The sequence below is a fragment of the Arvicola amphibius genome, chromosome 4 (assembly GCF_903992535.2).
Source record: "Arvicola amphibius chromosome 4, mArvAmp1.2, whole genome shotgun sequence".
Taxonomy (NCBI): domain Eukaryota; kingdom Metazoa; phylum Chordata; class Mammalia; order Rodentia; family Cricetidae; genus Arvicola; species Arvicola amphibius.
In genome coordinates this window covers 6,896,509-6,960,937 of record NC_052050.1, presented here as the reverse complement: position 1 = coordinate 6,960,937, position 64,429 = coordinate 6,896,509, and the positions used below count along the sequence as shown (strand labels likewise).

Below are 64,429 nucleotides of genomic sequence, written 5' to 3'. Positions count from 1 at the left end.
CTTGGGAGTCAGAGGCAGGCAAATCTCTTTGAGTTCGAGGCCAGCCTAGTCTACAAGAGCTAGTTCCCAGGACAGACCCCAAAGCTACACCTGTCTCCAAACAAACAACCCTTGGTTGAGAAGGAGGAAATAGCAGTGGTTGCCATGGTGCTGAAGCCCTGGGACCAGTCACTTCCTGTGAGGCTTTGGACTTTCCTTCCCCAGGCCTTGCCCACTGTGCACCTCAGAGGGCAGCTGAGGAGTATTTCTGGCTTCTTTCTTCCAGCCTCTGTCTTCCATGTCCTGTGTGGTCCGTTTCCCAGGGTTAATATGACAGATATGAACTCTTGCAAGTAAATCGGCTGTCCCTCTTAGTTTGAGTAGAAGATAAACATAGGCACGTAGTGGGCCTCAAACTTGTGGTCCTCCTGTGTCAGCCTCATAAATGATAGGATCACAGGCATGTGCTGCCGTCACAGCCCTCTGGTTTCCTTTTTAGCTTTCCAAAGACCCATGAAATGGGCAGAGTGAGGAGTAGATCTTCTATTTTGCTTATGAGAACTCTGAGTGAGGACGTGCCCCCCCTGCAGCTCCCAGCTCTACCCTTCCCTTCCCAGATGCCCCATTATTGTCACAGTTAAGGGATCTCCGTAAGGTGAGTGGCCCCCTCCTACCTCTTAACCCCTACCCATTCTGTGGAGGGAGTCCTGACCTCTTTCCACGCCTCAGAAGACACATGAACTCAATGCTGGGAATAGCCCTTCTCTCAGATACCGCCATCTTTGTGCATCTTAGGTGAGATGCATGTGTACACGAGCATGTGTAGGGGGCTGATCAGTGGCTGGATGCTGCCACTGCATCCCCTTCCGGGTGCACAGACTACCTAACTGCCTGGACCTGTGAAAACAGTGGTGTAGGTGAAGTGGTCCTGTCTCAAGGGCTCCGCGGATACCTTCCTGCAGTGATGCCGTTTATCCCCAAACTACAAACCACGAGCCCAAGGAACCCTTCAGGTCACTTTTGTCATAAACAAAGAACAAAAGCAGTAGTTATACAGCCTTACCCGTCTGCCGGCCCATAGGCTCCTTCTCCTCCCTGTCACAATACCCAGGACTCGGAGTGGGGTAGCTTGAAAGAAAATGGCTCTCAAAGGGAGTAGCACTATTAGGAGGTGTGGCCTTGTTGGAATAGGTGTGGTCTTGCTGGAGGAAGTGTGTCACTGTGAGGCAGGCATGAGGTCTCTTTTCTCAAACTTCCCTCTGTGTGACAGTCAGTTGACTTCCTGCTGCCTTCTGGTCAAGATGAAAGCAATGTCTGCCTGCATGCTGTCATGCTCCCCGTCACAATGGTAACGGACTGAACCTCTGAAGCTGGAGCCACAACCTCAGCTAAATGCTTTCTTCATAAGACTTGCTGTGGTCATGGTGTATCTTCACGGCAATAAAAAACCCTAACTAAGACAAGAAGAGACCCATCGTGGCCATCATGACCACGTGGTGTACTATGGCGGGGGCCAAGGGACACACTGAACATGGGTTCAAGTTGCCTGGGTCCCTTAAGGATCTGCCAGCCAAGGTTAATTCCCCAGAGATGGGCAAGATGGTGGGACAAAGAAAGGCCCAGGGGTCTAAAAGAGGCAGGCCAGGCCAGATAGCTGAAGGTAACCCAAAACTTCCCAGTCCTCAGGCTGTCCCTGAAGAACCTCCTTCTTTTTTTTTATATTTTTTTCTTTGTTTATTTACTATGTATACAATATTCTGTCTGCATGTATGCCTGAAGAGGGCCAGAAGAGGGCACCAGACCCCATTACAGATGGTTGTGAGCCACCATGTGGTTGCTGGGAATTGAACTCAGGACCTTTGGAAGAGCAGGCAGTGCTTTTAACGTCTGAGCCATCTCTCCAGTCCCAAGAACCCCCTTCTTTACAGCTTGTCACGTGTAGCCTGTATCTTTGCCTCTGTGTTGCCTATCCCAAGTCCCAAGTTGTATACATTAGGATCACAGCAGGAATGCTTGACTATTAGGGTATACAAGGAAGTCTGTTCTTTCCGCTTTTCTTGGGCATTTCTGTGACCACAGGGCTTTTCTTCCTACAATGGGAAACACAGCCACACAGACCTGCTTCCTGTTTTCCGTGCTTGCTGAGGGCCCAGCCTCTGACTTACACTGGAACACGCAGAGGCTCAAAGCCATCTCTGGAATCCTTGGAGATATGGAAAGAAAGGATTGTTTATCCCAGACAGAGGTAAGCTGGAGAGCGCCTCATCCCAGATAGAGACAATGCCAACGGACACCAAAAAAGAACTCTGTCAAGTCTAGCATGGTGAACCATTGACTCTATTGTGGTTACTTACAGAGGCATGGGTGATTCAAAGAGATGAGACCATGGGGAAGTGTGTCACACCCACCCCGGTCCACCCCACCCCACCCCACCCATGACTTACAGGCAACTACGACACTGAGGAGTCCCACCCATGGCACAGATAATACAAGAAAAGCTGCACCCCTGAAGAGGCCCTGGACAACTGACAAAACTTAAAAAAATAGGCTGGGCAGTGGTGGCGCACGCCTTTAATCCCAGCACTCAGGAGGCAGAGGCAGGCGGATCTCTGTGAGTTCGAGACCAGCCTGGTCTACAAGAACTAGCTCCAGGACAGGCTCTAAAAAAGCTGCAGAGAAACCCTGTCTCGAAAAACCAAAAAAAAAAAAAAAAAAAAAAAAAAAAAAAAAAAAAAAAAAAAAAAAAAAAAAAAACTCCACCAGGAAGAGACCCAGAGAAGTATTTCCCTCTTATATGACCAAGGAGGAAGGGTAGGGTGAAGGCTCCTGAGTCTGCCCTTCTCTCTGTGGAGGATGCCAGTTGAGCTGGTCTCCTGAGGGCCTTGGACAGCTTGATCAAAGCCGGACTAATTTGAAATAGCAGCCATACTCAACATGGGGCAATGGTAACATGAAACACCTCCACACATCTTTTCTGGGCGTCATCCGATGTGTAGGAGTCAATGGCCCCCATCTGTCCCTTCCTCAATGGCATCTACCTTTCATCCACCCTGAGAAGAGGCCCTGAGCCAGATGAGAGGCCTCCCCGAGGAAGGGCTGAGCCTTGTGGTCCTCAGGTTCTTCTCCCACATCTGGTCCAGTGATGGGCATCGGGAACTTGTGAAGGAGCGTAGATTCCTCGGGACCTCAGTGTCCCTGTGGTGACTTCCATTGTGTCAGGGTTATTTGGCAGGATAGACGTGGCAGGGATGGGCTCAAACCAGCTCCTTTTTACAATTGTTCAGGTTTCTCTCCATTCCAAGGAAAATAGCTTCCTGAAGACGATTCAAAGTGCATCCTCCTCCCCGTGGGATCTGTTGTTCCTGTTGCCTTTCACTAAAAGTAAAGACGTTTCCTCTTGGGAGGAGACGAGTCTAGGACATCAAGGGACGCTCATATTCAAGTGTCCTCACAGTCACTCCTTCCCACAGATGGGCTGTCATTGCTGACCTTTTACATAAGCCACAGGCTCTCTGTGTGTGCATGAGTGTGTGCAGGTGTGCGTACCCGTGTTCGTGTGTGTGAAAGCCAGAGGAGGATGTCCAATGTCTTCCTCCATGCTATTGTTCTCGCTGAACCCGGAATTCACCGTTTTTTTGACTAGACTGTTTGTAGTGATATTTCATTTGTATTTTAATAAATAAAGATCGCTTGAAGTTCAGAGAGTAAAACAGCCGCACTGGTCAGCCTTACAGACCAGACGGTGGTGACACACGCCTTCAATCCCAGCAGCCACACTAGTTTGCCATAGAAACTGGATGTTAGTTGTGCACGCCCTTAATCTCAGAACTAGAGAGGACTAGAAGACCCAAGGAGACAGCTCTCAGTCTCAGTCTCCTTCTGAGATTCCCGGAGGCAGGATCGCCATTTCGGACTGAGGTCGAGGTAAGATCCAGTGGCTGGCTGTTTTGCTTTTCTGACCTTTAGGCTGAACCCCAATTTCTGTCTCTGGGTTTTTATTAATTGTGCTACAGCTGTTGGCCAGCGATCCTGTCCCCGTATCACCCTCACCCTCAGCACCACCCTCGGATGTGTGTTGTGGAAACAAGACCCCATTCTAATAAATTAGAGACTAGTGAAGGTGGAGCAGATTTGAACACTCTGGAGGAAGGGACACCAGCATGAGAAAAGGCAAAGATGGCTGCTGTACCGATTTGGCACAAGACAGGTTTCTAATGTCCCCAGTTCCAGCCCATTTTTCCATAGACTGGTACTTTGGATAGCTACAATCTCACCTTCTTCTAGCATAGCCCCCTCCCCGAACCCCCCACTCTATTGGTTTAGGATACAAAGCCTATTGAAAGAATGTCCTGGGGCAGGAGACTACCTCCTTTTCTAATCCTGAGCTCATTCACCTAGCAACTTCCTAATTCTCAGAGTTCCGACACAAGTAGGCATTTTCATCAGCTGCGGGGAGAGGAGCCTACCTTCACCTGCATACTTGTGGCTTTCTTACGAACTCTGAAAATATCTCATACTGAGAATGACCATCAGGATTTATTTCTTACAGTGTCACCATGTCCTGATTTCTACATGGGTGCTGGGGATTCGAACTCAGGTCCTCATGCTTAGACAACAAGCATTCTTACCCACTGAGCCATATTCCCAGCACCCTCACCTCCTTCTTGAGTCTGGATCTTCTGTAGCCTGGGCTAGCCTCAGACTCTATATTGCCACGGATGACCTCGAACATCAGATCCTCCTGCCTCAACCTCCCAAAAGCTGGGGTTACAGATCTATCATCACAGCCAGTTTACAAAGCCAAGGGTTTTGGTCAAGGTCACTCAGATGCAAGTGAACCAGCCACATGAGTGCCTAGCCTCCATTTTCTCTGTCTAGCCTGGGTGTTCAAGACCACAGCAGTGCCTTTTGGATCATAGAACATCTGGGGGAGGGGGTCCACATTTCTATGAATCTTACAGTGATCAGGCTATGTAAATCACCAAATATGACTCCTCTGCTGTGTGTTCATGTTTAGCACAACACTATCAATGGTGTCCTTGTTAGCTTCAGCTGCCAACTTGACACATACCAGAGAGGTTGTCTGAGGGAGTCACAGTCCGGAGGCTGTCCGGATACGACTGATGGGTGGCCATGTCTGTGGGGGAAATTATCTTGGTTTTGGTTGATGTGGGAGGGCCCATCTCTTTGTGAGTGGTGCCATCCCTGGGCAGGTGGTCTTGGACCGTATGAGCTAGGGATCTGAACGTGAGCCTGGGAACTAGCTTGTAAGCAGCATGTCTCGTTGGCTCCCGTTTCAGTTCCTACTCTGACTTCCCTCAGTGATGGATTGTGACCTACCTGGAAGTGTAAGCTAAACAAAACAAACCAGAACAGAACAATGAAATAAAATCTGTAAATCCAGTTATGGGGGAATCTGGTGCCCTCTTCTGGCCTCCGAAAGCACTGCACACATGGTGCACATACAGACAAGCAGGCACACACAAATACATAAATACAATTTAAAAAAAAATAGTTTTTAAAGATAGGGTCTCATTATGTAGTTTTGGTTATCCTGGAACTCACTAAGTAGACCAGGTTGGCCTCAGACTCACAGAGATCTGCCTGCCTATGCCTCCTGAGTGCTGGGATTAAAGGTGTGCACCACCATAGCACAGTGAACTAATATGTTTTATTTTTAGTTTAAAAAATATTGTGGTGGCTTGAGTAAGAATGGCCCCCATAGGCTCATAGATTTGAATATTTGGTTACCAGGGAATGGCACTATTTGAAAGGATTAGGAGGTGTGGCCTTGTTGGAGGGTGGGCTTTGGGATTTCAAATGCTCAAGTCAGTTCCAGTGTGTCTCTCTTCCTGATGCCTATGGATCCAGATGTAGAACTCTCAGCTCCTTCTCCAGCCCCATGTCTGCCTGCATGCTGCCGCGCTTCCTGCCAGGATGATGGTCTAAACCTCTGAAGCTATAAGAAGCTCTGATTTTTCTCTTTCTTTTACAAGAGTTGCTGTGGTCATGGTGTCTCCTCACAGCAACAGAACACTGACCAAGACAAGAATCTAGAACGCAAAGTTTCTTACTTATCTTTAGTTGACCTGTGACATTATTGCCACTGTCCCTCAAGCGACCCTCCTGCCTCAGCGTCCAGAGTAGTTGCATAATAGGACTGTGCCTTTGCACCTGGCCATCAGAGAAATGAAAGGGGACCTGCAGGCTGTCTGGATCCCTTCTCAGGTTCAATGGCACCGCTACCCAGGAAAGAAGGTCACAGTCTGTAGAGCTCCAGGTCAAATGGAAGACATCTTTCTCCTTCCTTCCTTCCTTCCTTCCTTCCTTCCTTCCTTCCTTCCTTCCTTCCTTCCTTTCTTTCTTTCTTTCCTAACCAACCCTTCTTTCCTTCTTTCTCTGTGTAGCTCTGGCTGTCCTGTAACTCACTTTTTTCTTCTTTTTTCTGGTTTATTCGAGACAGGGTTTCTCTGACTTTGGATCCTGTCCTGGAACTAGCTCCTGTAGACCAGGTTGGCCTCCAACTCACAGAAATCTGCCTGCCTCTGCCTTCCAAGTGCTGGGATTAAAGGTGTGTACCACCATCACCTGACTTAGAAGATTCATTTCCAAGACCAGGTGCCCTTCAGGGACGCTGGAGCTATTAATGTTTGGGGGTCTAGGCCTAGAGCTGGGGTCCATGGGAGTAGAGATCCCAGGAAGGTCTCACAGTGAGTACCACCCAGGCAGAAGCAGCAGGAACTTCCTCCCACAAGGCTGCCATCCTGCCCACAAGAGTAGTGACTAGACGCCAATCAGAAAGAAGCCTGGCCCTGCACCCTGGGCAAGCAGGGTCGAGTAGACCCGAGAGCTACAGATCTCACCCTGGCAGTCATGGGATCTGCGCCGCACCCGGGCTTCCTCCACTGGCCTCGGAGCCCCCAGATTTTTTCATTTTCTCAGTAGCTCAAGGAACAGAACTAAGAGAAGTCAGAAACAAAACAGCTAGACACAACAAAAAGCAGAAGTGGGCGCTCAGAGACTGACCGTCCCCGACGGGTCTGAAACCGTGGCGGGTCCAGCCTGGCTTGTGTGTGGGAGAAATGCCCCTACTGGCCTCAGCTGTGTGGCTGCCCAAACTGCTGTTGCTGCCGCTTTTCTGGCTTCCAGGTGAGGAGGATGTCTGCCCAGGAGGGTGGGAGGCCTCAGGGAAATGCCATATAAGGCGCCGGAGCCTGGATTCCTCTGTGCACCAGACAGAACGTGGCCCCTGTGTCCTCTGTGGAAGGTGGAGGGCCAAATGTTCACACTGCTGAGGAAGGGGCCAGCATCTCGCTCCGCACTCAGCTGTCAGAACAAGGGACAAGTCATACACAGTGAGGGCTGGTGGCTGCCCTGGAGGGGTGCCGAGAGGAATTTTGGATGGGTTAGAACAGGAAAGAGGAGGGCGTGGCAGGTGGTACCATCGTGAGGGGACAGGGGCTGTGCTGGGAGACCCTGAGAGGTGCCTGTTGGTGGTGAGGTCTGTGAAGAGATTTAGTCAGTCTGTTTTTTTTTTTTGTTGTTGTTGTTGTTTTTTGGTTTTTCGAGACAGGGTTTCTCTGTGGCTTTGGAGCCTGTCCTGGAACTAGCTCTTGTAGTCTGTTTTGTCTTGTCTGGTCTTCCTTTCTTTTTTGGTTTTTCAAGACAGGGTTTCTCTGTGTGTCCCTGGCTGTTCTGGAACTTTGTAGAACAGGCTGGACTTGAACTCAGAGATCTGCCTGTCCCAAGACTAAAGGGACCACTACTCCCTGCTAGTTTTTTTTTTTTGTTTTTGTTTTTTTTTGTTTTTTTTTTGTTTTTTTTTTTTTTTTAAGATTTTTTTCCCCTTTTACTTTTGGGACAGGGGCTCACTGTGTAGCCCTGGAATTTACTATGTAGATTAGGCTAATCCTAAACTCACCAAGATTGCCTTCCTCTGCCTCTAGAGTGTAGAGATAAAAAAAGAAAAGTGAAGTGGGTAGCTTTCAGCAGGCCCTGCCAAGGTATGCCACTAAGCAAACACACCACGCAGTCGCAGCAGAGTTAGTGCAGGAGGTTTATTGGGGGAGGGGAAGGGGGGGGAAGGCCATGTTGGAATGGGGACATGAGAGGGGCAGGCAGGCAGACAAAGACAGGCAGAGACCCGGGAAGAGGAGCAAGAGACCAACCGGAAAGACAAGAGAGCGGGCTGTGCCTGGTGGGTACTTTGAAGGGACGCACATGTCGCATAGCTGGCTGTAGAAAGGCACCTGGCGACAGATGATGCCTTAACTGCTTTGGTGGCAGCTGCAGGCTGCTGTGGCAGAAACTAAGAGTGGGTGTGTGCCACTACATTCCACAAATTACTTTTCTTTATTCTTTGAAAAGTTCCTGGATGTGAACAATGTAGTTTGATCATATCCAGCCCTCACCCTCCCTGCAACTTCTCCCAAGTCCATCCCAACTTCATATTATTATTGTCTTTTCAATAACCATTGAATCTGTAGCTTTAGAGCCTGTCCTGGAACTAGCTCTTGTAGACCAGGCTGGTCTTGAACTCACAGAGATCCGCCTACCTCTGCCTCCCGAGTGCTGGGATTAAAGGCGTGCGCCACCACCGCCCGGCAGAGAAACCCTGTCTCGAAAAACAAAAAAAAAAAAACAAACAAACAAAAAAAAAACAAACAAAAAAAAATAACCATTGAATCTGACTAGCACTGCCTCTATGCATATGGGTGTGGGGTTATCCACTGGGGCAGGGGCAATGTATAAATGACCACTCCCCAAAGAAAAGGAGTCTCTCTCTAATCCCAGCACTCTGGAGTCAGGCAGGCAGACCTCAGAGTTTGAGCCTCGTCTGCACAGTGAGTTTCAGGCCAGCAGAGGTTGAAAAACATTGTCTCAACAACAACAACCAAAAAAAAAAAAAAAAAAGAAAAGAAAAGAAAAGAAAGAAAGAAAGAAAAGAAAGAAAGAAAGAAAGAGAAAGAAAGACAGACAAAACAAAACGTTCTGTTCTTGGCATATATTGGTCATTTGTAGTTTCAAACCAAACAAGCAAATATTGGTTTTATCTGAGTTTACACATTTATAGAAGTTTGAACATCATTTAGGCTATTTTTCCTTTTATTTGTTTGGGCTTTCTTCTTCTTCTTCTTCTTCTTCTTCTTCTTCTTCTTCTTCTTCTTCTTCTTCTTCTTCTTCTTCTTCTCCTCCTCCTCCTCCTCCTCCTCCTCCTCCTCCTCCTCCTGCTCCTCCTCCTCCTCCTCCTCCTACTCCTCCTCCGCCTCCTCCTCCTCCTCCTCCTCCTCCTCCTCCTCCTCTCCTCCTCCTCCTCCTCCTCCTCCTCCTCCTCCTCCTCCTGCTTCTTCTTCTTCTTCTTCTTCTTCTTCTTCTTCTTCTTCTTCTTCTTCTTCTTCTTCTTCTTCTTCTTCTTCTTCTTCTGTTCCCTTCAGGATTTAAGGAGATTTGAAGGTGCCATTCTGAGGGCAGTGGTAGAAGGTGCAAAGCCAGCCATCTATGGTGGAGGGGGGGCAGGGGGACAGGGAGAAGCATCCATGAGGGTCAGGAAAGACACAGGAGGGCTGGGAACTGGCGTTTACTCATTAAGCACTTCAGAACTGGGGGGGGGGAGATGACTTAGTGGAGAAAGTGAGAGCCTGCGTTTGGATCCCCAGCACCCACTTAAAAACTGGGCTTGGTCTGTGTCTCTGTACCCAGAGCTGAGGGTGCAGAGACAAGTGGAACTTCTCCTCTGCTGCAGGCATTGTACTCTTGTACATGAGCCTATACACAAACACGTATGCACATATGAAAATAAAAGCAAAATCGGCGAGAGCTGGCTCAGTGGTTAAGTTCACTTACTGCTCTTTCTGAGGACCAGGGTTTGGCTTCCAGAACCTACATAGTGGCTCACAACTACCTCTAACTCTGGTTTCTGGGCACCTCACACCCTCTTCTAGCTTCCAGGAGCTTCTGCATGCATGTGTAGGGTGCACATAAACTCTCACAGATACACACAAACATAATAAATAAGCCTTAAAGTAAAATCTTAAAAAAAAAAAACCAGAACCTCAAAATCAGCAAAGTGAACCTAGGTGGAGAGAGCCAGCCCTCTCATTATCTGCCCACCCCCAACTCCCCTTCCTGGTCACAGGGTCATGAGGACTTTGGGGGAGCAGGGTATACAGCTGGCCACTGTCTTCTGCTCGGGCTCATATTCCTGTGGTGGGACCATGTGGGGGTGTGGCTATTCTCCCAGGTCCTGAGATGTCCAGGGCTGGCATGTTTGAAAACATGAGGCCTTAGTGGGTGGGAGAGACTGGGGGGATTAAGGTTGAAGGAAGGAGCAGGGCAGAAAGGGAGGGAACCCTGGGATGATTGATGGGAGATGAGGGAATGGAGGATGAAACTTTTGGGGATCTACACCCCATCCAGCTGTGAGGGTGCAGAATTGTGGCTTCTGTTTTCCAGGCTGTGTCCCTCTTCATGACCCCAGCACTGTGACAGGCACTGTGGGGGAATCCCTGAGTGTGCGGTGTCAGTATAAGGAGACATACAAGAGCAATGCCAAATACTGGTGCAGAGACTCACTGATATTGTGTAACGATATTGTCAAGACCAGACCCCCAAATGAAGCTAGGAATGGCCGAGTGTCCATCAGGGACCATCCAGCCAACCTCACCTTCACAGTGACCTTGGAGAACCTCGCCCTGGAGGATGCAGGCACCTACAAGTGTGGAGTGGATGTACCGTTTATGACTGATGACTACTTCAAGGTTGTGGTGTCTGTGGTTCCAAGTCAGCTCCCAGGTAAGTCCCCTATAGCATCATGACAGCTGCAAAGTGGCAGGAATTTCTGGGGTGGAAATCAGCTTAGAGCCCGAGAATACATGATGTGTGGTGGGGGAATGGAGGGGAGGGACAGACAGGGACAGGGCAACAGTCAGGGTGGCATCCTGGAGTAGCTGCATCCTGGAGTAGCTGCATCCTGGAGGAGTAGCTGCATCCTGTGGGAAGGAAGGTGCTGGCTTGTCAGGGGATGGGAGGCAGAGAGAGAAGAGTGTGGCCAGGACAGAATTCTGTGTCCTGTGGAGTGACCCATGGAAGCTAGAATCCAGGGGTGTGTTGGGGGCTGAGCAGAGGGTCAGCAGGGGACAGATGGTGACAGTGCTGTGTGCAGAGGGAGCTTTCACGAGTGGCGCCAGCTTTGCAGCTACTTCTCTTTGGCAGCATGTGGCTGAGAGAGCAGACCTAGCGTGTGGTTTTGACTCAGGTGGGTAGGGGGTGGTGGCTGTGTCGTACATGCAAAAGATCAGCTGATTAAGGAGGCCATCCCATCCTGCTCCTTTGTTTGGTGTGAAATCACCTCAAAAACAACCCGCTGGCAGCTGGCCAGGGCGGTGAAGGCCTGTGATCTTAGCATTCAGAAGGCAGAGGTAGGAAGATCACAAGTTCAGGGACAGCTAGGGCTGTAGACTCCATACTGAGATCCTGTCTCAAAACATAAAGAAAAAAAGAAAAGGAGGAAGGAAGGAAGGGAGGGAGGGAGGGAGGGAGGGAGAGAGAGAGGGAGCCATTGGCTAGGGGCAGAGTCTGAGGAGATTCACTTGGTTGGATCTGTGGTTTTATCTCCAGCATCAACACAAGGGACACTTCCGGTGCCTACCAGCCTGGCCACTAGCCTAATCACCAGTCTGACCACTGAGGGTCCCACCCGAGGATCCGTGAAGGAACACCATGAGCATCCTGGGCCCTCGGGCTTGAGGTGAGGTGAGGTGCCCTGGTCCCTGACCTGGAGGTAGCCACCCCAGTCATGTGGTCCGCTGTAGAAATGAAGCGGCAGGGCTGCGTCCCGCCACCCGGCCGCCGGCTAGCTTTACACCCGAAATAATTACACGGAAACTGTATTCTTTTAAATCACTGCCTGGCCCATAGTTTCAGCCTCTTATTGGCTAATTCTCACATCTTTTTTTTAACCCATATTTAGTAATCTGTGTAGCACCACGAGGTGTGGCTTACCAGGAGAGATCTTAACCTGCGTCCATCTCGGAGAGGAGAAGCATGGAGACTGCCTGAAGTGTCTCCCCCTCTTTTTCAGAATTTTGTTCTGTCTACTCTGCCTACCTAATTTTCTGTTCTCTTAAAGGGCCAAGGCAGTTTTCTTTATTAGTTAACCAATGAAAGTAAAATAGACAGATAACTCCTCCATCAGTCCGCTCAGAAGAATGACTTCCAGAACTATAAGGGCTTGGCGTGAGAACCCCTGGTTCCTGACTTGAAGGTGGTGGCCCTTCTCCTCAGAGGGGCTTAAGTAGGCTTTGTGGCCATGTGCTGCTGTCATACCCCACTGGCTAGACACTCCTGTGTTGCTGGCTCCAGTCCAGATAGGAGACCGTAGGTCACTTACCATCCTGGGCCTGCCGATGCTGAAGACAGGAAGAGCTCAGGCTGGGGAGGACTCAGAGTGTAATGGAAGGGAGAGTAGCATGGAAGAGGCTGGTGACATCCCGACAGACATGGCTCGGGGCTTTATAGAATGTTCACTTTCGTACCTCGTCATGATATTTATGTTACCACGTGTCTTAGTTATCTTCCTATGGCTGTGACGAAACCACCATGGCCAAGGCAACTTACCATAGAAAGCGTTCACTTGGGGCTAGCAGTTTCAGAGGGTTAGAGTCCGTGACCATCATGATAGGAACACGGCAACAGGAGGGCGGGCATGGCGCTGGAGCGGTAGCTGAGAGCGCATGTCGTGTGACACAGTCACAAGGCAGAGAGAGCTAACTGGGAATGTTGTGGGCTTTTGAAACTTCAAAGTCCACCCTTCAGGGACAGATCTCCAACAAGGTGGCACCTCCTAATCCTTTCCAAGTAGTTCCACCAACTGGGGACCAAGTATTTAAATATATGAGCTTATGGATGGAACCTTATGGAGGACATGGACAGAAATCTCCATGTCGTCAGTAACTATTTCCAGGGTTCAGACTGTCCGCTCCGACCCTGTTGGGCGCTGCAAATGGATCCTGGAACTGACTGGAGTTAGTGTGGACCCTATAGGTTTTGAAAGTCAGGAGCTGGTGGTATACGCGAGGCTGGGTAGAGCACTTGACTAGCGTGCATGAGGCCCTGGGTTTAATTCCCAGCCCTGAATAACTAACTCCCTCCCCTTAAAGCCTCCCGGTGCTGCTGTCCGTGTTAGCTCTTCTGCTGTTCCTGTTGGTGGGGACCTCTCTGCTGGCCTGGAGGATGTTCCAGAAGCGTCAGGTCAAAGGTGAGTTAGCTCCCTGTGTCCTCTGTCCCTACTCCAGGGTGGGTGGATTCTAGCCACGGTCTTTTGCCTTCAGTACCCTGTCCCCAGCTATTAAAACAGGCACCGCATGAAGCACACACCCTCAGGGCTCAGCTCACACTCAAGTTGACCCTAGAGGGAGGGCCCCAGAGTTGTCCCTGTGTATAGTGGTTACATACTTCAGGAGATAGGTCCCTAGAGACCTTTCTCTTGAGTCCTAAGTGGTTGTCCCATGGTTTTTAAACTTCCATTTAAAACCTTCAGTGGCCTCCCATACTCTTGAGAGGCTCTCTGCAGGGCTGCTAGGCCTCCACAGTGCACCCTGCCCACCCCACTCCTACCACCTCCCCCCACTTCTTGTGACATTTGGTTATGAGGCAGAAGCCTCAGCTCCCCCACCCCACTCTCTCCTGGGTTTATTCTGCAGGCTGAAACTGCCACCGCTGGCCTTCCCTGGCTTACTCCCTAGTCTCCAAGCACTGCCCTCAGATTTTCTTTCCTTGGACTTTTTCCTTGAGGGCTTCAGGCCCTCCTGGGTGCCCCCTGTACCTTGCCTATTATGGTTCTTTTTGTACTAGATGCTTCTCAACAGCATCCGTGGCTGCCACCTCATGTCCCTGTGCCCCGCTTCAGGCCTGGGCCATAGTGGAGAAGGTCATTATTGGGTTTAGTATCTTTAGTCACGCAGGGACCCTGTGAAGCATCCTGGTAACCCGAAGTCCCACCCTCCCCGAGTTCAGATTGACAGACAGGACTTGCACAGGGTGCGCGCCAGCAAGCATGTTCTCAACAAACCCAGAACCATGAGTAAGCACAGGGACTGAATGACAAAAGGACAGAAGGACAGGGCTCTGGCCTCCACCAGGGGAGCTGCTGGCTTCCTTCCTGTGCTGAGACTTCATGAGCACAGGGCCCTCAGGGCCATCTTTGTTCACGTTCCTGAGGCTTCAGTGAGGGTTGGTAGCAGAAATGAGGCAGCTCTGTCCTACAGCTGTCGTCTGGGCTGCTGCGTGCTGTTGGTGGTGGCACAGGGACCCCAGGCCTCAGCCACATCTCTGACTGCTTCTGGAGGCCCATGGGGCAGCGGCCAACTCAGAGCCTCTTGGCACAGCAGCAGAACTGTTTTCCTTTTCCAGTTGGTCTCTCTCTCTCTCTCTCTGTCTCTCTGTCTCTCAAGTCAGGGTTTCTCTGTGTAGCCCTGGCTGTCCTGGAACTTACTCTGTAGTAGACCAGGATGGCCTTGAACTCACAGAAATCCACCTGTCTCTGCCTCCCGAGTGCTGGGAGTCTGGCTCTCCATTCTCTTTCGGGGGGGCCTCCTGAGCTGCAGCCCTCATGTGGTTCCACTAACCACATGGGACTTTCCCAGCCTGGACAGTTCTAGTTCTGTGAGTTTAGCACACTCACTGGGGTGCCCTTTCACCCAGAAACACTGTGACCCCACAGATAGCTTCCCCTTTAGGAAAGATGTAAGAGAGTGCATTGGCTCATGTAATCCCTGCGCGTGGGAACAGAGGCAACAGGATTGCGGTGAGCTCGAGACCAGCCAGGACTACATAGGGAAGACTCTGCCTCAAGAAACAAAGCCAAAAAGAGGGGGCAAGGAGAGGATTGCTGTAGGAAACCTGAGAAATAAGTAAAAGCAACAAAGAAGATAGAAATTATCTTAGGTACACAGTAAATCAAAATCCCGTCTCCAGAAAACCAGCCACTGTACTGAAGGAGTGTGAGTTCCTTCCAGTCTTTTATCTAAGTCTATGTGATTTCTTTAAATTTTTCCCCCAAAACCAAAGAGAAAGAAAGAAACAAAGAAACAAAGAAAGAAAGAAAGAAAATATGGAGAAAAAATATTTATGGGCTGGACAGTGGTGGTGCATTCTTTTAGTCCCAGCACTGGGGAAGTAGAGGCAGGAGGATCTCTGTGAGTTCAAGGCCAGCCTGGTTCCACAGAGCAAGTTCCAGAAGAGGCTCCAAAACTACAGAGAAACCCGTCTCAAAACAAACAAACAAAAAAACCAAACCAAACCAAAACAACTACAACAAATAGAGGTATAAACAGAGATGGAACTTTTCTTTTGTCCCAACCACCTGGTCCCAAATAATCACATAAAAGTTTATATTAATTACAAAATGCTTGTCCTATAGCTTACACTTATTACTAGCTAGCTCTTACAACTTAAATGAGCCCATTTCTATTAATCTACATTTTGCCACGTGGCTTCGTTCTTTAGCATGTCTTGTTTCTCAGGAGGCTTGCTCGCAGCACTCTCCTTGACTCTGTCCTTCATCTTTTGATTTTCAGTTTGATTTTCCTGCTTAGCCTTGTTTTGTCTCGCTAAAGGCCAAATCAGCTTTATTACTAACCAGAAGTAATACATATTCACAGTGTACAGTAGGATTATCCCATAGTATTTCCCCCCTTTCTGTCTAATCAAAAGGAAGGTTTTAACTTTTTTTGTTTTGTTTGCCTTTTTGTTTTATTGAGACAGAGTTTCTTTGTGTAGTTTTGGAGCCTGTCCTGGAATTCATACCATAGACCAGGCTAGTCTTGAACTCACAGAGATTCGCCTACCTCTGTCTCCCAAATGCTGGTATTAAAGGTGTGTACCACCACTGCCTAGCAGGAAGGTTTTAACATAGTAAAATTACATACAACAAAACAGTTATCAGGTAAGAATTACAGTTACAATATTTAGTCCATTTGTATTTGACAAAATTAAAGAAAATATTTAATTAGCTATCCTATCTTGAAGAGCTTAAAGTCTTATATCACATTTATCTTTTATCATAACTAAAAAAGACTAACTATAATTTTCTAGTCTTTAACTTCATCAAAGATTTGAGAAGAAAGTAACATTAATTGAGTAAGCAGGAAGAACAAGTAAGCAACTTTCAAAAAAATGTGAGAAATGACAGAAACAGCTGGCTACCTTGACAGTCACCAAAGGCTCCTCTGCAATGTTGGGGCATCCATTTTTGGCCTAAAGGCCTAGCATATCTGACAGACTTTCTTATGAAGCAAGGAATTCTGAAAGACTTTCCTACCTTGTCTTGGCAAAGTTCAGCAATAAAATAAAATAAAATTCCATGTTTTTATTATGTGTATATGTGTGTTGGGGTGGTTGTACATGTGTGTGTGTGCGCGCTCAACCCTTGGAAGTCAGAAGTGAGCCTGCATCCCTTGGAGCAGAGGCAGTTGTAAGCTGACTGATGTGGGTACTGGGAACCAAATTCAGGTCCCTGGAAGAGCAACCAGTACTCTTAACCTCTGAATCATCTCTCCAGCCCCATGTGTGATTTCCTAAAGCTCTTCTTTCATAGCCAGGCAAGGTGGCACATCTCTGTACTCTCAACCCTTGGGAGACTGAGACAGGAGGATTAGGAGAGTTTGAGAGCAACTTGGGCAACATAGCAAGACACCCTCCACTTCAAAGAACAAAACAAAACAAAAAAAACCCTTCATGCCACTTATTATAGCATTTCCACTACTATTGAATGTCCTAGAAATCCCAGACCTATTGTTGAAGTCTCCAAGGAAAGCCTTTCAGGGTATAGCACGCCTCTCCTCCCTGCCCACTTTTGTCTGTGGTTTCACCTCCTTCTCTTTCTCTCTCTAGCTGATAAGCATCCAGAAGTATCCCAGAACCTCCGGCAGGTAAGGTAGTTACTTACATCAGGAGGTCGGGAGGTATGTCAGGGTGGCTGGACGAGAAGGGAGTAAAGGGAGGCAGCCAGGGAACCCCTGGACTGGGCAGCTGTACTTGTTCCAGAACAGGAGAACAGCACTTGGAGATCTAGTGGTCAACTCTTGTCCCAAGTTCTGTCCAGTCTGTCCCCCTCTGGCCAGGACAGTGGACTTGGATGAAGGGGGGATCCTAGAGAGAACAGGGTGGAGGAGGCAGGATGGTCACACAGTGAAGTGGGTGGGAAATGTCTTCAGAGGAGCAGGTGGGGGGTGCGGGTGGGAGGGATGACTCCATGGATGACATTTGACCTTCTGCAGGCTGCTGAGCCGAGCGAGTCCCAGTATGTGAATCTACAGCTGCATACGTTGTCCCTGAGGGAAGAGCCAGCACCACCAAGACAGGTAGAGGTGGAATCCAGCACAGTGGTAAGTCTGAGAGCCCGGTTCCATGCTCTCATGTGGGCCATGCAAGGGTACCACACAGGGGTGGGGGAGGACAGAGAGGGAATGGGACACTGGCTCAGGATGGCTATATAGAAGATGGGTCAGGTGGAGACGCAGTGAGAGTAGAGGCCCTTAGGAAGACCAGGTAGCAAGGAATAGGAAGTAGGATTACAGGAGTGGCCAGCATCTACAGTCTTGACAGTCAATAAATCACAATCTGCTATTTCTCCTAGTGTTGGTGCCTTCATCTCTTTGGTATCAACTCTTTAGACCTAACATTTTACAGGTAGGGTCAAATAGAAGCTGAGGGAGATTTAAAAATCAAAGGCTTTCTAGGGAGACTCCCCACCCCAATCCCCCAGGCTCAGAGCCCTCAGATGCCCTGAGGGATGTCATAGTTTGGTGGCAGGAGATGGATGATGTATTCTGAAAAAGTAAGCTTTCAGAGTGACTTGTCTCCCTGAATGTGTCTGCTCTGGTCCCATTCAACCAAGGCTGCTGATCCTGCTCCATGAAGGAAGCAGGGAGGGGTTCTGTCCCACACCCATTCTGGATCACCCAAGCCATGACTTCTCCGTACTTGTTGCCAGTATCTTTTTAAAAATCATTCAGTTTTATTTCACATGCATTAGTGTTTTGCCTGCATGTATGTATGATGGTGTCGGATCCTCTGGAACTGAGTTACAGACTGTTGTGAGCTGCCATATGGGTGCTGGGAATTGAACTCAGGTCCCCTGGAGGAGCAGCCAGTGCTCTCAACCACTGAGTATCTCCAGTCCCTTGCCAGTGTCCTTTGAGAATGAGATGTGGGCAGGGACCCCAGTGTCCTCATTTTAAGCAGCTGGCTGCCTCTAGTTCCTCAGATGATGCCATGTGTCTGCAAACCCCATCCCTTCACCACATGACACGTCCTCATGTTTTCCCAGTTATGGAACTGGCAACACCCTGACATTGTAGGCGAAAGTATCTATGCCACCAGCCAGCTCCCAAATAACCACACAGAGACTTGCTATTAATTATAAAAGCTCAGTTGATAGCTTAGGCTTATTACTAACTAGCTCTTATAACTTAACCAATATTTATCTTATGTGCTGTCACAGGGCTCATGGCTTGCCAACTAATTTTCTGTACGTCCTGTTCCCTGTGCATCTGCCTGGTGACTCCCTATGACTCCACCCTTCTTCCTAGCATCCTTTCAGTCTGACTTTCTTGCCTAACCTCTTCTTGCGTAGCTACTGGGCAGTTATTACTTCATTAAACCAATGAGAGCAACACATCTTCACAATGTATCAAAAGATTATTCCACAGCCTGGCATCACCTGGTAGCTAATGATTGCAAATGTGTTGGAAGCTAACTTTCTTTTCCCTCTGGTACAAGTAAGCCTGTGACCAAACACAGCCAGTAAACCTTAGACCCCTTGTGCCATTGTGGCTACCTCTGCTGGCCATGGTTTAACCAGCATGGGGACTTCCCATTGTGGTTTCACCAGGTGGGTCGGTGAGTTCAGTTGTGAAGGCATATGTGTGCCCTTCTCTCGGCCTGAATCTGGGGTCTCTTTCCGCAGGGATTCCCCCAGGAAGAGCTTCACTATGCATCCATGGCATTTGACTCAGAGAGGCAGGATTCTCACACCAATGGGAATTCCCCACGGCCGCCTGAGAACACAGGAGCAGAGTACAGTGAGGTCCGGAAGCCCAAGGGAAGGCCTCTCTGACCCTCACCTGTGATTCCCTATCACCTGATCCTCTCAATGGTGACCACCGCATTCCTGAGCTGCCTGCAGGCTGTTGCCCCCAATGTCATGAGCCTAGCTGGCTTCACTCAAGATGAGCAGGAACCAAGGCTCCGTGGGGACAGAGGCTTGTCCCCGCTGGCTCTCTCCTCTTAGCCTGCATTTCGTTCTACCTTTGGGTGTGGAAGACGTAGTCGCTGCATCTCTTGGGGCTTTGGGAAGTGACATGGTTCATATAGAAGGGCACTGGTGTTAGCTTTGTAGTGTCCACCCAGCAGGAACGTCGATGATCTCTGGGGAAGGTGGAGAAACTGCGAAGAAACATGAGAATGCGAAGGAAGGGGAGTTGTGGAGGCATGAAACACCAGCTCCCCCATCTCACAGAGAACCAAAGCCAAGCTCTGAGGGAGGAGCCTGGCCCATGACTCCAAGGTCAGGGGAAAGTTCCTCTGGACTCTTAGATAAAAGATGAAATAAAGCTTAAAATATCTTCTTCAGGGAGAAGAAAAAAAACCCGATGTCTGTTATATGCCTATAGCCCCATATTAAAGTCCAGCTTTGAAATCAGAGGAGCCTTTGGGATACAAGGGCTTGGGAAGGATGTGACCACTGGGCTGGAGAGGGTAAGTCATAACCGTTGTTCCCAGATGGAACACACAACAGTATTTTCTTACCAGGGTAATTTTAAACTTGAATCCAAAGGTGGCTGTGAGTGTTTCCAGCCCACAGCAGCCACAGGGGCCTTGAAAACCACATCTGATGCAGTAATTTTTCTTAGAACTTTTCATATCGCTTCAGAAGCAACCTCAAGGGTAAGACCTCTCCAAAGAGTGGAGAGCTATGGCTATTCGTGACTTTAGATTTTTTTTTAAAAGACAGAATTCTTTATAGCCCAGGCTAGCCTTAAGCTTGCTGTCTAGTCAAGGATGACCTTGAACGTCTGATCTTCTCACCTCTACCTTCCTTGTGTTGGGAATATCCACGTGGTGTATATCACCATGCCCATTATTTGTGGTGCTGGGGAGTCTAACCTAGGGCACTCCCCAGCCTGGATTCTTTAGATTCCAGCTCATGCACCCCACCCACCACGTGTGTATGTGCTTGCAGTATGCATACCCATGAGCCATCCCAGATACTTCCCATGCTTCTTGTACTGATGTTCTGAGACACAAAAGGGGAAGAAACATATACATGCAGATGGTGCATGCCCAAAGCCAACCTCCACAGTGTCGGGGAAGTCTGGGGGGGGGCAGTAGGGATTGTGGGTAGAGCTCACACAGCCCTGCTGTGCTCTCAGCTCTGTTCTAGGCGTCAGCCCCAAACCTACCAATGGCTCTTTCCACTTGAAAAAGCAGTGGGCACTGGATTGTGCAGAAAGGGCTCAAGAGACTTAAGGAGGAAGTGGGGAGGCTGTGATCAAAAATAGGCTGCTGGAACCACAAACAGCGAAGGCACGTAGATTTAGTCCGGCCACTAAACTAGACTGCCAACTAGGAGGAGTGGGCAGGGAAAGGAGAGCCCTACTTCCTGGTGTGAGTCACCCATGGTGGGAAGGTCCAAGTGCCAAGCACCCAGCCAGAGGGCACTTAGTTTTCTCCTCCTAAGGACATGTCTCTTCTTTCATTTTCTTCTCCTCTCCCGGCTCCTCTCTGTGTTGCCTAGGGCAGGTCAGCCCAAAGGCAGCTTTCATTCATTCATTCACTCATTCACTCGTTCATCTGCCCGTCATTCACCCAGCCATCCGCTCATCCACCCATCCACCCACCCACCCCTTCGTTCATCCATTTACTCCATATATTTCATTCGCTCATTGCAGAGCATTCAGGGACCTTCCGTCAACAGATGTAACAGATGATCAGAAAAGCTGCAGAGTGGTGGTGGCGCACACCTTTAATCCTAGCACTCAGGAGGCAGAGGCAGGCAGATCTCTGCGAGTTCGAGGCCAGCCTGGTCTACAGAGTGAGTTCCAGGACAGCCAGAGCTACACAGAGAGACTCTGTCTTGAAAAATCCAAAGCAAAACAAAACCCATAAAAACCAGATGCTTCAAATTTATCTTGAAGAGCGGCCATCAGGCTGGGTGGCGGTGGTACAACACACCTTTAATCCCATCATTCGGGAGGCAGAGGCAGGTAGGTAGTTTGAAACAGAGAAACCGTCTCTCTCTCTCTCTCTCTCTCTCTCTCTCTCTCTCTCTCTCTCTCTCACACACACACACACACACACACACACACACACAGAGAAGAGTGGCTGTCAGGACGCAGAAGAAGCTCTCAGTGTGTAAAAGTGCTTGCTGTACAAGTGTGAGGACCTGAGTTTGATCCCCAGAACCCATGTAAGAAGATGGATGTGCAATCAGCTAGAAGGCTCAGTGCCTGAAATGCTTATTTATTTTGTATACAATATTCTGTTTGTGTGTATGCCTGCAGGCCAGAAGAGGGCACCAGACATTATAGATGATTGTGAGCCACCATGTGGTTGCTGGGGATTGAACTCAGGACCTTTGGAAGAGCAGGCAATGCTCTTAACCTCTGAGCCATCTCTTCAGCACCCCCCCCCCAAAATGCTTGCCACACAAGTTGGGCAACCTGTGTAACCTCTGAGCCATCTCTTCAGCACCCCCCCTCCAAAATGCTTCTTGCCACACAAGTTGGGCAACCTGTGTTTGGTCCCTGGAGCTCATATAAAGATGGAAGGAGAGAACTTACTCCCCAAAGCAGTCCTCTGACCTCCACACCATGGCACATGAACCCCCACCCCACCTCCCCCAAATAATAATTTCAATTGTGAAAAAAATAAAAAAATTAAAAGTAGAATGTGTATCAAGAGAGCCTGTAATCTCAGCCCTGCTGCAGCAACATGGGAGGTGAAAACAGGTCCCCAAAGCTTGCAGACCATCTAGCCTGGTGGGCTGCAGGGTGAACCACAGAGACCATATCTCAATCAGGGTGGAAGTTGAGGACCCATACCTGAGATTGTCCTCTGTCACATGTGAGCCTGTATGCACACATATGAACACACACACAAAATGACCATCAGGGTCGGTGGCCCCGTTAGTTCAAAAGCTAAGGTGATGGATCTCATGCCTTCTTTAGCCGGGGCTTGGAGTGAAATGGGAGATAGTCGGGTGGGATCCCACAGCTCCACGGGAAAGCACTTTCTCCCTTGAGAACAAGAAACCGGGGTTCAGTCACAAACCTCGGCAGTGCTGTCTGTCATGCCCTTTTCTTGGGGGCATATGAACAAACATCTAGTCACCTCACCTAGGGGTCAACCCAAAGAGACAATTGCATCCCAGTCCAGCTTGATGAATCAATGAGCTTCCTGGGTTTCCTTAAGGTTACAATGAAAGCCCCACGCCAGTATAGGCACAGGTCTCCCCCAAATCCCTATATATGGAATCCCCCCACTTCAGTTAACTTCCCATCTCCTATGTACTCCAGCCTCCCCTCACATGCAGGTGGACAGAATTATGGGCAAATGGCAGGAAGAGAAGCATGCAGGAGGGAGTGGCAGGGATCTCAGGTGAGGGACTGATGGGGATGTTTGAAAGTCTCATGAGTGTGGACGATTACAGCTGCCGGCCCTTTAAGATGACGGTGGCCATGTCATGTCCAGGACAATGTTCCCCAGCATCTCTGAGGAATGCTGTTTGTCCTTGTGAGTAGTGTGTGTGTGTGTGTGTGTGTGTGTGTGTGTGTGGTGTAACAGAAAGTTGTCAGATCAAAATGGAGTCACTTCTGTCTGTCAAACTCTAACAGAGTCCAGGGCCCATTGTCTTAGTCTACTTTCTGCTGCTTCTTGAGCTTTTGGCTAAGATCGAGTGCAAACGACTGGAGGCTGGGACATTTAGAGGAAAAAGGTTCATTTGTCTTAGTGTTTTGAAGTCTGAGAGAGCCAAGTTAGGAGGCTTCATTGGGTGAGTGCCTCCGTGCTGATGGAAGTTCTGCAGAATCTACAGGAGGGAAGGGACTTCAGATTGGGAGAGAGACACACAGCAGACGCTGAGCGGCACTTTTAACAGACCCATTCTTTTTAAAATTAATGACGTTTGTGTAGGTGTGTGCAAATGTGTGTGTGCTCATGTACCAAAGTGTGTATGTGGCGATCCAAGGACAGTTTGGAACCTGTTCTCACCTTCCACCATGAGAGTTTCGGGGATTGAATTCACACTGTCAGGCTTGGCAGCAAGTGCCCTTAGCCACTGAGCCCCCCCCCCAAAAAAATTTTTTTTAAATGATACAGTGTAGCCCTGAAACTTACCCTGTAGATTAGGCTGACCCCGAGCTAAAAAAATCTACCTGCTTCTGCCTCCCAGTGGTGGGGTTAAGGTGTGCGCCACCGTGCCCAGCTTCCAACACACCTATACTTAAAATAACTTCATTAATCCAGTAATCTACATCCGAATCCCCCCTTTCTCTCAGCAGTCCTGGTGGTCGACCCAGGACCTCAGGAATGCTAACCAGGCACCATCCCATTCGGCTCTGTCTCCAATAAAAAAAATTACTGTTTTATTGAGAGACTGAGTCTTGCTAAGTTGCCAAGGGTGGCCTTGAACTCACTAACTCAGGCAGGTTTGGAACTTGCCTCGGTTTCTTTAGTAGCTGGCATGACAGGCCTAGGTCCAGGGCTGTTACACTCCAAGGTCCCGCCTGCTTCTACTGCCCAACAGGGGTTAAAATTCAATCTCTGTTCTGATGGGCTCATCCAGGTGGAGACATTTATGAAGAGGATCATTGCGTATATTTGATGACAATAACTGTCACCAAAGACTGTTTCCAAACCACAGCCTTGCGCAAAAATCATGATGAATTTGCACAAAGAACCACAGCCTTGCAGCAAGGCCACCCTTCCAGGCATCGGCCCAGAAGTTGCCTGCTCAGCCCCATGCTGACTCTGCCTTCAGTACTAATCTTTGCAGTGAGGACCATTTTCAACCCAGCTTCTGTAATCTCTCCCTCACCTTCCCATTAACCCTCACCTCCCTTTACTCTCTTGCTCTGTGGCACCTTGCATCCCCTGTAGCACTCATGGGCCATATTGCAATCTCATCACACCCGATAAGTTCTTTTCTTACCTGCTCAGTTTAGTACCTTCATATTACACTACCGGAGACCCCCCAGAGGGAGGGTGTTCTGGCTGGTTTTATGTCAGCTCGACACAAGTCGGAGTCCTTTGGCAAGAGGAACTTCAGTTAGGAAAATGCTCCCATTCAACTGGCCTGCTGGCAAGCCTGTACATTTTCTTGACCGGTGATGGATGTGGGAGGGGCTCAGGTCATTGTGGGTGGTGCCATTCCTGGGCTGGGGGTCCTGGGTTCTAGAAGAAAGCTGACTGAGCAAGCCATGAGGAGCAAGCTAGTAGCCATCACTTCTCCATGGGCTCTGCATCAGCTTCTGCCTCACGCAGGCTCCGGTTCTCCTGAGTTCCTGCGGTGACTTCTCTGTGACAATCTGAGATGTGGAACTGGAAGATGAAATCAACCCTTTCCTCCCCAGGCTGCTTTTGGTCACGGTGTTTTGTCACAGCAATAGAAACCCTAAGACAGGGGGTTTGGAGTGTTCCTATCAGCCCAGGCTGCCTGCCAATTGCAGCTGATAGAATAATGAGCTGCTATGTCCTTGTATCAAGCCCCAGAACCTGGGAATATATTTTAGTAAGTTAGGTGATGGCATATAGATTTTAAGTGAGACGTTCTTTCTGTGTGTGTGTGCACGTGCACACACTTGCACAAGAGTGTGTGATGAGTCTGAATTACCAAGGTATATTCAATTGTATGTAAGAGAGTGAAAGCCAGTGTTAACGCTGTTAACCAGAGCTGGCAGAGAGGGGGCGGAAAGAGATACAGGAGGACACAGAAGATGTAAAGTTGGGAAGATGCTGCACTGGTTCTGAAGATGGACGTAGGGGCCATGAACCAAAGAATTCAGGGCCCTCTGGCACCAGGAAAAGGCAAATGAAGGGCTCCCCCTAGAGGCCGCAGGAGGAACACACAGCCTGGCAACACCTTGGTTTGGGAATTTTGACCCAGAGCTGTAAAGTTGTAAATCTGTGCTGCTTTAAAACGGGGTCCCATAGATTGCGGTGCCAGTGCAGACCTGAACAGAGTGGGGACAGAAGTGGCCACAGGGAGGGCTCAGCAACAATGAGAGACAAGCCCTCAGAGAGAAGCCTCAAGAAGTGCCCTCAAGACCTGGGTATTGAAGGCTTGGCTGTCAGCTTGTAGAATGTTGGAAGGTGATAGACCCTCAAGAGATGGCACCCAGCCCCTTCCTCTTGGCTCGTTCTTCCCCTCACTGTCATCTGCCATGCACCGCGCCCCCGTGTCTGCGTTCGGTGCGCTTTTACCCTGTTACCGAGCTTCGGGCAAGGGGCAGGAGGTTAAAATACACAAACACATACAGACAGAGAGACAGCAACACGGGTCATCCTTGAATTCCCCAAGAATACCCCCTTTATTGTGTTCAGGGGCAGATTATATAGAGATAGCCACGCCCCAGCCAAACCCACCAGAAACCACTCTCCTGCCATCAGGAACTCCTGAAGGTCTCGTGCTCAGAGCAGCTGTAGGCACTCAGATCAGGGGATTACAAGAAATTCAGGATCTGGGGTCTCACTGCTCCCAATATCTCCCCCCTAAATTTTATATAAAACTGTCTGATCTTAAGTATTCGGGGGGATGAGGGGTCAGTATCTCCAGGTAACGTACTTCTGGCACTGCTGTGGCATCCGCCAGGCTAGGCACCGACTGGGCTGAGGCAATGTGCCTTCCACCACAGCCACCTAGCAAAGCTCTACTCCAACTGCCTTCTATCCCCAGGTGTATTTGTTCTGGGTCCAAACTGGTACATGAAGTGGAGCAGAACTCAGGGAAGCAGGCTTGCTGCTCTGCAACCACTGAAGGGGCCCCACTTAGGGAATTTGGGCGTTGTCAATCTGTCTGGCTACTTCCTGCTGAGCAGGGATGCTGCATTCTTAGGGGAATTTACTGCAATTTACTGCCATTTTCCAGTCGCGCTCGGACGCGAGTCGCGGTCATGCTGCGCTTCTGCGACCTGAGGCCCGAGCTGGAAGAGGGCCTAGCGTTCTTGCCTCGTCGGTCCTCGAGGCAGGTCCCGGGGTTTGCATGTGTCGCACGCAGCCCCTCAGCGCCCGCCTGGAGCCGCTGCTGCTCACACTCCACTGCAACATTTCAGGAGGTCTCAGGGATTCAAACCACATGATTATCGAATAAATCCTTAGGCTCTCATCATCTGTGGAGACAGAAACAGAACCTCCTTTCCAAAACATCAAATTCTTCAAGATACCTTTCTTAGCAGTTCCTAGAATTAAATGTCTTTCTCCAGTCCAGAACACAAAAGACAACACAGTCAACATATCATACATCTATATACACTTATCTTTTTAAGCTATATACTTTCTATCTTTTACCAATACTTATGCATTCCCCCTCCTGCTGGGGACAACCCTGTTCGCTTACCCCTCTTTCTTGGTTGGAGTTCCCTTTGCTGCCAAACCGAGCAAAGGACGTCAGGATTAACCATATACCCCAATCCACCCTCATCTTCTGAGGGCGACCTCTCAGCGTTTCCTAGTCCCGATATCTAGGCTGGGACCTCTAATTGCTGATATCTCGGTGGAGACCTCCAAATGCCGTGCACCGCGCCCCCGTGTCTGCGTTTGGTGCACTTTTACCCTGTTACCGAGCTTCGGGCAAGGGGGCTGGAGGTTAAAATACACAGACAGAGAGACAGCAACACGGGTCATCCTTGAGTTCCTCAAGAATGCCCCCTTTATTGTGTTCAGGGGCAGATTATATAGAGATAGCCACGCCCCAGCCAAACCCACCAGAAACCACTCTCCTGCCATCAGGAACTCCTGAAGGTCTCGTGCTCAGAGCAGCTGTAGGCACTCAGATCAGGGGATTACAAGAAATTCAGGATCTGGGGTCTCACCGCTCCCAACAGTCATCGGTGTGCAGTTCTGCCATGCATTCCCACCATGCTGTACTGTCCCCAGCAGGACTGCCGGCGTGTGCCACCACACCCACTTCTGATCACCTCTGTACGGTCCTACCTCCCAGTGCCATCACAGTGGCAGTTAAATTCAACCTGAGTCCCACTGTGGTGACTCATAGCTGTGATCCCCCGCAGAAGGACCACGGATGGTGGGAGGTTATCCTGGGCTACATAGTTGCATTGCAGGACAGCTGGGCTACAGAGTGAGACATTGTCTCCAAAAACAAACTAAACAATAAAACCAATGTCAATGTGAGTTTGAGAGACCATATCCATCCAAACCACAGGAAGAGACAGTGCTATGTCACTCAACCGTGATGTCATAGTCTAAGAAATGAGTTTGTCAGCGATTTTATCATTGTATAAATGAGTACATGTAGTAGACTACCTGTTACACACACATACACACACACACACACACACACACACACACACAGAGAGAGAGAGAGAGAGAGAGAGAGAGAGAGAGAGAATAGTGCTCCTCCTGGGGCCACTATGAACAAAACAACATGAGATTAGATTAAGCTCAAGAGAAAATAATGTACTCAAAAGCCATGATAAAGTAATAAAGCCTGGTGGTGGTGGCGCACGCCTTTAATCCCAGCACTCAGGAGGCAGAGGTAGGCAGATCCCTGTGAGTTCGAGGCCAGCCTGGTCGACAAGAGCTAGTTCCAGGACAGGCTCTAGAGCTACAGCAAAGCCCTGTCTTCAAAAACAAACAAGCAAACAAAAGCCATGATAGGGGTCAGTGAGGAGGCTCAGCGGATGAAGCACCTGCTGTATATGACTGCACTGACTCTACAGAGTTATCCTCTGACCTTCACATGTGTGCCGTGGCATGTGTGCGCTCCTCATGCTGCCCACATACACAAATAAAAAGATGTGATAAGTTAGAACTACATAAGGCTGCTGCATAACTATTTGGAATAAAATTATTTTTAATAAGTAGAGAGAACACTTTAAAATAATGCAAAGCACATTTAGACACACTCATCTATATATACTCATATACATAAATATGTATGTATTTAAGACAGCATCTCACATAGCATAGGCTAGCCTCAAACTTGCTATACAGCTAAAGATAACCTTGACCTTTTGATCCTTTTACCTCCACATGACCTATCATGACCAGATTTGTTGGTTTATTTTATTTTTTCCAATGTTGAGTCCAACCCCAGGGTTTGGAGCATGCAAGGCAAATAGTCTAACCACAGAGCCACATCTCTGGCCCCATACGTGCTATGGTTTTATATTCCTGGCAAAGGGCTGTAGGTGTGTTTATAGCACATGGTAAACCCACAAGTGGTGATGTGTGCAGCAATGACAGACAGCTCCGGCGTCACTAGGGGATAATGGTTCATCTCATGACATTCTTTTAGGTCCAACATTGCATATGTGGCCTGTCATTGACTCGATGTGGTTATGTGGCTTGTGACTGTACCAGGTCATTTTGCACGGATACATATTAATGTGGTCCACATGTTCCTGCTCCTCCAGCCACGTAGATGCCAGTCTTCCCATCCCCAGCTCCTCTTCCTGCCCCTAGTGCTGTCATGCCACACCAACTTCAGAGATCATTTTACATTCTCATGTAAGTACATCAGCACCATCCCATAATATTCCACAGTATGGCTAGACTAGATGAGCGTTCTACCACTGAGCTACATTTAAAGTAAGCCACAGCTACTTTATAGCTACATCTTACATCTTACTTTCAATTCTTAGCTAAATTTAGGAATCTCTGGACCAGGCTCAGTGGTGGGTAAGACTCCAGGAAGGGCAGTTGCAATGCCACCTTTGCTTTTAAAAAAGTTAGATAATTTTATGTGGGTATTTCACCTGCACGTGTGTCTGTGCACCACATGAGTGCCTGGTGCCCAGGGAGGACAGAAGTGGGCGTAGGATCCTCTGGGGCTGGAGTTGCAGATGGTTGTGAACTCACGTGTGTGCTGGGAGTCAAACCTTGGTCCCCTGGAAGAGCAGCCAGTGCTCTTAACTGCTGAGCCGTCTCTCTAGCACTCTTCTCTTTTCTTCTACAATTCAGGAGAAGCTTTTCTCTTGGCTTCTTGGGTGTGAAATGGAACACATCACAGGGTGCCTGGCCTTCAGTTCTTCAACTATAAAATGGGGGGAATCCCAATAACTCTTCATATGTTTGCAGATAGCAAAGTCTGGAAGTTACATTACAGCAATTGATGTGGTTCCAAGGTGCCTTTCTAAATCCAGTCCCCTCAGCCTACAGCAGTCATGGCTCATAGGGGAGACAGCAGAGCCACAGGGAAAAATTCCTTTCCGTGGTTTCAAACCTTGCAGCAATTGTGTAAGAGAAAAGAGATTGAGAGGAGAGAGCAACTCCCAGACTCAAATAGGGAAAAGAATCTAGAGTGGCTCATGGGAGGAGAGTTTGTGGGGTTCAGAGGGGGACCCCGACTTTAGAGTAGATAAGAACCCCAACTCAAGGACCTGCACTGGGGAATGAGAGAACCACTTTTGGAGGTGAGTATGGAAACTTGAAATCAGCCAATCAGAACTCAGATGAGCTTCGGGTCCAAGATTTGGCACCAATGAATGAGTGTAATAAAATGGTATATGCTGAAATGACTGAATTATGGATATGTGTACATACATATGTAGACACACACAGATACACACACACACACACACACACACACACACACACACACAGTGTATAGCCAGGCTGGACTTGAGCTCTTGATCTTCCTGCCACCCTGGTGCTAGGGTTGTAGGTGTATGATATCTTTCCTGGCTCAAGGTATGTCATCAAAATCTATTTCGCTTGCTCGTTTGGGGATGACCAAGGCTTCAGTCACACCGTGGAAAGCTTTAGCAGCAACAAAAGATCTTGCTCTTTGTTCTTCCGAGAACAGCAGCCTGAGAAGTGACTCCTGCACTCTTGAGGCTTAGCAGTTAACAGCAACAAACCCCACATTTTGTGATTTTCTTTCTTCCTTTTTCTTGTCTTTTCTCTGTGAGACGATTTTACCGTGTAACTCTGGCTGACCTGGAACTCACTATGTAGAGCCGGCTGGCCTCAAGCTCAAAGATCTGCCTGCCTCTGCCTTAAAGGACTGGAGCTAACTTTACTTATTTATGTGCACGTCTACACACACGGGAGCACACACACGTATGCATGTATATGTGGAGGCCAGAGGACATCCTCAGGCCTCATTTCTCAGGTACCATCCATCTTCTTCTTGAGCAGGCGAGGCTGGCTGTCCAGCAAGCCCCAGGGATCCCCTGTGTCCCCTCCCGAGCACTGGGATTACAAACGGATGCTAAATGCCCAGTTGTTTTCTTTTTTAATGTGAGCTCTAAGAATGGAACTTGGGTGCCAAGCCCTTTACTAATTGAGCTAACTCCTCAGTCTGATGGAAGGTATTCTAAGTTAGTTCTCAACCTTCCTAATGCTGCATCCTTCTAATACAGTTTCCCATGTTGTGGTGACCCCCAACCATAAAGTTTTGTTTTGTTTTTAAGATTTATTTGCTTATTATGTATGCAGTGTTCTGCCTGCAATGTATACTTGCAGGCCTGAGGAGGGCGCCAGATCTCATGATAGATGGTCTTGAGCCACCCTGTGGCTGCTGAAATTGAACTAACTCAGGACCTCTGGAAAAGTAGCCAGTGCTCTTAACCTCTAAGCTGTCTCTCCAGCCCCCATAAAGTTATTTTGGTTGCTACTTCATAACTTCAATTTTGCTACTCTTATGAATCGTAATGTAAATATTTTTGGAGATTAAGGTTTACCAAAGAGGTCACAACTCATAGGTTGAGAACCGCTGATACAGATAGGTCTTGTCCAAGAGGAGGAAGGGCCTAGGGAACACTTTTCTTTTCTTTTCTTTTCTTTTCTTTTCTTTTCTTTTTTTCTTTTTTCTTTTTTTTTTTCTTTTTTGACTTTGAACTTTAGTAATTCACAGGGCCACCTCCAGCGTTGGTTTGCAGAGCTGATTCCACCGTGGGCCAAATCTGAAGAATTAGACAGTCGTATGTCGCCACACTGTGGCGGTGGCAAGAACCGCACGTGTCTTGCTCTAGCTGACCAACCAAGACAAGGAATTTTGTATTTTCTGGGTCCTGCGGCTGAGAAGGGGAAGAGCTTGAATTAAGGGGAAGCACAGAAAACCCTTGCCTGGCACTCAACTCCCTTGCTCTTCCCTTGGTGTGCAAAGAGAACCCCAAACTTCCTGATCACGAGTTTCCTTGCCGTGCCCAATCGTGCAGTCCTGATTCTCTAAGTTTTCTGTTGATTGCAGCCTGCCCAAAGGAAGGGCCGCCACTGCCCCTGTGGTGGGTATAGAAAATATGGAACAGACTGCTAGACAGTGAGGCAAAAGACACACAAATCTTTTATTTTAAATTTTTGAGACAGTGTTTCTCTGTGTAGCTTTGGAGCCTGTCCTAGAACTCGCTCTGGTAGACTAGGCTGGCCTTGAAGTCACAGAGATCCACCTGCCTCTGCCTCCTAAGTGCTGGGATTAAAGGTGTGCACCACCACATGGCTTTTTGTTTGTCTTTTGAAACAGGGTTTCCCTGTGTTGCCCTAACTGTCCTGGAACTCTAGACCAGGCTGGCCATGAGCTCATAGAGATCATCCTACCTCTGCCTCTCAATTGCTGGGATTAAAGGCATAAACCAACATCACCTGGTTTATTTTAAGTTTTTGATACAGGATCTCATATTCTGGCCTCAACTTTGTCAGGTAAAAAAGGATGGCCTGGATGGCCTTGAACTCCTGATCCTCCTGCCTCCACCTTCCAAGTGCTGGGTTACAGGTGTGTACCATCATACCCAGTTTTATGTGGCTTCCTACATACCAAGGAGGAACTCCGTCATTCAAGACCATCTGAGTGCCAGGCCTGGAACTCAATGCCCAGTTCCCTTGTGTTGATTGCCATGGCTGCCCAGACTCTCTTTCGAACCTGGACTCCTTCATGTGCAGTCTCCTTGCCGCCTGTCCGAGGCTCTTTCCCGCTTCCTTTGGATCAGACTCTACAGTCTGGACCACCCGGCTCAGCAGAGCCCACAAGATACTTGTGGGGCACAAACGACTGCCAAACCAGGAGTTCTCACCTGTCTGGGAAGGAGAGTGACGTGTGCGAATGGCGGAACCTATGGGTACAGGTCAGTGGAGGCGTCAAGAGGAACCACCGACCAAAAATAGCCTCTGTTTATGTGACTCACTTCCCTTCTTTCTCCCTTCACCCAGCCCTTCCTTCTTCCCACTAGAAAACACATACATGGTTTTAAGTGGTGACACAGTCTCAAAGTGACCTGGAGACCAGTTTATGCATGGATGTCAAAACCCTATGAGGAAATACCATCAGTTTCAAAGATAAGGACATCCGGGTGCTGGGTATAGTGGCCCACGCCTGTAATCCCAGCACTTGGGATCAGTTAATTATGGCTACATAATTAACTAAGGAACCAGTGAACATAGGGACAGGCCTCCTCCTGAGGTGGAGGTGTGGTGGTGGTTTCCTGAAAGTGACTCTTGCATGGTAAGCAGTGTCTTGTAAGTGGAAGTGGGCCCAGCAACCTAAGAAAGGAGTCGAAGTCCATGCGTGCACGGAGGAGGGAGTATGTGCTACCTACCCTCAGAACCCAGGATGTGGGAAGTGCCGAGAAACCATACCAGAGAGTAAAGACCAGCTCACAGGACAGCTGGGGTGGCATGAGGTGGCATGTACCTGCTTAGATTTTTATTTGTAAATGATCTGAAGGCACTGGGAATTTATTTTTAATGTTCAAAACTACAGAGGAATATTCATGGTAGAAAAATCAGAAAAGAGCCTAGATACATGGCTCAGCAGCGAAGAGCACTGCCTGCTCTCCACAAGGCTCTGGATTTATTCCCAGCATCCACACAGTGGCTCACAACCATCTGTAACTGCAGCTGCGGGGAATCTGATGCCTTCTTCTGGCCTCTGAGGACACAGCACACATGCAGTGGACTATACATGCAGGCGAACAGTCAGACACACAAAATGAAGTAAAAGTAAAAAAAAAAAAAAAGCCTCAATGCTGGAAAACAGAGAAAAAAAGAGCTGAGCCATGCCCCTGCTCTTTGAGACTTAAAACACCTTTTCTGTATCTTTTGAAACGGTCTCTAGCTGTTGAGTTAATTACAGCCAGCTACAATGACTCACCCCTGTAACCCCAACACTTTGGAAACTGAGGTAGGAGGATTGCTGCAAGTTTGAGGCCAGCCAGGTCTAAAGAGTGAGATGCTGTTTCAAAAATCAAGCAAGCAAAGAAACAGACAAAAGAATAAGCAAGCCTTTTTCTCAGCCTCCCATTCCCATATTCACACCCCCATTTTCTACCATTCTCCCCTTCCCTAGCTTGTATGTTAACTGTCCGCAGGACTCCAGATGCTGCCATGACCCCAGGGATGGGGAAGTGAAGGAGGTAAACAAGCATCCTGCTCCCCAGCTTCCTCTTCTTCCGCCCACTGCTTGTCCCCAACAACAAGCTTCTGGTGGTGGTTGCCACGCAGAGTGCTCACGTGCCTTTTTAGGAATGAGCTAGGAGAAGCCTGGAGCAAGCAAGATGGCTGGGGGGGGGTGGGGCAGAAGCGCTTGCCACTGTTTTGAGTTTGATCCTCAAAAACCACGTAAGAAAGCTGGATGCAGTGGTGCACATCTGTAATCCTAGCACTCTACTGTGAGATGGGAGGCGAAGACAGGAGAATGTTCTAGAAGCAGAAGTATTGGCTAGAAATATATCTTGATTCCACAATAAGCAGAATGCATGTGGCTTTCTGTGTATGCTCCATCAAGCATGATGTCCTCCACACCATACCCATCACTCCCTTCCGGGTCATACTGTCTCTGGTCAGCCCATCCTCTCTTTGTGGTCAGCAAAGTGTCCTCCCACAAAGTCTTCAAGGTGGAGGTTCTGTATGTCTTTTAGGTGCACAGGGAACACTTCAAGTTGGACCTTTTCTTCCCATAGTTGTTCTGTGGGATCAATTGAGACGGTATTCACAGATCTTCGCTGTCCTATGCAGGGTGGTGGAGCTACGGCGCCTCTGTGGGTCTGATGGAGGACAGTGTTGGTTTTCTGTTGTCCCAGCAAGACTATTCACTGGGAGTTTTCCAGGGTTAGCTGCTGTGGGAAGCAGATAGTGGCACGCCAGCGGCTCACAACAGAGACATCACCAAATGAGCCCTTGGAAGAAGACACATCAGAGCATCCCCTCTCCTGTGTAAATGAGAGCTGATGACAGGTGACATCTTGCTTCATCTTCAATTACCTAGATACATGACTATGACTGATGGTTAAGAATAATTATGTTCAAGGTGGAGGCTCAGCCAGCCATATGCAGGGGCCTCTTGACAGGGATTTGTGCTGTGACTGGTAGAATTTCTGCCACTTCCTTCTCCCAAGCCTGTGTTAGCAGTGGCCCATCTTCCTTTGGCTGATGCCATCTGAGGATACCCTGAAATGAAAGACAAACCCTCCCCAGAATCAGAGAGGGGAACCGTGTTAACACTGGAGAGACGGTTGTTTCCTGAAAAATAGGTTTAAGGGAAAATTTGGCAGCTAAATAAAGCCTCAATATTGATTGGCAGGAATATGGCTATTAGGCTTGTCACAGGCATCTAGAAACGATGGTCACCCAGCCTTCAGCCAGTGTCCTCACGGAACCTTTTGTTACAAATAGGAGCATTTCCTTATCCTGGAGGAGACTGAGCTGAGAGGCAGAGGAAAGGTCAGGTGTCGAAGCCTGCATCCTGCAGAGAACTCACAACCACAAAATGTCATTCGCTCCCTGACTATCAGGTGTATGCAGCAGAGGGGATGCTTTGGTGTGTGTTCTGATCTCTCGAGATGTGTCCCTGTTGAGGGAGGGCGAGAGAGCAAGGAGCTGCCGTGTTCACACAGACTAAGGGGCAGGACCTGGGCAGCACGTGAGTCGTCCAAGATTAGAGCTGGGTTTCAGCAAAGTTTGTAGAGCGGCCTCCTGCCCGACTGCCACACCAAGACAGTAATGTTTTGTTGGCGTGTGAATTGGCAGAGGGTTATACCCCAGGTGCAAGGTGTTCCCAATCATCTTGTCATTGATTGGTTTAAGGGTGCTCCCATGAGTCTGGATCAGACCATGGAATTTCAAGGGAGGTGTGGGAAGAGGGTCTTTTGGAATCTTCTAGAAGAGACGGCTCATTTCTTCCTTGGAAGTCATTGGGGCTGAGTGTGATGACTGCATGCAATGTTCTCCCTGGGAAGCAGGAAGAACCAGTGTTAGGGTGAAGATAATGATGAGGCGGCAGGCAGAAAACAGGAAGGAACTTGCACCACCACCCACACAGGCCAAATAAACCAGCTTAAGGTCCTGGGTAGCTAACGGTGAGAGCGTGGAGGAAGTGGGGATGCCCTGAGATGAACGCCTGAACAAGGAGGCAAGGGCTGGGATGATCCGTGGATGAAGGGATAGCCGAGACTCTTCTTTCTTTCTTTCTTTCTTTCTTTCTTTCTTTCTTTCTTTCTTTCTTTCTTTCTCTTTTCTTTTCTTTTCTTTCTTTCTTTTAAAAATATTTTTATGGTTTATTTAACTTTATTTGATGTGCATTTGTGTGAAGGTGTCAGATCCCCTGCAACTGGATCTTCAGACAGTTGTGAGAGTTGTGAGCTGCCCTGTGGGTGCTGGGAATTGAACCTGGATCCTCTGGAAGAGCAGTCAGTACTCTTAACCACTGAGCCATCTCTCCAGCCCCATAGCCGAGACTTTTCAAGGAGGGAGCTAAATGTAAGGCCCTATTGTGGTGGGTTCAAAACTGCCTACCTATGAGCAAAGTAGAAACAAGAGCAAAATGACAGTGTTTAAAATATAATTAGGGGTCAGCAAGATGGTTCAGTGGTTAAGAGCACTGGCTGCTCTTGCAGGGGACCTGGGTTCAGTTCCCAGCATCTATATGGCTGCTCACAACCATCTGCAATTCCAGTTCTAGGGGATATGGTGCCTGCTTTTTGCTTCTGTGGCACCAGACATGCATGTGGCACATACATGCAAACAAAAAAACCTCATACACACAAAATAATATTAAAATATATATATAGTTTACGTTATTGCCAAAGATATCACACAATGTGGTTACAGGACACAGAGGAACTACTCTGGAATTGAGCTGGGAGCTTCTCCTTGGAAGCTAATAGAGCAGGAAAGTGCCATGTAGGCATTTTGGGGGAGCCTTACCAAGTGTAAGGTCAGTGGTCTTACCCAAATCTGGACCCTAAATATTACAACAGTAATCTTCAAGGCAAGATGGACTCACTGGTGCAATAGTGGCTGTTTGGTGGGCAAACAAGCTCCTTCTGCTTGAATTTGAAGCCTCTCCATGGGATGGAGTAAAATCTACGTACTGTAAACTTGGTCAAAAACACTCTGATATTTTGCCAAGCAGACACATAATCAAACTGCTTTCTGGATATTTGTGATCATATCTGTAGATTAGTGCTGGTCTTGGCCATAGCCAGAGAAGAAGAAACTTCTAACTGGTCAAAGGGCTGAGGATAAGTGACTGTGGGTGCTCATTCATGACATTGGAATCACCCTCTGCAAGGCCCAGGGAGCACTGAAGAAGAATGCTTTGTAGCAGGCTTTCTCAGCCCATCGGCCCCCAAATCATGACATGGAGACTTATTATTACTTACGAATGGGCTCAGCCTTAGTTTAGGCTTGTCCCACTAGCTCTTATAGCTTATTTTAACCTGTTTCTCTTTAACTACATTTTGCCTTGGGACTTTTCACCTTTCTCTCATTCTGTATGTCCTACTTTCCTGCTTCCTCCTTCCTCCGTGTCTGGCTGGCTGGTGGTTGTCTGGCTGGCCTCAGGCAGCTCTCTCTTCTCCCTTGTTCTCTTCCCTCTGGAGTTAAGATTCCTCCCCTTATTCTCTCTGCCTACCAGTCCCACCTACCTCTCTACTGCCTAGCGATTGACTGTTCAGCTTTTTTGTAGACCCGGTCAGGCACCTTAGGCAGGCGAGCTGAAACAAATGTAACACATCTTTACACAGTTAAACAAATGCAACAGACCTTTACACAGTTAAAGTAATATTTCACAGCATAAACAAATGTAACAGTCTTTACATAGTTAAAGTAATATCCACAACAGCCGGTGGAAAGAGTGTCGAAGGATGGGAGGGGTGCTGTGAAATGCTGTCCTCTGGGCGTGGTGCACTTGTGAACACACAGCACCTGTGACATGAAAGGAGGGAGACTGGCTGAGAAAATGAGGGTTAGCGAGATTGCGATGAGGATGAGAGCGGGTGGTGGGGCCAGATGTGACGGTACATGTGTGTGTGTGTGTGTGTGAACTTATCAAAAAGAAAAACAGATTTTAAAAGTGGAATTAATTGGGAAACAGGTTGGAATGTAGCTTAGTCGGTAGGGTGATTGCCTGGGTGGACCCCCAGCACCACATAAAACTGCATGTGAAGGTACATATCTGTAATTCCAGAAGTTTTGAAGTGGAGGCATGAGTTCAAGGTCATTCTCAGCTACACAGCAAGTTCAAGGCCAGCCTGGGAAGTGTGAGAATAAACAAATCCATAAAAGTGAAGGGAAGACTATTTATTCACATAACAAAAATAATGTTGATAGTTTGGTATGTGATGGTCCATTTTATATGTATGTGTATATGGTTTAATCTTTTTTCTTTTCTTCATTTTTCTGATCTTTTCAAAACAAGGTTTCTCTGTGTAGACTTTGCTGTTTTGGAACTCACTCTATAGACCAGACTGGCTTTGAATTTACAGAGCCTGCCTCTGCTTCCTGAGTGTTGGGATTAAAGGTGTGAGCCACCACACCTGGCCACTATAATCTTTTTATAAAAAGTGAAATTCTCTACCTACTTTTTGTAGCCAGCTTGTTTTAAGTCATGTTTTCCCCTGCCATAAATTATCCATTATCTGTCAAAGAGCTAGACTCTCAATAAAGTGTAAGAATAGTCATAGAATGGGAAAGGATGTTTGAAAATAATATCTTTGAAGAGATAGTATATCTGGAATATGTATATATAAACAATCGGACTAAAAAGTGGACAAAAAGGAGCTGGAGAAACAGCTCAGCAGTTAATAAAACCCACTGCCCTTACAGAGGACCCAAGTAGGATTCCCAACACCTACATCATGTGGCTCGCTGCCACCTGTCACTCTAGTCCCAGGGAATCTGATGTCTTATAGCCTCTGCATATAACTAAAGAATAAAAGTTAAAGGTTTTGTTTGTTTGTTTTTGTTTTGCTTTGGTTTTTTGAGACAAGGTTTCTATGTAGCTTTGGAGCCTGTCTTGGAACTAACTCTTGTAGACCAGGCTGGCCTTGAACTCACAGAGATCCTTCTGCCTCTGCCTCCCGAGTGCTGGGATTAAAGGTGTGTGCCACGGCCACCCAGCAAAAGTTAAAGTTTTTACAGTGAACTTTTCTTTTCTTTTCTTTCTTTCTTTCTTTCTTTCTTTCGTATACAACATTCCTTCCCTGTATGCTTGCATGCCAGAAGAGGGCGCCAGATCTCATTACAGATGGTTGAGAGCCACCATGTGGTTGCTGGGAATTGAACTCAGGACCTCTGGAAGAGCAGTCAGTGCTCTTAACCTCTGAGCCATCTCTCCAGCCCTTCTTTTCTTTTTTAAATAGGCAAAGGACTTGAATAGTAAAAATGTAACAAGACGCCCAACATCTCCAATTATCAGGAAAACATAAATTAAAATACCTGGAGAATAGCTGTGATAAAAATAACAGACAGAAAACAATGGATGTAGATGAAGGATATGGAGAAATTAGAATGTTTACATCCTGTTGGTGGTAATATAAAACAGTGCAGCCATTGTGGAAAATGTTATAGAAATCATTCAAAATAGAGACCATCGCCACATGACCTAGTGATTGAACTCTTGGGCCTGCACACTAGTTACTTGCCTCACTGCTGTGACAAAATCCATGATGGAAGGAACTTAAGGAAGGCGGGGCTTATTTTGACTTATGGTTTTAAGGGCTACAGTCCATCATGTTGGAGACAGCAGGAGCAGATCTAGCTGTAAAGGCCGAATGATGAGCTACCTAGCCACACTTCATCCTCAGGAAGAAGAGAGAGAGATGAACCCATTGGTGCTCAGCTCACTTCCTCCCTTTCCTTGTTTTTATTCAGTCTGAGCCCCTAGGCTACGGGAGGGTGAAGGCCCACATCAAGGGTGGGTCATCCCTCCTCAGTTAAACCTCTTTGGAAGCTCCCTCATAGAAAAGCTCAGAGGTGTGTCTCACAGGTGATTCTAAACCCAGCAAGATCGATAATCAAGATTAACCGTCACTCCCAGACCTGAGAGAATGGAAGACAGCATCTCAATGTGATACCAACACACCCATGCTTATTGTCCACAAACGCCAAGAGCTAATAACAGCCAAAAGGACTGCTAGTAAACGAGTGGTATATCCGCACAGTAGGAGATTATTCAGCATTGAACATAAAAGAATTCTGTCATCTGCTAGAAGGTGGCTGATCCTTGAGGACATGGTGCTAACTAGAATAAAGCAATCCCAGACTAAAGATGCCTCATGATTCCACTCAACTACATTAGCAAAACTCATTGGGGGGGAAAAACGTGAAATGGTGGTAGCCAGGGCCTGGTGGGGGTGGGGAGTTGTGTGCAGTGGGCTTAGAGTCTGAGTCTTGCGGGATGAGAATGTTCTAGAGATCTGTTGCCTTTGCAGTGTGTATACCGGCTCTGCACTGTGCACTGGAAACCTCATGGGAAAAGCATGTCAGGCTTTTATTTTTCCCCAACCACAGTTAACGCAGAAGAACCCTTTGATAAGGGACCATTCTTGCTGTGTCCGCCTTTCTGGCTCATGCTGTTGGTAGTTACTCTGACGAGCTACCCTAACCCTGACTTCCTCTGCAGAGCGGATGTTGCAGTGCAGGTCATGGGGAGGACCCAGGTCGGGAGGCACGCGGCTCTCACTGCCTGCCTTGCTCTCTCTGCTACTCTCCTCTCTCTGTTCTCTCCCCTGGCTAACCTCTGGTTAGAACCAGTATGCCATGCATCTGTGTAGGCCACTGCTCTATTTAAGGGTGTGTGGCCTTCTTTTTTTTTTTTTTTCTCATGGTTTATTTTTTTTATATTTAAAAATTTCCATCTCCTTCCCTCCTCCTCTCCCCTCGTGTGTGGCCTTCTGATTCCGACCCTGGAGCAAACACACCTCCTGGGAAATGCAGCCCCAGCTCCTGTGGCGAAATCATGGATGTCTGAGTTCTCTTCACTCCAGACCCTGGGCCTGTCAGGTTCCTCAGAAGTGCATGCTAGGGGTGGCCTCATTGTCCAGGACAGACAGAGGGTGGATGCCTGCTCCACGCTCCCTGAGCTCTCTGTGACAGAGTCATAGCATAGACTAGCCACACCACTGGGTCCCTTCTGTTTCCCTGTGCTTTAGTCTTAGACTCTGCACAAGCTTTTCCATCAAGGGACATGCAGCTGTCTTTCTGCAGCTTAGGTTCCATTCTGGCGGTTCTCACCCCGGGCTGACCGTGGCAGGTGGAGTGGATAGGGCAGGTGAGGATGTATAGGAGGAGCGAGATTCTGGTGCTGCAGGTGTGATGATACCTGAGGGGGTACTGAGCGGGGTCCCCATGGTGTGCAGAGTGGAGATCATGCCTGGCCAAGCCCTCTGGGAACCAGCCTTACTCACTACCCACTGAGGACTTAAAGATGTTTCTGGAACGAGAGTCCAGACTGGGAAGGCTCTGCTTATGCTCCAGTCTAAGGGGTAATGTCTTTGTTCAGAATTTCAGAGTCCAAATTGCTGCTGAGAGTGTGTCTCCACTGTTCCTCGGGGATCTTCCGAGATGACCTCTTCAGCCAGAGGACAACACCAGCCAAGATGAGCAAGGCAGGCACCTTCAGAAATGCCAGGAGTATGTAGTGTGTCCTATGAGAAAGATACAGCCATCAGGGTCCCATGTCTTTGAATCCCGTGATGCCCCATCCCCAACACTGGTAAGTCAATAGCCAGCTCATCACAGCCTGATACTGAAGGCTCACATCCTACTTGGAAGCTCCCGCAGGGCCTTCTCCAAGGACCGCCCAGCCATGAGGGCTCCTCTATGACCGTGTGGTCTTAGTATGGCTTGTCCCTGTCCCAATTTTACATCCAGGGGTGGGGTTCTCCTTTTCCTCCTACCAGCAGAAACCTGGAGTTCTCCACATCTGGGTTGTGTCTGCTTACTCTGCCCTCAACATTTGCTCCAGGTTGGCAAATCTCTCTCCCTGCCCTGCTTCTGTGATGAGACTGGAACCTTATAGGATCATCTCTTCCCTTGATGCTACCAGGGCTGGGTAGTGATGAACAGCTCTACAGAGTAGTTGTCTGGTGGAGCTGGAATGGGACCATGGTGGGGGCAAGGACAAGGGACAGAGGTGGCCTTGGGACCTTGAATCTTGACTATGACAATCACTGGCACCTGATGATAGAACCTGGGTTTGGCATCCCCGTAGGAAGAACCCATGTAGAGGGAGCAGAAGGGACTTCGGGACTCACCTCTTATATAAGTCAGAAGAAATCACATATGTGTTGCTATCCACAGTGGGTATAGAGGAGTGTAGCTGGGAAGACATGGTATCTCTTCCCTCTAGACATAAGCAAAGATGGCCATAGGTTATGGAACAGATTGGGGGTGGTTCATGCATGGCTCACGTTGGCACCCCACCCAATTAGCCCTCACTGGGTGCCTTAGTCAGGGTTATTATTGCTGCGATGAAACACCATGACAAAAACAAGTTGGGAAGGAAAAGGTTTATTTGGCTTACACTGCCACGTCCTAGTCCATCACTGGAGGAAAGAAGGACAGAAACTCAGAAGCAGGGCAGGAACCTGGAGGCAGGAGCTGATGCAGGGGCCATGGATAGTGCTGCTTGCTGGCTTGCTCCCCATGGCTTACTCAGCCTAATTTCTTTCTTTCTTTCTTTCTTTCTTTCTTTCTTTCTTTCTTTCTTTCTTTCTTTCTTTCTTTCTTCCTTCCTTCATTCCTTCCTTTTTCTTCCTTCTTCCCTTTCTTATTTTTACTTCCTTTCTTTCTTAAATGATTTTTCTTTATTCTTTTCTTCTTTTAAAAATTTTCTGTGCATTGGTGTTTTGCCTGCATATATGTCTGTGTGGGAACTAGAGTCACAGACAATTGTGAGCTGCCATATGTGGGCCTTGGGAATTGAACCTAGGTCATCTGAAAGAGCAACCATTGCTCTTAATTGCTGAGCCACCTCTCCAGCTCCTCATCCTGCCTTCTTGTAGAACCCAGAACCACCAGTCCAGGGGTGGCACTGCCCACAATGGGCTGAATCCTCCCACATCAATCACTAATTAAGAAAAAGCCCTACAGGCTTGCCTGCAGCCTGATCTTTCGGAGACATTTTCTCTATGGAGGCTCCACCTCCTCCAGTGACTCTGGCTTGTACCGAATTGACATAAAACTATCCAGCACATCAGGAGACCTTTCTTCCCCTGGATTAGGAAGCCCCATCCCTCTGATACAGTCCTTTGGCTTCTACTGAACTGTCAGATTCCCCATACAGTCATTTCCTTCATCATTTTATTAATAGGATATATGACAGGGAGATATGGAAATCAAGGAGGAGAAAGACTGTAGTTAGTTCTGGAGGAGGAGACACCCACAGTTTCTTTCCATTTGTTTTGGCTGGGGGGATGAACCTCTGTTCCTTTCCATTCAGACAGTGTCCGAGTAAGGCTCAAGGACCCATGATCTCAGAAACAAGTCCCTAGTGGCCAGGGTGGTGAGTGACAGAAGGTTGCTGAGCAAGAAGGCACATGCTAGCTAAATCATGAATGGCTCTGAGGAAGGAAATGTCACAGAGAGGAAACTACAGGCGGCTTGTAGTGGGTGGCTGGGTTAGGGATTCCTGAGCCCAGCTGGGCATGAGCATTTCTGGCTAGTCCTTTGAGCTAGCTCTTGACCCAGCAAACCCTTCTTGCAAAGGTTCTGGGTTTTAATAACACTTGGAAGCTGAGGAGAATTCTGGGGAGCTCCAGTCCTTGCAGTCCTCCAAGAGGCCACAGTCACCATATAGGCTGGTGTTCCCCGTCCCCCTGGACACTTCAAGCTCAGCATGGGGCACATTCTTTGGCTACTCTGTCTTTTGCCTACATGTCTTATTCAATACACTCTCTGTCTCCACAGATCAGCTCAGCTTCCCCTGAGCGGTATCCCTGGGGAAATCTTTTTGGGGGTGACTCTTTCTGCACCTCACATTCCCTAGGGGGCAACTTCCGTATCTCTCTCATTGGTTTCAGCCCTGTCACTCCGTGGGCTAACTTCAGTGCCAATGCTGTGTTTGCCTGCTGCCTTCTCAGGAGCCAGCGTGTCCGCCAGGATGAGGAAGGTCTGAGCATGACTAGTCGGGTGGAAGTGGGGGAGGGCTGCCTTTTGGGTACCAACAGAAGACCCTGGAATCCCTCAATGAGGATGAGGCAGGAAGAAGCCAGGAGAACCAGGGACATCTCTGATTTTGATTTAGTAACCAAAGCCTCCATTTAAAGCATCTACTTTACACTTGCAAGCCTCCTGGGTCTTCCTTATCCCATGCTTAGTCTTCTGTAGTCAGAAAAAGCAGGAGTGGTCACCCGGAAAGTTCAGTCCCTCCAAAGTGCCCAGAGTCACTGTGGTTTGGCCAGGCCTGGCCTTCAACCCTGCAGCCCTCCCCAACGATGCCTTAGTTCGCCCCCACTGTCCCATGTAATGACAGGACAAGGGTACAAGTTTTAGAAAACTAGAAATTTCTCAGCCTGCAGTGCTGAGGGCTTCTTCAGGCATCCAAGGCCTACTCAAGGCTCCAGGGGAAGAATGTGCGTTTCCAGGGCTGTGTAGCTCCAGGATGCAGGGTAGCAGGGCTCGGCCGTGGCTCCCAGAGAGACGTCTAAGCCCCAGCCCCACACCAACATCTGCCAGTCAGGACTCAGGAGCTAGCATTGATAAAAGTGTTGGGCTGTTATTCTTCCTTATTTCTGTCACTGCCCTGTCCCATCTGTCTGTCTGTCTGTCTGTCTGTCTGTCCTTTAGACTCCCAGTTCTTTCTTTTTAGTCTTTTTAGCCCCAAGCGCCAGAACTTTGCGGTAACCCACAGGCCAATGCTTACCTGGGTAAACGGTCACTTTAACTCTGGTCCCACGGTCAGTTCCAAATTTTTCAATGCCACACCAGTAAGTGTCTGTGTCATTTTGCCTGAGCATCTCCATGGTAACCAGGAGCACGTTCTCTTTCCAGTTGTCCCTGATGGACAACCGGCCACTCTTCCTTTCTTTCTCCGATCCCGTGGTTCGAATGAGGACCCTGCAAGTCTTCCAGTTTGCTCCTCGACACCACCACTTGTTGTAGGCTTGCCATCTGGAGCTGTAGAGACACTGAATGGTCACTGACCCCTTCTCTGGGCCTCTCACCCACGCTGGGCCTTGGATGGCGAAACAGCCTGGAAAACAGGAGGGCAAGAGATACGGCTTCTGCTCCTCTAAGCCAACCTAGCGTCCAAAGGATTAGAGAAGGGTCCTGCTCACTCCAGCCGCCGTGACCTGCTTGGATCCTCACGTCTGTTTCCTCTGAGGTCCAGACACTTGTAGCCCAAATCCTGCCCTTGATTCTAGACCACCATTCCAAACACCCACCACGTAACACCACCTCTGCCACAGAGCCCGCTCTGCTTCTGGTTCCAGAGGAACCAGAGAGTCCAAAATAGGTTAGAGAGCATCTATGTGGAATGTGTATCCTGCTGGTCTGTGGAGTGACACCCTTTCTGCACGGTGACCTGCGTTCCCAGGCACCTGGAAGCAGACAAAGAAGCAGAGAGCCGCTGCAGGGGAAGGCTTTCTTGACCAGCTCCCAGGCTTAGACTTTGGTCTCTGCCAGTGGGGTGCATTTGCACAATAGCCTGGTGCCATCCGTCACACCTTGGGCCTTCTCCATAGAGCTAATTTAGTTTTAATTTGAGGTCTGCATCTATGCTTGACAGAATAACCCTTCTTCACAGACATCTATTTATTTATTTATTTATTTATTTATTTATTTATTTATTTATTTATTTTGAGACAGGCTCTTACTATGTAGCTCTGGCTAGCCTGGAATTCTCTATGCCATTGGTTCTCAACCTTCCTAATGCTTCAACCCTTTAATACAGTTCCTCATGTTGTGGTGAGCACCAACCATAAAATTATTATCATTATTATTATTATTTTGGTTTTTTTTTTTGAGACAGGGTTTCTCTATGTAACAGCTCAAGCTAACCTGGAACTAGCTCTTATACACCAGGCTGGCCTTGAACATCTGTCTCTGCCTCCTGAGTGCTGGGATTAAAGGTGTGCCCCACCACTGCCTGGTCATAAAATTATTTTTATTGCAGCACCATAACTGTAATTTTACTTTTATTTTGAGTTATAATGTAAATATCTGTGTTTTCCGATGGTCTTAGGAAGCCCCTTGGAAAGGGTTGTCCACTGCACTACATAGACCAGGCTGCCCTCGAACTCATAGACACATGCCTGCCTCTGCCTACTAAGTGCTGACTATTGACATTCTAATACCCAACCTATTACTATGTGCCCTCACACAGAAAAAGGGAGGCTGGTGAGATGGGTACATGGGTAAAAGTTCTTGTGAAACCTGAGTTTAATCCCTGAAACCCACGTGAAGGTGGAAGGGGAAACTGACTCCACGATGTTTCCCTGTGACCCCCACACAAGCTCTGTAGCAGGCACGTGCACACCAATGAAAATAAGAAAATAAAATGGCCCTTCAACTTCAGACATACTCCCGTCTGTAGTTTTAAAAAGAAAAAGAATAAAGGCATTTACAGGTATGATTAGGGATATTGAGATAAGATTGTCCTGGATTATCCTGTAAGTCCTGATGAATGAGTGTGTTGAAACTGGTTTAGGTTTAAAGGCATTCTGTTGCAGGCCTTGAAGAGGAGGAGAGGCCATGGGCCAACAGATGCATGGGGGCTTTTGGATGAAGCCTGGAAATGGATGGTTCTCCTGAGCTGCAGAAGGAACTCAACCTTGACTTTGGCCAGTGAGACCGTTTTGGACTCTTGATCTTGGACCAGCAGAAAGAAGAGATGTTGTTCTGGGCCACTGCATTTGTGGTCACTGGGTATAGCAGCCGCAGAGGCGCATAAAGGATTCTGCCAGACCCCCTTGTAAGCACTGAGCTCACTCCACTCGGGAGCCACATTGGAGAATTAGCATCTATATTGATTTCTCCTCTCCTTCCCTCCGCAAGTGACTGGTCGCCAGTTCAGCCAACTGCACCCTGGAAATGCCGATCTGAACCATCTTCTTTACGTCTTTGTTATCACAGCCCATGGGGACGACACAGAGAAAGTGTGAACTTTGCCAGCAGAGGGACGCATCTACCATGGTGTTATTGAGAAACCCTGGGGAGGTTACTTAACCTCGCTGAGCCTCACTTCCCCCTTAGCACAGCTGCCATGACTTCTTTCAGTCAGATTCTGGCTGTTATAAACCTCATGTAACCGCCTAATGCTGGATATTGGGCTGTTTGGCCGGAGACGGCTCTCGTCCAGTACTTGGATGGTGGTAGTAGTATTCAGAAAGGTTTGGTGCATCCTTCTTTCAATTCAAACCTCTTTCGGGACCGGATTGAGCCTGTCTCCTCATCAGCTGAACCCAGCATGTCAGCTACTCCCTTGCACTCTCAACTGCACCCAGTATGTGAGCTACTCTCCTGCCCCCTCAGCTGTTCCCAATGTATCAGCTACTCCTCTGCGCCCTCAGCTGCATCCGGCATGTCAGCTGCATACCTGCCCCAGAGTGACTGGAAAAGCTTCATTCCTGCAATGGATGTCTTATTGCAAACTGGTTTTAGTTTCTCCTTAGTGTCCTTGCTCCTCTTGTAGCCACCTGAGCCTTTTTTTCCCTAACCCCAATGTGCCCTCTCAAGGCAGTGGACCAGGCTGAGCTCCTTCCCAATGTCTCATCCCCTTCTTGGAGCTGCCTCCTCCTATTGGCCCAGACCCCTGGCCTTTCGTCTGGAGCCCAAGGGCTTTGTATCTCTTTTCCTCACATCCTCGATAGATTTCTCACTCCCAAAGCCCAGAGGTGATGCGCTTCCTTTCTCCCTTTTTCCACCCCCAACCCCAGGGTCTTGCTCATTGTCTTGGCCATAGTGGGCACTGCTAAAGTTGTTAGCTATTTTTGTGAAGAATCTGTGCATTGTGGTCATGCACACAACCATCCTAGCTCTAGGATTAGTAAAGACAGTGGAGTGGGAATTATCCTCACCACAGATGCAACAGTAAACACCCGGAAAACTCAAAGGCCATTAACAGGGAATTAGATTGGGAAGTTCTGATATAGCGAATCATAGTTAAAAAGTAAAGAGCACTGTCCAAACAATGACAAGAGTGATCCCAAAGCACATTATTATTAGATTATTTTTTAAAGTTACCTAACAGGGTAGGTATACACCTTTAGCCCCAGCATTCGGGAGGCAGAGGATCTCTGTGAGTTTGAAGCCAGTCTGGTCTGCATAGTGAGTGTCCAGGCCAGTCAGGGCTACATGATGAGACCCTGTATCAACAACAAAGGGGTAGGTGGGTGGGTAACTGGAGAGATAATTCATTGGTTAAGAGCACTGGCTGCTCTTCCAGAGGACTCAGGTTTAATTCTGAGCTTCAGCATGGTTATTTGCAACCATCCATGACTAGTTTCCAGGGGGGAGCCAGGAATTTCTTTCTAGTTTCTGCAGGCACCAGGCACACACATGATGCACTTACACACATTCAGGCGGAACGCCCGTACACATAATACAATAAAAATTGAAATTCCTTCTGTGAACAGTCTCAGCATATGTCATCTTAGGAGTGTGAATGTGAGTGAGTAGAGAGGATCGTGGCGGTATGGACTGGGTGTGACTTATGTAGATGTGTGCCTTTGAGTGTCCTAGTGAATGTGGATGTGTGTGTGTGTGTGAATGTGCAAGCCACGCATGGCTCCTCCTGTCCGGCTTGGCCTCTGGGAAAGCCTAACGTTGAGACGTAGAGAGCAGGTGGCTGGGGACCCGGAACTCAGACGCAAGCTAGGTCATGCAGGCACCCACAGCTGTCAGTCATTATTTTACCTTCGGCATTTCCAAACTCACGTTTAGCCAGTGTGCCCTCAGTGTCCTGCCCACTGAGAGCTCCCTCTGCATGAGTGTGCCATCCTCTTTAAGCCTGTAGCCCTTTCCCCAAGCTATGTCTTCTCCATGGAGTGTCTACTCTGCGTGCTGCAAGGGCTGTGAAGATCTGTCTCCTGGGGCATGGAAGGAACGGGTCCAGGAGGGCTTTCTGTAGCTCCCTCAGTGGTAGCCTCTCCCTGCTCTAAGCTCCTTCCTCTTCTGTCCTGTTTTTTTTTTTTTTTTCCTGCTGCTAATTCCTATTCTAAAGTATGTCTCACCCATCAGAGCATCTGGGATCTCTGATGGCCACTCCATTTCTCCTTTCCCTTCATGTTCCCAGGTCCCGGCACATGCCTGGCATGATGTAAAACCAGGGGTCCTTTGCTGAACAAAGCTGCAGAACTTCATGTCCCTGAAGTGGCAGGCAGCTCTCCTCAAACCCAGGACAGATCCCCCTGCCTCCTGCTCTGCAGCTGCAGTCCCAAGCCTCCAGACTCTAGCTGAACATACCTGGGAAACTGAGAAGGAGCAGAGCTGGGGACAGCCACATGGTTCTGCCTCCCTGCTCCACACCCTTGATCAACAGCCAGCAGCAAATCCAAATCCCAGCTGGATATGCAATGCACCAGAGAGCCCAGGCTGACCCCTCTGCTTGTCCAGGTTGCCTGTGGGTGTCTTCCTCGTCGGCTTCCTTTTATAGAGTGGGTATTTCCTGCTGTCCATTACTCAGCACAAGACGCATCAGCTCTTTGCAGAGCTGATCACTCAGGAGAAATGAGGAGGCTAGGGAACTGTGCCAGGCGAGCAGAGGCGAAGGTGGCAAGCCTGTAGAACAGTGGTGGAGATGGCCAGACTATCTGGCCTGGGGTTAAGGGATAGAGCACTCTGGGTATTAGGCCCAGAAGTGATCTAGGCTATAATGATGGGCCCCAGCAGTCGGGTTCCCAGCTCGTGCGGTAGCAGACTGTGCTTAGCACACCTGGCATTGAATATCGAATGCCCAGTTGATGGTGCTGTTTGAGTAGGATTAGGAGGTGTCGTCTTGCTGGAGGAAGTGTATCACTTTGAGGTTTCAAAGCCTCCTGCTCTTCCCAACACACTCTCTGCGTCCTATTTGTGGTCCAAGATATGAGCTCTCAGCTGTTCCGTGTTCGCTGCCTGCTGTCGTGTTTGCCTCCCACGATGGACTTCGACCTCTTTGGAATCAGAAGCCCAAATAAATCCTCCCTCTATAATTGGCCTTGGTCTGATGTTTTACCACAGCAATAGAACACTAACTAATACATAAAAAAGACAAAAGAATTGGAAAGAAACCAAATTTTGTTATAACTGAAATGTCTACATATAAAAATGAAAAGAAATTTCTAAGATTTTAGAGAAGTTGTCATATACATGCACAAAATATCACTTAATAATAATTTTTCTTTTTTTGTGTGTGTGTGGTACTGGTGATCTAACCAGGGTTTTCACATGGCAGGCAAGCATGCTACCATTGAGCCACGTCTCTAGTCTAAAGACACCATTTAAGATAAAAATAAGGGGTTGGAGAGATGATTCAGTTATTAAGAGCATTTCCCAGTTTTCCAGACCACCCAAGTTCTATTTCCAGCACCCACATCAGGGGCACACAAACGCCTGTAGCTCTAGAGATATCTGACACTCTAATCTCACAAGACACAAAATTCAAAATAATGAAAATACAATAACTAAATAAATATAAGGAGTGAGAGAGATGGCTTATTAGGTAAGAGCTACTTCTGACCTTCATGGACAACTATACTCAAATGCACATAACCACACAATATATACACATACATGTACATATATAAATATATACATATATATGTAACTATATGTGATTGTACATACATATGTGTAACTAAAAATTTAAAAATAGGGACTGGAGCGACAGCTCAGTGATTGAGTGCATACTGTTCTTTCAAAGGACACACGTTTGGTTCCCAACACCCACAACGTGTGACTCCCAACCACCTGTAACTCCAGCTCCAGGGGAATCCATTGCCTTCTTCTATTGTCCATGGGCACTTCATTTACATGTGAATGGGTGTGTGTGTGTGTGTGTGTGCGTGTGTGTGTGCCACACACAAATAATTAAAATAAAATATTTTTAAAAATCTTGAGATAATAATACAAGTTATTCTAAATCAAATATAACAAACATATGAACAGGCTTCAAAGAAGAAATACTTTATTAAGTCATTTTATCATTTATTTCAAATTTTGTTTCTTGTGGGTGTTTGATGTGTTTGTGAGCATGGATGTGCAACACAGCTTGCATGTAGAAGTCAGAGGATGACATCTGGGAGTTGGTTCTTTCCTCCACCATAGTTCTAGGCATTGAATTCAGGTGGCCAGGTTTTCACAGTGAAGCTGATCCAATCTCACCAACCCTTAAAAGGTATTTTTCCAGGTTCCCAAATAATTGAGGTCACAGTCCAGGTCCATAGCTAGGAAAGTTATCCAAAAGGTGCATTTGGTGCACTGTGCTAGCTATATTTTATGCCAACTTGACCCAAGCTAGAGTCATCTGAGAGGAGGGAGCCTCAACTGAGAAATGACTCCATGCCAGGCATGATGGTGCACACCTTTATTGCCAGCACTAGGGAGGCAGAGGCAGGTAGATCTCTGTGAGTCCCAGGATGCCACTAGGTTGATATAGAGAGAATATGTCAAGAGACCATTTTGTGTTCTGTTTCATGACAAATGCAAGATGGGGGAGGGAAGAGGAGGAGGAGGGAAGGAGGGGGAAGGAAAGGAAAGAGAGGCTCTACCGTGTTTATCCACAGAAGGAAAGCTATGTAATTTTGTGCTAATGTAGCCAGCCAGAGGGCAACACAAACAAGATGCACGTTACAGCGTCAACACATCAGTGTGCACGAACCTCAGAGGCACAAAGTTTAATGAGAAAAGCAAAGACTTAAAACGAAGCATGCATACTGAGCATGGCACGTGCCTATAGTCTCAGAACTAGGGAGGCTGAGGCTGGAGAATGAGGGGGTGGAAACTAGCCTGGGCTACACTGTGAGACTCTGCTAATGAAAGAAAAGGAAGATGGAAAGAAAGAAGGAAAAGGGGAGAGAAATACAGAGACAGACACACAAGCACACAGACAGACACACAGACACACCCACAAATAGACACAGACTGATAGATACACCAACAGACAAACACACCAACAGATAGACAGACAGACAGATAAAGGAAGGGGACTGGGGTGCATCTGATTCCCAGCAACCACATGGTGGCTCACTACCATCCATAATGAGATCTGGTGCCCTCTTCTGGCCTGCAGGCGTAACACTATATATATAATAAATAAATGATTGAAATCTTAAAAAAAAAGTATAGCTCTGTCCATATAACAATCAGAAATAAAGGTGCTAAACAAAATATGCTTGGCCAATTCATGTGCATGTATGTGACAAAACTTTAAGGCCAGCAGATAAAATAATACCAGGCTGAGGTTGTCACCACAGGGGGTAGAAAACAGGAATGTGACATCAGAGAGGGGGGGATCACCATTATGGACCATGCTCTATGACTGAATCTGGAGAAGGGCACAGTGCCAAGTGTATTTGCATGTAAGGTGTGTGTATTTATTGGTCACATTGCCAAACTGCCCTCTAAATATCTATGTCTGTACCCTTTGATTAGTACTGTTCCCAGCCTTGGTTGGAGAAGCGTCTCTCTGCTGTCATCTAAGTGCTGAGAAAAAGTAACTATTGAGTGCTCAGCCCTAAAAGGGACATCTATGTCAAACATCCACCCTACCCCAAGGCACCCCCATCCTACCCCAATGCACCGCCACCCTATCCCAAGCATTTCCATCCTACTCCAAGGTTTGGTGTAGGAGGTCCTTCTGTCTATGTGTTGCTTTTATTGGTCAATGAATAAAGGAACTGGTTTGACCTATAGCAAGGTAGAGGGAAGGTGGAGTCAGGGGGAAGCCATGCAGCCACTACCGGAGACAGAAGCTGGGAACTTTAGCTGGTAAGCCACAGCCATGTGGCAATATACAGATTAATAGAAATGGGTTAAGTTAATATGTAAGAGTTAGTCAATAAGAAGCTAGAGCTAATGGGCCAAGCAGTGATTTAATTAATACAGTTTCTGTGTGATTATTTTGGTTCTGGGCAGCTAGGATGAACAAGCGGCCTCCTCCTACAAAGGTTCAGGAACATTATTGAAGGAAGAAGGAGAGGAGGGAATTGGAAGCCGGGGTGGGGGGAAGGGGGAGGCTGTGAGATGCTGTGTTCCAGCTGTGCCACGGCCACTGCACTCACGACACTGTAGCTGCGGTCACCTGCACAGCACCAGGGCAGCAAGGTCAGTGAGCATCCCAGCAGGCGGCACTGACTGGACTCAGTGGTTAGGAAAAGAAGAAGAATGGAAATAGGGGACAGACCATGAAGGGGGAGGGAACACCTGCCCGAGGGAGTGGGAGGGTGGGGTTGGAGGTGGATATGATAGAGTTAGGGTGTACATGTGTGAAATTATCTAAGAATAAATAAAGATACTCTATTAATATGTATATGTATTTATTGGGCACATTCTTTCATGTGTTTGGCACAGCACAAAGACTCTTCTAAGACATCTCAGAGTTTTCTCAGCAGCACAGATTGTCCTCTGCCACCAGGGGAGCTGCATGCGGTGACATGGACAGGGCTTCACTGTCACCAGACGTCACTGATTCTCATAACCGGGGTGATGCCGCTTCTCCCCAGAGCACCTCTGAGGTCTGTGCACCCAGAGGACCGCACTGAGCATGCTCAGGAGCAGGGACAGCTCCAGAAAGACCAGGAGCTGGAAGTAGATGCTGCTCAGCAAGGACCTGTAGGGGACAAGGTCACAATAAATTCCCTCCCAGAAGGTGGAGTGGGTGCTCAGCGCTGTGCCTGTCTCTCTCACCCAGGAGAGTGTCCACGTGATCTTTCCAGGGACAAGGACAAGGCAGCCCTGCCTGATTGACCAGGGTGACCGAGAGCCCAAGAAAGAGCCTGGAACTGTGGGCCTGGTCCATTCTCTCCAGTTCAACTCTATGGACCTCTATTCCTACAGCCTCTGTCCAGACAGGCAGTGCCGCCCCCACCCACACCTGTGATGATATTTCATTTGCATTTTAATAAATAAAGTTTGCATGGAGATCATAAAGTAAAACAGCCCCACTGGTCAGCCTTACAGACCAGGCAGTGGTGACACACACCTTTAATCCCAGTAGCCACACTAGTTTGCCATAGAAACTGGGCGGTAGTGGTGTACATCTTTAATCTCAGCTCTAGAGAGGAATAGAAAATGGAAGGAGACAGCTCTGTCAGTCTCATTCTGAGATTCCTGGAAGCAGGATCACTACTTTAGAGTGGGGTAGAAGTAAGAGCCGGCGGCTGTCTGTTTTGCTTTTCTGACCTTCAGGTTGAAGCCCAGTATTTGTCTCTGGGTTTTTATTAATTGTGCTACACACACACCCAACTGTCTTCTGATTTGAGTCTCACTATCTCCTCCTGGTGCATGCCCTGGAACTCATTGTGTAGTCGAGGATGTCCTTGAACTCACAGAGATCCACCAGCCTCCACCTACCAAGCACTGGGATTAAAGGCTTTTGTCACCACACCTAGTGACTGTATTTATTTTCATTAGTTGAGTAATTAACTTAGTGGCCTGTGTGTGTATGTTCATCTGTGCATATGAGGTGCACATGTGTGTGCATGAATGTGGATTCCTGAGGATCATCTTGGAAGCCATTTCTCAAGAATCATCACCTTGTTATGTTTGTTTTGAGACAGGTCTCACTGTGTCGCAGTGGCTAGGATGGAATTTGCTGTGTAGTCCAGGCTGGTCTTAAGCTCAGAGATTGGTAACTTTGCCTCCCAAGTGTAGGGACTAAAGGCAGGAGCCACCATGCCTGGTCCATCTCTCTTGTTTTCTGACAGGATCTCTCAGTGGCCTGGAGTGTGCCACGCAGGCTAAGCTGGCTGACCAGTGAGTCTCAGGCATCCTCCTGTCTCCACCTCCAGAGCTCAGGTATTGTAAGAGTATACCACCATACCTGACATGTGTGTAGTGTGGCTCGAACTCAGATCCTTGTGTCTGCAAGATGAGCACTTTACCCCAGGCTCTGGATGTGTTTATGTGGTAACCTCTGGACAGGAGACTAACTCCGTCTCAGCGGGTCTGGTGTCATTGCTGTGCTCCAGTCTTTAGATGAGCAACTGGCATTCACAAAGCACCCCCTGCCCCAGGTCAGTGTGGGATGGGGAGATGCAGGAGATGCCCAAGGAGGGGATGCAAACCTTCTCCCTCCACCCTCTCAGCATTACCTCCCCCACCCCACACGATCCAGAGACCTCAGGGATATGGGTTCCTTACCGAGGTTGTAGGCTGGGACCAGGAGTTGTGTTCTCTGTGGTCACACTGGGCTGAGTGTGCACTGGTGAGGATGTGGGAGACCCCAGGGTATTTGTTCTGCTCCAAGGGATACGGTCTACAATAGCTGCAAAAAAATGGAAACACAAGACAGTTCCAGTGACCTCTACTCTACCTCCTACCCACTGAAACCTCTGCAGTCCTGCTTCACACAGATTAATAGGAACATGGTAGACAGCTGTCTTTTAGCCCATAAACCTCATGGCCACACCAAGACCTGGTCAGGGCTTCCATTCCCAGCCCTTCCCATGGAGCACGTGGGTGGTTGGCACCTTCACACTTGAGGCCAGCCATCCTACAGAGGAGAGTTTAAGTGTCAGTGTCATGACACGTGTTACCAGGTCCCAGCTGGCCTCAGTCCCACCTTTGCCTCCTTGTCTTCCACCCTTGTGGGGACAGACACAGAGGGGTGGACCCTGTCTGTCTGGCCCACTCATTCCCACACTGTCAGCCAGACAGCCCACTGGGCAGTCATCTCTGAGGCATGTCCAGATGGAAAGTTCTAGAAAGGCAGATGCTTGAAGGACCCTGTGGAGAGTGGCCTCTACTGCAGAGAACTAGTAATACCAGTGGATTTGGTTCTGCACTCCTCAGTGTGAACCCACAGAAGATGCTGGAGGGAAGTTTATGTGAGGGCGAAACCAACACTGAGAACCAGAACAGGAAGCTGGGTGTGGGGTGCCAGTGTGGGAGAGGCAGAGTCAGGAAGATCGGTCATTCAAGACGAATCTCAACTACACAGTGAGTTTGTGGCCAACCTGGGCTACACAAGACCCCCTCTCAGAAAAGAAAAGAAAAACTGACAGAGAATTTCAGCCCCTCAGCCCCAGCCACAACCCTGGTCTTATTAAAAAGATGCACTAATTGGGGTTCTATGACCAAGGGAACCTCCGTAAGGGGAAAATGGAATACAGGCATGGAGAACATTGGGACCAAAGTAACTGAGTCCCCCTTGACCTCTGCCTGGGTAGGGACACTTCTCAGGTATTCTCTGAGTTTCTTCCTGCAGGAAATGGTTCCTGGCAAAGGGGAACATTGGGGAACTTGGAGGGGTTGAATGGATTCCTCAGGGATCAAGAACCCCGATACACAATCTAGGCTCCTTCTTGTGTCTCTGGGGCCTCTCAGAAGCCCCAGAGCCACTGTGATGAAGTTGGTCCCTCAGGCCCTCTATGGAAGGGAGGTGTCCACTCAGTCCCAGGCCAGAGCAGCCCTTGATGGAGGGGAGCAGATGTGCTGGGGTACTGTTCCCACATGGAGATGGGGACCGGACCAAATGAGATCTGGGAGAGAGGATTTGCCTCCTATCGGGGCAGGAAGTCACAAAGAGCCTGTTATTCAGGGCCCGTCTCTAGAAAGGGTCAAGCTTGAGACTGTCACATGGATCACACAGAGAATCTCCAACAGGGTCTGATGAGACAACTCGGTGGGTAAAGACCCTTGCTTGCCAATCCTGATGACGTGAGTTTGAGCCCCTGGACCCACACTGTGGAAAAGAAAACTAAGTCCAAGAAATTCTCCTCTGACTGACACACACCATGGACAAGTTTGGTAAGTAATTAAGTAAATAAATAAATAAATAAATTTACTGAAGAGAGGTTCTGAGAACTCAGGTTCCCCATTGTGCCAGTGTGTGCATGCACACACATGTACAAGTGTACATACACTATCACATACCACCCCTGCTCTCACAATGGCACGAGTGGACTCACACTCCCTGTGTCTGAGTCACTGATTCACCATGCTCACCATGCTACTGTATCTGGATTCCTTCTTTCATGAGGGAATGACAGACCAGGACTTCATGTCAGGATGTCCTGACATGAAGGGGGCTTACCTGGGACCACGGCCACCACAATCTTGAAGGAAGCATCAATCCTCCAGGAGGGAACAATCTCCAACAAGGAACTATCAATCCCTGAGGAGCCATTGATAAATGGTACATCCACTCCACACTTGTAGGTGCCTGCATCCTCCAGGGCGAGGTTCTCCAAGGTCACTGTGAAGGTGAGGGTGGCTGGATGGTCCCTGATGGACACTCGGCCACTCCTAGCTTGTTTTGGGGGTCTGGTCTTGACAATCTTTTCACACAGTAGCAGCGAGCTTCTGCACCAGTATTTGACGTTGCTCTTGTATTTCTCCCCATACTGACACCGCACAATCAGGGATTCCCCCACGGCGCCTGTCACGGTGCTGGGGCCACGCAGAGGGACACAGCCTGGAAAACACAAGCCACAGTTCTGCACCCTCACAGCTGGATGGGGGTCAGGCCTTCCTTGGTCAGGTCTTAGAGAGCGCTCTGGTCTGGAGGAAGCAATGAGAAAGGAGACAGGCTTTGTCAGACCAGAAGTTAGAACTGAGGTGAGGACCTTTGTTGTCCATAAGAGAGGGCCAGGAGGGGGCTTGTCCCTGGAAAAAGGAAGGATCCAGGAGCAAACAACATTGTGTGTGTGTGTGAGAGAGGGGGGGGGTTGGGAGCGGGAGAGAGAGAGAGACTTTACCTACGTACATATATGTGTATATATATCTGTGGGTGGCACATGCGTCTTTGTCGGATTGAGTGCTTTTGTGTGTTTGGTAAGCACACATATGTATGCAGATACATGTGTGTACACAGTAGAGATTGTGTGGTTTTTTTTGGCAATGACTTTGTAGCTAACCCTTTCAGCAGGTCCTGACTGTCTCAGGTGTGGCTGACATCACTGTCCGGAAGCCTGACTGCACCTGTGAGACCATCCTGCCCAGTCCTGCCCACCCCCACTCCCTATCTTCTCTCTAAGCCCCATCTTCCTCTGCTGGCTGCTCTCACCGGCCTCCCCCCACCCCCTGTCACACCCTCTCACTTACACCAGGAGTTCCCCTTTCAAAGCTGGAAGCCCCCACCCTGTCCCCGTGCTCACCTGGGACCTGCAGGAGGAGCAGAGCTGAAGGCAGCCACACTCCCAACACCCTCAGGGTCATTTCTTCAGCTCAGATGTCTCCTGCACCCACACCAAGCCCAAGAGAGGAGAAGGGATGCTTCCTTCTAGAACGTTCAATGCACATGTGCCTTGTTCTCTTTCTGTCCTCTGCTTCCTGGTCCCGTGTGAGGCCCCAGATGAACAGGTACAGGAAGTGCTCTGAAGATGCTCCAGGCTCAGCGGTGCTGGTTCCTATCACTCTCAGTGAGGGGTAAATCCATGGTCACCTGAGGATGCCACCTGCCCCCTAGCCCTCAGCTAAGGGCTTCTTAACCTTCCCACTCCTGGCACAGCCTGGAGAGCATTTCCTTTTTTGTTCAGGCTGCTGAACCTCTGTGACACGTCACTTCCTGACTGGACTTGTGAGCTGTCCATTATCTTTTGTTCCATCTCTGTGAGCACGGAGAAACCATCTCCTTCCAATAGTCAGCTTAGCCGCCCACAGCATGCTCTTAGTCCATGGGGTCTCTGGCTCCATTTCTGTCTTCACACAGCTTATCGAGCTTACACTGTGATCCTGATTCCTTAATCAGAGTTCACCTTGATGCTGAGTCCCCCCACAAAGGGTACAGATCTGGAGGCCACAATTCTTGCTCCCCACCCATCTTATTCTGATTGGCTGCTGTTCCTTTGTTTGTATCAGCTTCTCTAGCTCAGGTTGACCCCTATACAGCTGAGGATGACCTTGCATTTATTCTCCTGCTTCCACCTCCCGAATCTACGTATTGTAGGTGTGTGCCGCCACACCCCATCCATGCTGTGCTCAGGATTGAGCCTGGGGCTCTATGCATGCTAGGCAAGCACTCTACCAACTGAGCTATGTCTCATTTGAGACAGTATCTCACATTGCAGCCCAGGCTGGACTGGAATGTACTATTTAGCTCAAGCTGAACTTGAATTCACAGAAGTCCTCCTCCCTTGAGTCTCCCTGATTGATGACTCTGTCTTCCGATGTCTCCTGGTCCCATATCTAGACATGGACCTGTGGTCATTATTTTGGGTAAATGCTGGGTGTTGGGAGGAGGATGAATAACAAACTCAGGTCTGTCGTTTCTGATCCCTCCATTCCCAATTCTGGCGGTACACCTCCCTCTCATGCTGGGGGAGAAGGCGGGAGAATGTTTCCTGGAGCCTGGTGATGCACCTAACCTTAGAGGCATCTACACCTCTCTGATATGTGTCAGTGTCTGGAGACTGTGGTGACACTTGTGGGGACATCGGCACTTGCTGTGTCCTGACTCACGGCTCTCCTTTGGATATCCACACGTATTGCTCATCTCTAATCCCCATTAGCAGATAATGCAGGAATCCCCCGTTGTATCACTTTCTCCATTTCTTGCTTCTCTCTCACACATCTTCAGGATGTCTGTCTGCGTCTCATCCTTGTCCACTGTTTGTGCTCTACAGAATAAAGAGCAAAGACACCACTTTTTGTATCCACTCGGGGACATGAAGGCTATAGTCCCTGCTTGGTATCTGTGTTGGTCACTATTCTGTCGCTGTGAAGAGACAACCATGAGCAAGAAACTCCTATTAGAGAAAGCATTTCATTGGAGGCTTGCTTGCAGTTTCAGCAACTTAGTCCATTCACACCATGGTGGGGAGCACAGTGGTAGGCGTGGTAGGCATAGCTGAGAGCTACATCCTGATTTTCAGGAAGAGAAAGAGAGAGCGAGTGAGAGATAGATAGATAGATAGATAGATAGAGATAGACAGACAGACCAGACAGACACACACAGAGAGAGAGAGAGAGAGAGGAGAGAGAGAGAGAGAGAGAGAGAGAGAGAGAGAGAGAGAGAGAGAGGGGAGAGAGAGAGAGTGCTCTTGGCTGAGCAGTATCTAATGGAGATCAGTGATTGTGTTCTGATTCAGCTCTGTCCTATAGGACACCTCTGAACTCTGGTGTCTCCTCAGCACAGGACTTGATTTATAACACAGCATGTGACTCATAACCGAGCTTAGCAAAGACATCAGTCCTTACACTCTAGCCCAGAAGTGAAGAATGTGGTAAGGGGGATCATATTCGAGGAGGTGTAAGTGTAGACTGCTCGTTCATTTTCCTGCTGCCCAGACCCAAATAATTACACAGAAACTATATTAATCACAACACTGTTTGGCCAATAGCTTAGGCGTATTCCTAGCTAGCTCTTACATATTACATTTAACCTACTTCTATTAATCTATGTATCACCATGAGTCTTGTGTTCTACCAGTAAGGTTCCAGTGTCTGTCTCCCTCAGCAGTTACATGGTGTCTCCTTGACTCTGCCTACTACTCTCTCTCTATATCTCTGTTAAGATGTCCTGCCTGGATTTACTCTTCAAAGCCATTGGCCAAAACGGCTTTATTTATCAACCAATAAAAGCAACACATATACAGAAAGATATCCCACATCATCTACATTGAGTGCCAATTTGTAGTGGTACCAAAATATTCTCCAATAGCTCAAAAGGGAGTATAACAAAGATTTATTTATTTGGAGATAAGCTCACAGTAAGAGTATCAATCCACTGTCCTCTGCATGTACTCGGAACCAGAACCAAATCGAGCAGAAAAGAAGGCTGTGAACACTTTTTGTCTGCACTTATAGTACACGAGACCACACCCAGAGTGGGCTGGTATCTTAAAGGCTATTGGCTGAAGGAGTTCCCACAACAAGGTGGAGTCACAGAACCTCCTCTAAATGGTAAGTCAAAGTATACAACACAGCACAATGCTACATTCCCTTCATGCTGAAGATTTGAGTGAGGTCAGGGGACTCAGGAGTGTTAGGGATGGTCCATGTTAGGTATACCTCATTCTGATCTTGAATCACTCTGCAAGGAGCTGCATTGGTTAGACAAGCATTGAACAGTCAAGAAACACACATCACACACACACACACACAAATTTTAGGAGCTATATAGGAATTTATAAACAGTGTTGTAACATGAAGCTCTACATAGGATCTGGATTACTTCTTGTGCCCTCTTATGGCTACTTAGAAGCCCCAAGACCTCTTCAAGGAGTCTGATATCTCAGGGACTCCGTGGGCCTGGGGGACGGCTCAGTATGTAAAGTGCTGGCAGTGTGAGCAGGGTGACTGGAGTTCAGACTCATCAAGATAGGATTTATAATGGAATATTTTATTGGAATTTGCCAAATACAAGTGGCGTGGATATTGTGAATGTAATTCTTATTTGATAACTGTTCTAATATATTGTATATTGTTTTTCTATGTTAAAATTAAATCCTTTCTTTTTATGTAGACAAAAGGGGAAAATGTTGTAGGATATTATTTTCACTATGTAAAGATGTGTTACATTTGTTTATGCAGTGGAATATTACTGTAACTGTGTAAAGGTGTGTTATATTGGTTTCTGCTGCATTTGTTTAATTATATAAAATGTGTTGCTGTTTCACATTTCCTACCTAAGGCAACTAATTGGTTTAATAAAGATCTCAATGGCTAAATAGCCAGGCAGAGAATGGATAGGCAGGACAGGTGGACAGAGAGAATATATAGGAGGAAAAAAAATCTAGACTTGAGAGAAGAGAAGAACGAAAAACAGGAGAAAATAAAAAGGTTAGGGAGACTCCCGGGGTCAGCTGGACAGACACTGAGTCAGCAAGAAAGTAAGATATATACAAAGAATTAAAGGTAAAATTCCCATGTCAAAATGTAGATGAAGAGAAACAGGTTAATTTAAGTTAAAGGAAAAATTATACAGAAATAAGGAAACGCTAAGGCCGAGCATTCAAAATGAATAAGAAGTCTCCAAGTCATGATTTGGGATTTGGTTGGTGGCCTAAATAAAAAAGCCTGGTACATATGTTTTTGGGTGGGGTGTGTGGCTATGTGAGAGTGTGTATGTGTTCATGCAATGAAGCCATTATTCATGTTGTATTGTTACAATCATGGCCATCACAATCACTACTATTAAAGCTCCCTGACTCTGTCTCAGAAAGAGAACCATTGGCAAGGTATGTGTGTGGTATATACTGCTGTGCAAACAGTGGTGTACATATATACACCTGATGAGTACAGTATATATACATCGTTTGTGTAGCATGTGTAGCTTTGTGAGGCATGGTATACACACATATGATGTGTGTGGTATATATTTATTTATCACATGTAGTATGTGCATTGTGCACTTCATGTATTATTGTAAGTATGCTGTGCGTGCTGCATACATGTGCATGGCATGCATAGCACATGTGAGGGATGTTCATATGTGTATACATATGACAATGTGTGCATGTGTGTGATAAGCCATGTTCCTTCTTGATCCTGGAGAGAAGGTTATAATGGCAATGGTGGATATGCCTTGGGTAGCCAGACCTTTCCTGTGTAGCCATAGTCCAGTGATTAGCGAGGCTACTTGGGTGAACTCTGAAAATGTGGATCCCAGGAGCTGGCCCTGTCTCTGGGAGCCTTGCTCTCCTGATAGTTGCAGGAGTGAGGGTTGCTCCACGTGTCTCTCTTAGAAGCTAAGGAAGAGTTGGAAAGGAAGGGTAAAAACCGCTGATGCTCCCAGAAATGCGTTCTCACCATCCCCATCCCAAACCCCTACGGACAGAGGCTGAATTCATCAGCAAAACCACCCACTCTAGACTGAGTGACCACACAAGTTTATTTCTTGTTCTTGGAAAAACTGAGTCAGCTAATCCTACCCCCCTTGCCCAGGATGAAGATGCCTCGAGTTCACGCCAGGTGGCAGAAAACCACATGGTGGCCCTTAGATCACAGCTCTGAGGGTGCCTGTGTCACACAAACTCACAGCATCATGGGGGGACAGGGAAATACACCCTTCTCTGCAGTAACAGCAGGGGACAGCCACTCTGTGAGTGAGTCCTGGGTATCCAGTGACCTTAAGTAACCTTGGGGGAGATAGCTCTGTTCTATGAGTCCTGGGGATCTAGGGACCCCAAGTGACTTTGGGGACCCCAATCACGGAAGGAAGGTTAGACGTAACTCAAGTGTATTTATGGACAAGGATTGGGGTCATTTGCTGTGGGAGGTAAGCATTACGGCCATCATGCTGACTCTTGGAGTATGTATGCCTCACAGATGGATCAGGGGCATTGAACCACAAGAGCAGTGTAGTGAGGGGCTGCGGGGCAGGCCTGTTTTTCATCCTGCCTGGCTCCCAGCCACCTGGCTAGCTTATGCCCCGAAATAACAACACACAAACTGTCTTCATTTAAACACCCTGGCCCATTAGTTTCAGCCTCTTATTAACTAATTCTCAGATCTTCCTTTAACCCATATTTAGTAATCTGTGTAGCACCACGAGAGGTGGCTTACCAGGAGAGATCTTAACCTGCATCTGTCTCGGAGAGGAGAGGCATGGCGACTGTCTGAGCCATCTGCTTCACTTTCTTCTTCCTGTTCTGTCTACTCCACCCACCTAAGGGCTGGCCTATCAGATGGGCCAAGGCAGTTTCTTTATTAACCAATGAAATCAACACAAACAGAAGACTCTCCCACATCAGAGCAGGATGGTAGGTGGTGAGGGGTGTGACAGATTCCACATGAGGTCCATGGGACATTGTCCAAGTTAATACAGCCACAGCCATCAACATTATGGGTCTATCGCTTACCTCTTTAGAGTTTGTGACATACTTCCAAAAAGATAGCTTTGTTTTTATTTGTAACAGACATTCAATTTTTGTTCTAAATTAAATTAATTAAATCTTGATAGAGTCTCTCCATATCTTAGGCTGGTTTCCAATCCTTGATCCTCCCGTTTTAGCCTCCCAAGTGCTGGAGTTATAGGTGTGTGCCACGACATATGAGTATTATTTTTATTTTTTGATTCTCTCAGACAAGTTCTTACTATGTAACTCAGACTGAAACACTCTCTAGGTCAGGCTGACCTTGAACTCGTGGCCATCCTCCTAACTCAACCTTCTGAATGTGGGGTGAGATACATGTGTTACCATGTTACCATGTTTGACTGGCCTGTTTGCTTTACAAGAATTACTTTCTGTGGCTGGGAAGACAGGTCCACAATGTGGGAAATTCTTCTGTATATGTGTTGCTTTTATTGGTTAGTAAAGGAGTTGGTTGGGCCTGTGACAGAATAGAGTTAGGCGGGAAAATGAAACTGAATGCTAGGAGAAAGAAGGCAGAGTCAAAGAGTCGCCATGTAGCCGCCAGAGGAGAAAGACACAAGCCACCAGTTGTAATCTTGCTGGTAAACCACAAGCCTCGTGGTAAAATACAAAAAAATAGAAATGGGTTAATTTAAGATATAAGAGCTAGCTAGAAATATGCTTGTGCTATTGGCCAAACAGAATTGCAATTAATATAGCTTCTTTGTGATTATTTAAGGGCTGTGTATCTGGAAAACAAATGAGCAGCCTCCACCTACAGGTCTGACAGTAACGTGCTTGCAAGTATGAGGATCTGAGTTCAATACCGGCAGAACACGGTTAAACATCTCAAGACATGGTGGCACACATTTGTAATCCCAGTGCTGAGCAGGCAGAGACAGACACATCCACTCACTGTGTCTCACTGGCCAGCCACCCTATCCAATCAGTCACAAGAGACCCTAAGTCTCAGAAAAAAAATCCAAAGTGGTCAGTACCTGAGGAACAATACCCAGGCTCTCTACACTCAGGTGCACTCATGCACACACACTCATGCACTCACACACACACACACCCAAACATACACCCACATACGTGCAATCATATATGTATGTGCA

The 64,429-nt window shown here is 48.0% G+C and overlaps 3 protein-coding genes across 3 annotated transcripts; 1 reads left to right on the top strand and 2 right to left on the bottom strand.

The window, feature by feature from the left end:
- The first annotated feature begins 6,795 nt into the window (after positions 1 to 6,795).
- On the top strand, positions 6,796 to 19,621 carry LOC119812932 (CMRF35-like molecule 8). Its single transcript, XM_038327965.2, is given in 8 exon segments — positions 6,796 to 7,128; positions 10,432 to 10,770; positions 11,596 to 11,725; positions 13,137 to 13,234; positions 16,870 to 16,907; positions 17,256 to 17,363; positions 18,947 to 19,075; positions 19,077 to 19,621. Coding segments are annotated over 8 exon segments (942 nt in total). The 5' UTR covers positions 6,796 to 7,061; the 3' UTR covers positions 19,110 to 19,621.
- A 21,288-nt stretch (positions 19,622 to 40,909) lies between these two features.
- Cd300lb (CD300 molecule like family member b) lies at positions 40,910 to 48,944 on the bottom strand. Its single transcript, XM_038329090.1, has 4 exons — positions 48,841 to 48,944; positions 44,297 to 44,626; positions 41,688 to 41,778; positions 40,910 to 41,078 (listed from the first exon to the last, which is right to left on the bottom strand). Exons 1-4 carry the CDS (start codon positions 48,878 to 48,880, stop codon positions 40,910 to 40,912), a joined length of 630 nt encoding a protein of 209 aa, XP_038185018.1. The 5' UTR covers positions 48,881 to 48,944.
- Positions 48,945 to 52,893: 3,949 nt separating this feature from the next.
- LOC119812694 (CMRF-35-like molecule 4) lies at positions 52,894 to 58,024 on the bottom strand. The gene is made up of 4 exons (XM_038327542.1): positions 57,672 to 58,024; positions 56,609 to 56,989; positions 54,715 to 54,838; positions 52,894 to 53,182 (listed from the first exon to the last, which is right to left on the bottom strand). The coding sequence occupies exons 1-4, from the start codon at positions 57,730 to 57,732 to the stop codon at positions 53,035 to 53,037; spliced, it is 714 nt and encodes a 237-aa protein (XP_038183470.1). The 5' UTR covers positions 57,733 to 58,024; the 3' UTR covers positions 52,894 to 53,034.
- Between the last annotated feature and the right edge of the window lie 6,405 nt (positions 58,025 to 64,429).

Bases quoted from the DNA above. Each gene is read 5' to 3' on its own strand.
- Cd300lb (XM_038329090.1), bottom strand. From the start codon at position 48,880: ATGTGGCTGTCCCCAGCTCTGCTCCTTCTCAGTTTCCCAG. The intron at 44,627-48,840 runs GTATGTTCAGCT...CCTGTTTTCCAG, and splicing joins GCTCCTTCTCAGTTTCCCAG to GCTGTTTCGCCATCCAAGGC. The intron at 41,079-41,687 runs GTGAGTCCCGAA...TCTTTCTCATAG, and splicing joins TCTTCTGACTTATATAAGAG to GACACACTACATACTCCTGG.
- LOC119812694 (XM_038327542.1), bottom strand. From the start codon at position 57,732: ATGACCCTGAGGGTGTTGGGAGTGTGGCTGCCTTCAGCTCTGCTCCTC. The intron at 56,990-57,671 runs GTGAGCACGGGG...TGTGTTTTCCAG, and splicing joins GCTCCTCCTGCAGGTCCCAG to GCTGTGTCCCTCTGCGTGGC. The intron at 53,183-54,714 runs GTAAGGAACCCA...TGTCCCCTACAG, and splicing joins GGTCCCAGCCTACAACCTCG to GTCCTTGCTGAGCAGCATCT.